The 72089-nt window shown below is 43.1% G+C and overlaps 2 protein-coding genes across 7 annotated transcripts; one reads left to right on the top strand and one right to left on the bottom strand.

The window, feature by feature from the left end:
* Positions 1 to 12912: 12912 nt before the first annotated feature.
* Positions 12913 to 41364, top strand: LOC131237352 (uncharacterized). Of its 6 annotated transcripts, none has more exons than XM_058235063.1 (6): positions 12925 to 13390; positions 21134 to 21333; positions 31874 to 32014; positions 32105 to 32185; positions 40808 to 40932; positions 41023 to 41364. In XM_058235063.1, exons 1-6 carry the CDS (start codon positions 13159 to 13161, stop codon positions 41069 to 41071), a joined length of 828 nt encoding a protein of 275 aa, XP_058091046.1. In that variant the 5' UTR covers positions 12925 to 13158; the 3' UTR covers positions 41072 to 41364. The 6 variants fall into 6 exon arrangements, with proteins under 6 accessions (XP_058091051.1, XP_058091049.1, XP_058091046.1 ...); XM_058235064.1 differs by having other exon boundaries at positions 13150 to 13443; positions 21117 to 21333; XM_058235069.1 differs by having other exon boundaries at positions 13183 to 13390; positions 21117 to 21333.
* Positions 41365 to 61198: 19834 nt separating this feature from the next.
* On the bottom strand, positions 61199 to 62449 carry LOC131226754 (uncharacterized). Its single transcript, XM_058222462.1, has one exon. The coding sequence runs from the start codon at positions 62447 to 62449 to the stop codon at positions 61199 to 61201; it is 1251 nt and encodes a 416-aa protein (XP_058078445.1).
* Positions 62450 to 72089: the final 9640 nt, after the last annotated feature.

Raw genomic sequence — 72089 nt, 5'->3', positions numbered from 1 at the left:
TCTCCTAGAAACCTTTTAGTACGATCCTATCGCTGACTTTAGCATTAGAGGGTCCCCAGTTCTATCCAGGGTCTCCTTTGTTTCCTTCCTGTGCAGGTGATAGGACGTTGGAGGAGGTACCAGTTTTTTGCATCAACAGATTGGCGCAGTCTGTGAGAATCGATACAAAAAGTCATTTTTCAGGCTCTATCGAAAAAACTTCAAACGGGTTTGATGGCGAGAACCAGAAGAACTACTCAAAACGAGCCTAATGAGGTCTCTGTCACTGAACCACCGGCTACCTAAGGCCCGCCGGGTATGAACAGAGCCCAGAATCGACCCAATAACCAACAAGGTTCTGTGGCCCGTCCGGCAACCTCTGTTTCGACTAGGCATACTCAGCAGAACCAAGAGAATGGGCAATTAGATATGGAGGTCCAGGAACTCAGAACCAATATGAACTTCATGAAACAGATGCTAGAACAGATTCATCGTCAACAAGTTCAACTGCCTCAGCGTGACGATGATCAGGCAACGAACGCCCCACAACAATTTGCTGACCCTCAGCCTGTCGCTCCGCGATCTGTCCCTCAGCAGAGTCAGCATCAAGGTCAGGCCGAGCCTGCGCCCGCTCATTCTGTGACCGCCTCGCTACCTACCACCGACCTTCGACACGAAATAGATTGAAGAAGGTGCAGCCAGCCTCCGGTTGAGGGGACGGAAGATAGTGATGAACCCTAGAAAGTCGACCTCTAGGACTTCAGAAGGAAAGTGCGAGAAGAGATCGCGGACATGAAGCAACGCTGTGATGTACATCAGACAAGGCCCGAGGTAAAAACATCCCCGTTTATTGAAGAGATAATGTAAGCTCAGCTATTGGAACGATTCCATCTTTCTTAGATTACACCCTTTACCGGTAAAACTGATCCAACCGAGTACATCAAATCCTTTCGGAGATATATGGAACTGCACGATGCCTCAGATGCTGTGATATGGCGAGCTTTCTCCCTTACTTTAGCCGACGTAGCTCGACTTTGGTTCAAACAGTTAAAACCAAAGTCCATTAGCTTGTTCACAGAGCTCAGCAATGCCTTCCTCACCAATTTCATTAGTGGGAAGAAAAAGTTGAAGCTTCCTGCGCACCTGAACAAGATAATTCAAAAGGAGGGAGAGCTACTAAAATATTATATCAAACGCTTCAATTTTGAGTCACTCCAAGTCCGGAAACATTCAGACGAAACAACACTCAACTCGATCATGCAAGGCGTCAGAGATAAACCGTTTCTCGGATCCTTGGACAAGAACCCGCCTACTACTTTGGCTGAATTCATGGCCCGGTCAGATAAGTATGCGGATGTCGAAGAAACCTAGATCATACGTGAAGCCGCCCAAAATGTAAAAGTCCTAGTCAAAGAGTCAACAAAAAAAGAAGTTGACTCAATCAGTGGAAAGGATCGTAAAGACGATCGGGCACGTGATGAGCACAGGTCGGGTAAACGACCTAACCTCAAATTTTTTACGTATAACCCGCTCAATAAACCACAAGAGAAGGTTTTGATGGAAATTAAGGGTGAAGGGTTTGTCAACTGGCCAGATAGACTCCGGAGCAAACTGAATCGACAGAGCAAGAATAAGTACTGCCATTACCATCGCGATCATGGGCATAATACGAGTGATTGCTATCACTTGAAAGAAGAAATCGAGAGACTCATCCGAGAAAGCCAACTCAGAGAGCATGTTGAAAGAACTGGGACAACGGAAGAACGTTTGGGTGACAACCGACCCACGGATTCTCAAGCATTCGACAAACGAACCATCGGCGTTACGGCCAGTTCACACCTCATTGATCGGATTCTCTGGTGGACGAACACTCCCCAAAGGAGTCATCTCATTGCCACTCACTGCTGGTAACTCTCCACACCAGGCGACAGTAAAAGTCGACTTTCTGATAGTCGACCAACCATCAGTCTACAACGTTATACTTGGTCGACCCTCTTTATGCCTTCTTCAAGTGTGGTATCGATGTACCATCTCTCCATGAAATTTCCGACCGAGTTGGGAGTAAGAATTGTCAAAGGTGACTAACAGGACTCAAGGCGCTACTATGCTATGGCTGTAAAAGCTCCAGCCGAGGTAATCATGATTGAATCATTGAACCCTCAGGCCGAGACCTACGAGCGAGGACAACCAGTAGAAGACATTATCTCAGTACCTCTGGTCGATACAGACGAGTCTAAGACAGTTCGAATTAGCTCGTCCCTACGGTCGCCCCTGAAAGATAAGCTGATATCTCTACTTCGACGATACGCTGATATATTTGCATGGAGCCATGAAGACATGCATGGGATCGATCCCTCGGTGATGACTCATCGCCTTAACATCAATCCGACCTACCGACCGATCCGACAGAAGCGATGATCGCTCGACCCTGAAAGATACGCCATCATTGAAGAAGAGGTTAGCAAGCTCCTCAAGGCTAAATTCATCGAGGAGATATACTATCCGGAATGGGTAGCTAATGTCGTACTCGTTAAGAAAGCTAACGGAAAGTGGCGAGTGTGTATTGACTATACCGACTTAAACAAAGCCTGCCCAAAGGATAACTTCTAGAGGTGGGCATTTTGGATCCGATCCAGTGGATCCGACCCGACTTGGTACTGTTCCGAACAGAACCGATGGCTAAGATCGACCTGATCGAGTCTATCAACCCAGATCCGATCATATTTCGGGTCGGGTCTGGATAGAGGTCGATCCAAACCGATCCGACCTGGATACCCGAACCGAAAGGATCTGGCCCGAACCGACCAGACCTGACCCGAAGCCTGAGGAGGATTTTAATAGAGGATATCCAATCATTATTGTTTTCCTGTGGTGTGGTCCACCTGAGATTTTTATCCCTCTAATATTTTGTATCAAGCCTTAAAATGATCCGTAAAAACGGATGAACGGCATCGATAAAATACATACATCATAGTGGGGCCCACAGATCACCGAACAAGGAGTAGCTAATCCATTTCCGTCAGCTCATGCGTCACTGATAAGACATGCCAGCTACTGCACTAGCCTCAAGCTAGCTGGCTAGTTCCGTGCGAGGGGACGGATTGGCTGCTCCCCTGGTCGGTGCTCTGTGGGCCCCACCATGATGTATGTATTTCATCCATTTCGTTCATACATTTTTACAGATCATTTTATGGATTCATTAAAAAAAATGATAGGTATGTAAATCTTAGGTGGAGCACACCACAGGAAAACAATAATAATTGGATATCCACCATTAAAATCCTCCTAAGGTCCACTGTACTGTTTATTTGACATCCAATCTGTTGATTAGGTCATAAAGACCCAGATGAAGGGCCAAATAAATATCACCTAGATCTAAAACTTTTATGGCACCCAAAACGTTTTTAATGGTCAACGTTTATTCAACATTGTTTCCTGTAATGTGATCCACTTGAGATTGAGATATATCTCATTTTTTTTTCATATCATAAAATGATCTATAAAAATAGATGGAAGGCATGGATGAAACACATACATCATGGTGGGCCCCACAATGCACCGACTAACAACCAATGGCTGGTGGCACCGTGGCAGGGGGAGTAGCCAATTCGTTTCCGTGCGAGGACGAGACTGACGCTCCTCGAGCTCCGAGTTGTATGAACGGTTCAAAGGAGATTAAAGTTATATGGGCCCCACAGTGATGTATTTATTATATCTACACCGTTCATATATTTTTAGAGATCATTGTAGAGTATTATCTAAAAAATGAATAATATCCAAAGATCATTTGGACCACACCACAAGTAGTAGCAGCGAATGACTTTCACCATTAAATATTTTGTGTGGTCCACTTGATAGTTAGATCTGTCTTATTTTTCATCTCAAGCCTTATGACGAGCTCACCAAATGGATGGACGGTTTAGATATAACACATACCCCATGATGAGACCCACATAACTTGCTAAGGTCGTTATAGCAAGTCCCCACTCACTGTATAAAAAAAAAGTCACCACTCACTATGCTTTTGTGCAGTGCACGTTAATATATATGTTCGGTAAAAACATAAATACGGTAACGGATAGTTTTTTCAGAGCCATGTGGGGCCCACCTTAATGTATATGTTTTATCTAAGTCGTTCATCCATTTTGAAATATCATTTTAGGCCTTGAGCATAAAAATGAGATATATTAAAGGCTGAAGTGGACCACACTACATGAAACAGTTGAATTAAATTCCTATGATCCGAATCCTACCGAACTCGATCTCCCCTGACTGAGTCGGACTCGGTTCGGGTCAGGCTAACCATGTATCAGATCGGCCCGAGTCAAATAACCCGGACTCGGTTTCGGATCGGATCGAGTTTGGGTCAGGCCATTCAGTTTTCGGATCTGGTCGAGTTGGATCCAATCCGGGCCGATCCGGACCGATGCCCAGCTCTAACAGCTTCCCTCTTCCGAGGATCGATCAGTTGGTAGATAGCACGGCCGAACATGAACTTCTTAGTTTTATGGATGCTTATTCTGGATACAATCAAATTGTAATGCATTAATCAGATAAATTTAAGACTACCTTTGTCACTGACAAAGGACTTTATTATTACCGTGTGGTGCTATTTGGCATAAAGAATGCAAGAGCGACCTACCAACGACTAGTAAACAAAATGTTCACTCAACAAATCGGCCGAACCATGAAAGTATACATTGATGACATGCTCGTCAAAAGTATACACACGGCTGATTATATTGCCGACTTAGAAGAGATGTTTTTCATCCTTCACAAATACCAAATGAAGTTAAACCCGAGTAAGTGCGCCTTTGGGGTAAGCTTGGGTAAGTTTCTCGGATTTTTTGTCAGCCAACGAGGGATTGAAGTGAATCTGGAAAAAATCAAAGTATTGCTCGACATGAAATCCCCAAAAACAATCAAAGATATACAAAGACTGACTGGACGAGTATTCGCACTCAACCACTTCCTCTCCCGAGCTACCGATAAGTGCCTCCCGTTCTTCAAACAACTGAAGGGATGACAAACGGTAGATTAGATGGAAGAGTGTGAAGCAGCGTTCCAGCAGTTAAAGTCGTATCTCGGATCTCCACCTCTCTTATCAAAACCCAAGCCTGGGGAAGCTTTGTTGTTGTACCTGGCTGTCTCTGACGCAGCCGTAAGCTCGGCTTTGATATGCAAGCACAAAGGAAAGCAATTGCCAATATATTACGATAGAAAGCACTATTATCAACAGAAATCAGATATCCACCCTTGGAGAAGGTGGCCGTAGTTTTAGTTATCTCCTCCCGACGACTTCAACTATACTTTCAAGTTCAGACTATCATCGTTATGACCGATCTCCCACTGCATCAGATCCTTCAGAAACCGAAAGCATCTGGCCAACTAATGAAATGGGCGATTTAGCTCAGTGAATTCGACATTCAATACAAGCCGAGGGTAGCAATTAAAGGCCAGGCTGTGGCCGACTTCATAGCTGAAGTTACACCACAAGCCAATTCAATACAGTCGACAACTGCTTCTCCCGAGTCATCGCCCGACCTAATCCCCTGGAAGCTTTATGTCGATGGCTCCTCCAACTCTAAGGCAAGTGGGGCAGGAGTCATCCTGAAAACTCCCGATCAGACCTACATGCAATATGCTTTAAGACTTGGATTTCAAGCCTCAACCAATACAGTAGAATACGAAGCCTTGTTGATCGGCCTCCGACTAGCAGCTAGTCTGGGTGTTACTCATCTCAATGTATTCAACGACTCGCAGTTGGTAGTCAATCAGGTTACTAGCATGTATCAAACACATAAAGAGCAACTAAACGTATACATGAAGAAAACTAAAGAATTGATCAATGGTTTTCAACTATGTATTGTCACTCGGATCCCTGAAACAGAAAACGCTAAGGTTGACCTTTTGGCGAACCTTGCCTCTGCCGATGAAGATGATATACTAAGGTCTATTCCGATCGAGTATGTCACTAAGCCAAGTGTTGACGCCCCGCTTAGCTCGACCGTACATTTAATCGATTCGGAACCTACTTCGCTCAACCCGATCGTCCAATATTTCGACAGTGGAAAGTTACACGAGGATCGTACCGAGGCCTGACGATTGAAGATTCGAGCCTCTTGTTACACCATGCTTAATGGGGTGTTGTATAAGAAAAGATTTGTCACTCCTTTGCTATACTACCTAAATCGCGCTGAAGCTGATTATGTATTGCGGGAGATCCACGAAGGGATTTGCGAAAATCACTCGGGAGGTTGATCACTAGCACACAAGGTCAACAAGGGTATTATTGGCCGACTGTTCAGCATGACGTGCACAAGCTCGTCTAAAGTTGTGATAAATGTCAACAATTCACGGTCGTTCCGAGACAACCCCCGAGGAGTTGACCCCCATGGTCGGTCCTTGGCCCTTTGTGCAGTAGGGAATCGATATCATCGGACCGCTCCCTTTAGGGAAAGGCCAGACCAAGTTTACCGTTATTGCGGTGGATTACTTCACAAAGTGGGTCGAAGCCGAGCCATTAGCTAGGATAATTGAACAAAAGATTACGGACTTTGTTTAAAAAAATATCATTTGTCAATTCGGGATACCTCACATAATTTGTTACCGATAATGGGAAACAGTTTGACAACAGGCAGTATCAGGAGATGTGCAATAATCTCGAAATCAGAAATGTGTACTCATCCTTTCATCATCCTTAGACGAACAGACAGGTTGGGGTAGTCAACAAGGCATCAAACAACACCTTCGAACCAAACTCGACTGATCTAAAGGGGCATGGGCTGAAGAACTTTCCAAAATACTATGGGCATACCGAACCACCGCTCAGACCGCCACGGGAGAAACTCTCTTCTCTCTTGCATACGGGTCGGAGGCCGCCACCCCCGTCGAGATCGGACTGCTTTCAGGACGGGTTAGCTCGTTTAATGAGCGAGACAATGAAGATCTCCTAGCTCTCGGACTTGACTGCTTGGAAGAACAAAGGGAAAGAGCTCAGCTGCGGATGATGGCTCAGCAACGACAGATAGCTCGGTTCTACAATGCCCGAGTCAAGGTTAGACATTTTCGAGTAGGAGACATGGTCTTCTGAAAAACGTTCATAAACACCAATGAAGTTGGTGCGGGCACATTGGGACCCAATTGGGAAAGACCCTATGTAGTCTTGAGCACCATCCGACCCGGAACGTATCGGTTGGAGGATCTAGCCGAGCAGTTACTTCCCCATCTTTGGAATGCCGAGCATCTAAAAATTTATTATCCCTCAGTCGGCCGATTGAGCAATTGGAAAAATTCAATCAAGCAAATAATAAGGAACATGTAAGCTGAGTCAAATGAATAAGAAAACCGAGTATATTCATTCATCAGTATGAGTTTTACATAACATTAGTTTCTACTTTGGAATTACATTGATAGAATAACAAAGGTAAATGCAAAAAGAGTCGGCCCGACGTGTAATGTCCCTTCTCGGTTGCAGATGCTCTCGAGCCCGCCTTGAAGCTTGGTGTGCTTGAAGTGCCAAAAGCTTGATGTGCTTGAAGTACTTGAGACGCTTTGCAATCTAAAACGAAGCTCTAAGGTCCATCAGGAGCTAACACAAGAGGTGGCTCGGACTTAGCTGCTGCCGCCACGTGGAGCAACCCCTGACGCTACCTTAGGGGCAGTCTCAGAAGCGACCTCAGGATCAGCTGCAGCATCAGCAGACCCCGCTACCTCGGTATCCGAACCTTCAAACCCAGAGGCATTTTCATCAAATTTCGAGAGATCAAGGTCGGGGAAAGATTGCTTCATCAGTTCGATACATTTGATGTAACCGTTCTGATATAAGCGCTCTTTTAAATACTCACGGGACTCAAGAAAGGCCTTTATGGCCTAGACTTTGGCTTGTTCAATGACAGCCTTAGTCTCAGTCCTTAGCCGAGACAACTTCTCTTCCGAAGAAGATAGAGCGTGGCGAGTCAGCCGACTCTCCTCCCGGGCCTCTTGTAATTGCGAAGCCAAATGAGCACCCTCGGCCCTAGCGTCATCAACGGCCTTCCTGGCAAGCCCTAAGTCGCCAGTCATTATATTGATCCGGGTCACGGCAGCAGCAAGTTGTGCTTCCACCTCCGCTGCCCATTTCTGAGCATCGGCCAGATCCGAGCTAGCCCTAAGCACATAAGGAGCGAATTGCAAAAGGAAAACGTAAGGTTAGATTAGGCTCGAGGAAATTGACAGGACAAACGCGGAATTCAAGTGTTACCTCGAGAAGTATCTTCGTCATATGAGAGAGAGTCCGCGTTTGGGGAGCTTCGAAGAGGGCAGCGAACTCTTTTTCACTCCCATGAGAAATTCCCAGGGGACCATGTCCGACACGGCCCGTTGGAAGATCGACATCTCTTGTTGAGTTGTCTCCCCTCCTGAGGGCTCCCCTCTCCTCTACTCCCTCGTCTGCTCCGGAACTTACTCGGCAACAGGTCCTGGCTTAGGAGCCGCCTGAGGCTCGAGAGTAACCACGTCTGCCACTTCCGCCCATTCTTCCGAGTCGGGGATTATCATGGTCAGGATAGCCGGGACGGCTTGCCCCTTAGCCTTCAAGACCATCTTCGGTTTCTTCGGAGGCCGAGGCTCTGACCTCGGAGGGACCTTCATATTGGAAGGCGGACGAAGGAAGGGCCTTGCCTTGACCATCTCTGCATAAAAAACAAGACGGGTTAAACAAAATTCAAAGGGAATACAACGCGACAACTAGAAAGTACCTGTTAAGGCCGAGTCCAAACCCGAGTCAAATGGACGCTCCGGCTGGAGAAGTCTCTTCTAAGACCGTTGCTTCGGACTCAGCGCCTTAAGATCCTTAATCCGAGCTAAAGCGCCTACTCCGAGCTTCGGCCTTCGCTCGGGGATATCTGTGAAATGCATTCAGTCAGACTCAAAGACACAACGGTACGAGAAGATAGAGGAAAAAGATATACCAAGTCACCTGCTTGGGAGAACATCTGAGGAACACAAGATTCGATGGGTCCTGGTTCGGCAGTCTCCCAACGACCACACGCCCAGAACCATCTATCTCTCTAATGCTTGTTAGGGGTAGGTGGGTCGGTTATCAAAGGTCCGCCCTTGTTTCGCCAAGCACACAAAAAGTACCAACCGGGCTGCTGAGTGTTCGACCATACTTGAAACAGATGGAGAAACTCATCGATAGTCAGTGGGGGCTGCTCTGTCTCAGCCCAAAATACCGAGCATCCGAACAAATTCCTTCATCCGTTTGGAACTATCTGCCCAGGCTCAATCCGAAGTAGGGAAAGTAGATCCCGAGCAGTGAGTAAAAGGATCCTTCTCAGCAGGGGGGTAGATACTTATCTCGGATTGCGGGAAACAAATCCTGACCGAGATTATCCCAGCAGGGGGCAGTCGGGTAACTCACTCGGAAAAGGGAGGCGAATGGTGATCGAGTCTAGGACATGGTACCCGGCCCTGATCTTATCTAGATCTGCTTAGGTTAGAACCGAGGGAACGGGACCCTTCTGCTCATCTCCAGCCTCCCCTCCCTCGGCCGCTGACTCAATAGCCTTCGCCGATCTTTGGGTAGAGACCGACTCATTGGCTCCCTCGGCCTCTTCCCCCTCTTCCTCCGTCTCCTCTCCAAGAGGATTAGGTCTACCAGGGGCAGTCGCCAATGATATTCCTCCGCGGAAGGGACCTATAAAAACAGGACGCTCCCCCGAGAATCCAGCCATCTGCATTGGTGCCTACAGCTATCTCCGCCAGTAACAAAGGCGATTCCAAAACATCCTAGAGACGCTTTGCTTCGCCTTCGTCACCGGAACTCCTAGGGGCTCAAAGAACCTTGCATTGTTACTAAAACTGAAAATAAAAGGGTGGGAGAGAGTTAAAAACTCACCGGAGACAGCGAGAATGACCAGGAAAGATGCAAATGAGGAAGTGAAAATCAGAAACGAAAGGCGAAAATTGCAGAAAACTTGAAAACTGTGAAGAGGGAAATCGGGGAAGAAGAAAACCGCGCGCGAAAATGGGAGAGGAGCGTCTCGCTGCTCCTTTTATAGCCCTGCCATGTGGCAAGGGCATTTATGGAGGAGTCGAATCGATGGCCGCTTCGACTCCCCTGCCCAACATGTGGCACATTTCAAACGACGCAAGCGTCGCCCTCGCCACATGTCTAACGCCTATAAGCGGGAAAGAGCGCTCTGACGGCTGCCCCCTCGTGCGGCCTCGATCGACGAACTGTTGCGTGCTCTGGACGACGTAAGACTCTTGCGAGCATTAAATGATCCATCATAAAGTCGGTCCCAGCTCAAGCCGACTCAACGACTCTCTACTTCATAGCGTCAACAACGTTGATGCAAGGAGTGGGGGGCTTATTGTTGGGGATAAAATAGAATAAGTCCAGAGACTCGGCTATGGAATGGACCGACTCTACATATCGCCCGAGAATCCGAGGCAACAAGCTGGACTGAGGCAAGTAAACTAAACGCTTAAAGGAGAGACTTATCTCGGATTGCGGGAAACAAATCCTGACCGAGACTTACAAAGTCATGAGCCATAAGGCGGATGCATAAAAGTTGACCTGGTAAATGAGGCAGCAACATCCAAAGAGGCCAATTAGAGCCCGAAGCTTAAAAGCCACCCGACCAACCATAAAATTGACCCATATTTGGGTTGGTTACAGAGTCGGCTATCGGATCAAGAGAGAATACAGATTACGGATCGGTTGCATTTCATCTGACAGAAGGTGAACAGTTGTATCCTTGTAGCTAGTCGAGACTCATTTATCTCTAGAGTCGGTTAAGACCGAGCCAAGCAAGGAAAAGACGGTGTAAATAAAAACACTGTCCCAAAAATCTAGTAAAAGGATCCTCGATCCCGAAGTTCTCGGGATCGGGTGGAGTCCAAAAACGGATTAATATCAAATCTCCAAGATATCAGGAGAAGAATCCATGCATGATGTGACTCTCCCATTCTTATAAATACAGGAGACCTCCAAGGTGAAAGATACGTAGAAAACTCTCCTAGAAACCTTCTAGTATGATTCTATCACTGACTTTAGTATTGGAGGGTCCCCAATTCGGGTCTCCTTTGTTTCCTTCCTTTGCACGTGATAGGACGTTGGAAGAGGCACCAATTTTTTGTATCATAGGGCATCATTGTACCCATTACTTTTTATGGTATACTCTACATTAGCTTTGGATTTAATTTAATTTTTGGCTTGTAATCTAAAATTATTTGAAAAAAATAGATAAACGGGGTGGATATGCATATACATCACGGTGTGGGCCACGGAACTTTACCATCTCCATACGGACTTGGCGGTTGTATTCTACTGCACCACGCAATCTGAGTCCCGGCGTATCGCGGGGAGATGTACGATCGGACGAGGATGGAAGCTTACGGGTAGCTTCGGGAATTTCGATACATTGGAAAACCGATGGGCGTCGGTCAAGGTGGGTCGGTCAGTGACCTCTCTTACACGCTCTTACACGTGCACCATTGCTCGTGCAACGCGGACGCGGATTTGCTGGAAAAGGCTTTGGCAGGAAGAACGCTGGTTGGGACTACCGATATGTTTGTGAGAAATCCACTCCATCCATCCGTTTCCGTTTTGTGAACTCATTTAATAACGTGGGACAAAAAATCAGGAGGATTAAAAACTCAAGTGGGTCGTACGAGAGGAAATAGTGGGTTTTCAGCTAGAACCGTTAAAACATTCTACTAGCCATAAAAGTTTTGTATCAGCCTAAATTTGAAATTTGTTATGTTTTCACTTCATCCAAGCATGAGGTTTGAATGACATATAAACTTCAAGGTGGAGCCGGAGAGGTTTCAATGGTTGGAATTTCTTTTCTTAAATTCCCATTTCGTGCGACCCACTTGAGTTTTGAATCCTAATGATTTTTTGAAACTTATCATGAAATGAGCTAACAAAAAGGATGGACGGAGTGGATTTCTAAAAAACATAGCGGTTGGTCCCACCTAGGCATACTTGCGCAGGAACTTTTGCCGGAAAATCGTGTACGTGCAACGCAAAACAGAAGCGGAGATAGGTGGGGCCTATTGTGATGTTTGTGAGAAATCTACCCTGTACATCCGTTCATCCAGATCATGTCGCCCGAAAATCAGCCAGATCCAAAACTCAAATGAGCCGCAAGACAGGAAGTGGATAGGAAAATTCTGGGCATTGAAATCTCCCTGGGTCCACAATGTTATCTATATGCCATCCATACCGCTCATCAGATCATTCCTACCGGGATGGACTGAAAACACAAACAAACAATTAGCACTGTAGACACTTAGCTTTTAAGGCTTTTTTTTTTTTCCGACCGTCACAAAGTTTGAACACCGAAGTAAAATTTTAAATTACGGACGGATGAAAATACTCCTCCTATTAAAGTACGGACGGTGAAAAAGTTAAGAGTTATTTTCGTCCGAAATAGTTATTCCTACGGTGGAAGTCTATTTTCGTTATGAAAATTTAGGGTTGGCCGATGAAGGTGAGGTGGATAAAAGGTGGTATCTATGGTAAAAAATTTACCTAAACACAAATATTAGCTTGGTCCAAAACTTCCCTAGTCGATGATTTTTTCAACCGTGGACGTACAATTCTTACTAATTTCTGTCGTGTGGGTCATTTGAATTTTGGATCTGGCTCATTTTTTAGCCCGTGCCGTAGCATCTAACATGATCTGAAAATAGTGGATGGAGTGGTTTTCTTAAAAAATATCACGGTGGGCCCCACCTAGCTTTCCATCGCAATCCGTGTCAAATGCAAACGAGGTGCGCAGGATCATTTTTTCCCGGTGTGAAATGTGGCGACAGGAGCAGCTGATTTCTGCTCCACCAAGTGCGGCCCACGCACCCCGGCGTATCAAATCGGGACACGGCAGATTTCACCGACTGCTTGATATAACCTTGCGCGCTCCCGACTAACGTGTGCCGCCGGAATAAATAAATAAAAGTGCTCCACGCACCTATTCTACATCTTTATTTTATTTTATTTTATACCGCTGCAACGTCCATCTGCCTCCTCTTATCGGCCTCGCTTTTCCCGTCTTAACCTACGCACCGGGATTCTCATCCTTCACCACCCTCAGTTCCGCTTGTTTTTTGTTCTCCTTCTTAAAGTACGCACCCCAGCTTTTATCCTTCACGACCACCACGAACGGAAGATCCGATAGAGAGAAGAAGATGAGGGGATTATCAAATAAGAGGTCTTTAACGAGCGCGGTGGTGGGATGGGTGCGGAGGCAGCCTCCGAAGGTGAAAGCGTTCTTGGCAGTGGTGTCGGGCATGTCCGCTCTCGTCCTCCTCCGCTTCGTAGTCCATGATCACGACAATCTCTTCGTCGCTGCCGAGACATGCCACGCCATCGGAATCTGCGTCCTCATCTACAAGCTCACCAAGGAGAGGACCTGTGCCGGTACCATCATCATCACCACGATCATCATCATCATCATCAATGCTGCGAGGCGGGTAGGTTTTGTGTCTGTCGCTGCTGCAGGATCCATTGCATAGGTGGCTACTGCATTGCCATTCCATGGTTAGGTCATCCTGACCATCCATTGTATGGACCGACCTTTCGATATGAGAAACGGTGCCTAACCCAGCTGCCTGTTTTATCTTTCTGTTTGATGCAGTGCATTGTTGATTTTTTTTTTTCTTCTTCTAATTGTCTGTTTGAAAGGAATTAAAATTGGTTTGACAGTGCAGATTGGCCAGGCAGTGGATTCTGCAGCATGACAGATTAGCCTCGCCAGCTTTTTCTCTTTTTAATATTTCTTTCCTGCTTTTGTTCTGAAACTGAAGTGATGATAAATTGAGTGTTGGTTTTGATTTAGCATCATGAAGGGGAATTCAATATGAAAAAAGAAAAGAAAAGAGTATTTTTACGTTTTGAACCAATTTTAAATGCACATATATCTAAATTAGTTATTTAGAACTATTAAATTTGGCACCTCCGTTTGATGGGGAGGATAAGAATTTCAAAAAAAAAAAAGGTTTCCTAAGGGATATTTACTAAAATATGGCCCCACCTACTGTTGTATGAAATATCCGGGCTATAGCCATTGATCCAAACCATTTCTATGCTGGGTACTCTTACTGTGGATTGGGGGTACATTTAAAAAGAAAAAGAAAAGAATAGAACAAATAATTACTCCTTTGATCATTTACCTCTTTTTAACATGGGACGTCATCTAATTGTTATGTTGTGATCCACTCATCGAAAGTTTAGGATCTTCCAATCTTGAAGAAGATCGGAATATTCCAAACCCTTTATCATTTAACTCTTTTCAATATGGATTTTCTTCTTTGTTATTTTGTGGGCCATTTTTTGATATAGGATCTTCTGAGCTTTAATGTTTTCAAGGAAAACATCATCAAGGAGAGGGCAGTGATATCCAAGCTTGACAGATTTTTGGTCTTGTCGTCTTGGGTGGATAAATTCCTTATGGCCTTGCAAAAAGGCCTGCTGTGGCTGGTTTCCGATCATTGCCGGGTGCTTCTATAGGTGGTAGGGGATAATTGGGGGCCTCGCCCATTTCGCTTTGAGTTCCTTTGGTTGAAAGTGTAGGGGTTTCGAGGGCTAGTTAGGGAGTGGTGGAAATCCTCCGAGGTGGAAGGTTTTGCCACTTTCAACCTCTTTCATAAGCTAAGATTGCTCAAAGGGAAGGTTTTGCCACTTTCAACCTCTTTCATAAGCTAAGATTGCTCAAAGGGAAGATAAATGAATGGCAACCCTTGGTGCTAAGGAAGAGAGAGGCAGATTTGGATTCCATCTTGCTGGGTATCTAAACTCTTGACATCAAGGATGTGGATGGGGAGTTGTTTGAAGAAGATAAGGTGGCTAGGGAGGCTCTTTTGTTGGAGTAAAAGAATAGATTGAAGGAAGAAGAGGTAAAGTGGAGGCAAAGTCGAGAGCAGCCTAGTTTAAAGATGGAGATAAGAATGCTAAAATTTTCTATGCCATTGCAAGTACACTAGTCAGATTTAATAGAATTCAAAGCATAACAGTGGACAAGAACATATGAAAGATAAAGAGATGGCTTGTAAGGCTGTGGTTGATTTCTACAAGGAGCTGTTGTCAGGGGAGGGATGGGACGACCATGCCTCGACAATTTGGAGTTCATATGCCTATCTGAAGCAGATGTAAGCTCATTAGAAAAGCTGGCCATGGAGGACTAAGTTAAAGCAGCAGCAGATGCGCTAGGAAAGAATAAAGCCCCGGGCTTAGATGGTTTCCTCTTGCTTTTTATATGGAGTTTTCTTGGGAGTTCAAAGGCAATGTGGTCAACCTCATTGTCAAGTTCTTTAAAAGTTGCTAGCTAGTATCAGAATTAGGGAGCTCCATCTTCATTATTTTGAAGAAAGAATGGTCCAATTGTTTGAAGGATTTCAGGCTGATAAGTCTTATCGGGAGGCTGTACAAGATTCTAGCAAAGATTTTAGCAACCAGGTTTCGCACGGTCCTTTCATGTGTAATCTCTAACACTCACAGCGTCTTTGTATCGAGAGGTCAAATGTTGGATAGTGTGCTCACTGCTCATGAGTGCATCGATTCACGCCACAAGTTTGGGGAGAAGAAAGTTAACATCCAAAAGAGTGAAATGTTGGGGATTCGTATGTGAAGGGAAAAGGTAAAGAGGTTAGCAGGTGTGTTTGGTTGCAGCTTTGGGTTGTTTCCATCTACCTATCTCGTGTTGTCGCTATGTGTGGGCAAACTGGCAAAACATTTATGGTACCGGGTTATAGAGAAAGTGGAGAAGGAATTGTCTAAATGAAAGAGTAGGCACTTATAGTTGGAGCTACCATGTCAAACATGACCCTATACTTGATATCGTTTTTAAGATATCCAAATTCTATGTTGGCCTATTAAGCGTGACTTCTTTTGGCAGGGAGATGTGGATACTCATAAATTTCAGTTGTTGAAAGAGCAGGCACTTATCGTTGGGTGCTAGGGTCATGCTTATCAAAGCTATCATGTTAAACATTCCCCTATACTTGATGTCATTATTAAGATGTTCGAAGTTGGTGCTAGCTTGTTTGGAAAAGCTGAGGTGTGATTTCTTGTGGTAGGGATTTTTGGACATTCAAAAGTTTCACCTGTTGAAGTGGGAGGAAGGGAGAGCCGTCTTAGAAGCTTGGGCCTTTGAAGTGGTTTTTGGCTTGAAAGTTGAAAGTTAACATTTAGAAGAGTGAAATGTTAAGGATGCGCATGCTAAGGGAAGAGGTGGGGAGGTTAGCAGGTGTGTTCGGTTGCAACGTCAGGTCGTTTCTGTCTACTTATCTCAGGTTGCCTTTATGTGTGGGCAAATTGACGAAACACTTATGGGTCAGGCTTATAGAGGAAGTGGAGAAGAAACTGTCCAAATGGAAGAGCAGGCACTTACCGTTGGGTGATAGGATCACACTTATCAAAGCTACCATGTCAAACATGTCCCTACACTTCATGTTGTTATTCAGATATCAAAAGTCGATGCTGGCTCGTTTGGAAAAGTTGAGGCTTGATTTGTTGTGGTCGGGAGCTGCAGATACTAAGAAATTTTACCTGTTGAAGTGGGAGGAAGTTTTTGGCCTTATGGAGAAGGGGGAGCTGGTATTAAAAGCTCGAGCTCGATGAATCTAGCTTTATTAGGGAAGTGGTTTTGGAGGTTTGGGATGGAGGAAGTTAGTCTGTGGTAGTTCGTGTACGCTAGCAACTTTGGATTAAGAAGGGGGGATGGTGTTCATGGAGTCATCTTGTTACAAAGCCTCGCCTTTGGAAGGTGATGGAAAGCGTTGCCCACAAGTTCAATGAGTGGCTGTCATTCTCCGTAGGGGATGAAGAAAGAATCCACTCCTGAGAGGATGTGTGGTTAGGAGAGGAACCACTTCAAGCTGAATTACTGAGATGGGCAAGGATAGCTTCGAAGGCAAACCTTAGAGGAGCTGGACAAGTTCATTTGGATTCTTCAAAATCTTCATGGATTTTACCTCGTGATTGAGGGGAAGGATGCCTTGCTTTGGAGAAAAGATAAGTCGGGGGGCCGCTTTACCTTTTGATCCTTTTACGTATTGCTTGCTCAAGTTTCGCTAGATGCGTGGTCGAGCTGTATAACTCATGTTTGGCAGTATGGAGTTCCATAGAAATTTGTGCACTCGCCTGGTTGTGGGAAGGACCAGAGTCCTTACTATTGACAATCTCTAGACGTGGTTGTTGATCATCTTTATTTCGTGCCCTATGTGCATGTGTGATGTGGAATCTGTAAATCACTTGTTTATCCATTGCGCATTCACGAGATCAGTTTGGGAGAGGTTCTTTGACCTTTTTCACATTCATTTGGTGTTGCTAGGGTCCATTGATGGCTTGTTTTTGGCTTGGCATGGGGGTGGTGATGTAGGACGGTCTAAACTAGAATGCATGTGTGAGCACAGAAATTATCTAGCGAAATAAACTAAGCAAATCAATTGAAATATTCAACATTCCACATCATAGTAAATATGATAACAAAGGAAACATGCAATGATTGCAGACCATCATCACAATTCCGCGGTACCGTATTCAAATCATGCGTGGATTAGATCCAGCGAGGGATGGGACCTCCCGATCTTGCATGGTTTCAATCCAACAATCGATGTAGCTTCTCTGGTCCAGGAAATCAAATGATTTCTGGAATAGGGACGACTGGAAAATCAGAGAGAGGGTTGAGATCAATTCTCATATTTTCAGGGTTAATAACAATCAAAGAATACTAGACATAAAAAGAGAAGAAGAAGGTTGGAGGGCTAGAAATAAAATTTAGAAGAAGAGGAGATTAGGGGAAAATAAGAAATTACTACAGAGAGAAAGGGGAAGGAGGTACCAAGCTTTCATTAAAAAACATCATTGGGTTTAGGGTAGAAAACATCCTATTTATAAAATTCGAATCTAAAAGAAAATGACTAAACTACCCCTATAACAAAAGAAAAAAAGTGCAAAACAAAACTTTTTTTTAAAAAAAATCCTGCGTAACAGATCGGTCTTCTAACTCATCCTGCACATGTGACCTCCTAATGTAGGGCCTTCAATTAATCCAGGGACACGTGTAAGGTCTTTAAAATCCTAAGTTGTGCCACGAACCATCATCGAGCCATAAAGATGTATTTGTCGGCTGCCTTCATCTTTGATAAACTTTGAAGGGTCTGATGTCCTCATCAACTCTCCTCGGGTGAGAAGAACTCGGCTCCAAAGAGTTAAAACTTTTGTCCGTCTCGAGAAGGTTTGGATCAATCCGATGTAGTTCCACTTCTGTAAGCCATGTGAAATCGGATGATGGCTTATTCTTCCATTTGACAAGGTACCTTTGGAAGCCCCCATCTCGTGTGGAAACAATCTCCTTATCCGTTATCCCTTCAATCTCTTCTTTGTGATCAATTGATGATGGAGTGGGTTGAGAAGTAAACTCGGAAAGTGGCCAAGGGTGGGAAGAAGAAACAATGGAAGGCTTAGGATAGAGGACTAGATCATCCACATTGATCGTCGGATTTTTTCCCATTTCAGGTGGAAGGTCTACTCTGTACGCATTAGACCTAATTTTACGCAATACTTTGAATGGTCCAGTACTGCAAGCTTGTAATTTCTTTGCGGAACCCGGAAGAAATTGCTTTGCTCTAATTCTAACCATTGCATAATCCCTTTCATTATATTCTGTCCACCTACGATGTTGGTCAGCTGAACATTTATAATTATCATTACTTGCATTTATTCACTGTCTAACATGTGCATGCAAGTCATGAATGTGTCATGCAAATGCATCGGCTGACTCAGAAGATCTTTGGGTAACTGACGTGGGTAACAAGTCTATGGGCATCCGAGGTTTGTACTCACTAACAATTTCAAATGGACTTAACCCTGTAGATTTATTGACTGAACTGTTTTAGGTGAACTCGGCCATAGGTAGAATCAAATCCCAAGTTTTCACATGTTCACCCACTAAACATCATAAGAGGTTTCCAAGGCTGTGATTAACCAACTTAGTTTGGGGGTGGTATGCAGTACAAAACTGCAAACGTGGTCCCATCATGTGCTAGTGTCTTCCAAAAATAGCCGGTAAATCTGATATCACGGTCAGACACTATGGTCTTAGGTAAACCATTGAGACGGACCACACCATAAAAAAAGACCTTAGCAAGATTAGACACATTCGAAGTTTTAGAACATGGGATGAAATGCGCCATCTTAGAGAAGTGGTTTACAACATCAAAAATGGAATCATGCTTTTTAATCGTCTTGGGAAGCCCAAGCACGAAATCCATGCTAATGTCTTGCCAATGAGCATGTGGCACAAGTAATGGCGTATATAATCTAGAATTTTTCTTTTACTGCTTTGCCATTTGACACGTTCTACATTGCCCTAAAATTTTGGCGACATCTCGCTTGAGACCTGGCCAGTAGAAACGATCCTATACAAGGGCAATAGTCTTATCGCAACCAAAGTGGCCGGCTATCTCTCCCGAATGAAGCTCTCAGATGAAGAATTCGTGGAGGGACATACGGGGAATACATAAATGATTTCCTTTAAAAAGGAATTCATCTCTCAACACGAAATCTCCCACACTTTGCTGATCACTCGAGAGTGACATATAGGTACCCCCAAAATCTGGACATGTGGGGTACTCGTCTCTCAGTTGCTCATACCTGACAACTCCTACACTCAAATAATTGAGCAACGCCACTTTACGGCTAAGGGTATTAGTTGGTTTATTCTCTACTTCGACATTGTGTTTTAAGAAAAACGAATACTCTTGAAGGAACGCAACCCACTTAGCATGCCTTGGGTTAAGTTTCTTATGGGAGTGAAGATAATGTAAGGCCTCATGATTAGAGAATAAGACAAATTCCTGCGGTAGGAAGTAGTGGCGCCAATGTCTCAAAGATTGCACTATCGCATATAATTCCTTATCATAGGTAGAGTATTTTTGTTTTGCCTCATTTAGTTTTTCACTGAAATAGGCAACATGATAGCCCTCTTGACTTAGGACTCCACCCATACCAACACCAGATGCATCACACGCAACTTCAAAGACTTTAGAAAAGTCAGGAAGACGCATTACGGGAGCTTCGACCATCTTGCCCTTAATTTCTTTGAAAGCTTACCTGTGGCTTTCGACCACACGAATTCTCCCTTCTTCATATACTCTGTGATGGGAGCCATAATTGTGCTAAAACTCCTAATGAACCGACGATAGAATGTGGCTAAGCCTTGGAAGCTTCGCACTTCATGGATGTTCCTCGGTTCAGGCCAATCAACTATGGCCTTGACTTTCTCTGGGTCTGCACGTATCCCTTCTGCTGACACTATAAACCCTAACAATATAACTTGAGTGGACATGACCGAACACTTTTTAAGGTTAGCGTATAATTTCTCCGCCCTAAGGACACTACAGACCAACTTCAAATGTTCAAGGTGTGATTCTCTAGTGGTGCTATAGATCAGAATATCGTCGAAGTACACCACTAAGAATTTCTCCATGAATGCTCTCAAGACCTGGGTCATCACCCATATAAAAGTGCTGGGTGCGTTAGTCAAGCCAAAAGGCATGACCAGCCACTCATATAGCCCATTCTTCATCTTGAAGGCTGTCTTCCATTCATTACCGGGGCGTGTACGGATTTGGTGATACCTACTCTTGAGATCTATTTTGGAGAAAATGGTGGATTTAGCCATCATGTCTAACATTTCATCAAGCTTAGGTATGGAAAGTTCCCATGAGGTCGACCTCATAGTACCATTTCCCTATGTGTGTGTGTGTGTGTGTGTGTGTGTGTGTAGATTGTACTTATTTTAAAGGGATGTTGTCAATATCTCGTGATATTTTCTACCTTGAGATATAAAAAATGTTGTGAGATATTACTTATTAGCAATGTTATCAATCATATTGGTGATATATATATAATATGTGTGTGTGCGCGCGCGCGCGCGCGCATTAGGCATGGCTCTAGAGGGTACATTCTGTCAGCCTAGATTTTTGGTTCTCTCAAGAACTTCAAAATGCTGTAGGAATAATTGTCTTTTCTTTCTTGTAGTACATGGTTTCTGTTTCTTTCATCACCATTTTGGTGGCTATTATTGCTTTATCATGCATCCAATTGTCTCCTTGATTTTCATGTCTCATTTCTTCATCTGCAGCTTTGAACTCTTTGCAGGACTATCGCTCAAATCTCAGGAATTAACAGCTATGTTTTTAGCTGTTAGACTGTACTGCAGTTTTGTTATGGAATTTGATATACACACACTGCTCGACTCGGCTGCTTTAATGACAACCTTGTGGGTTATATATATGATCCGCTTTAAACTGAAGTCTAGTTACATGGAGGATAAGGATAACTTTGCAATATATTTTGTGGTCAGTCTTCTGTCATCTCCTTCATCCTTTATTTTATGCGTGTGTATGGTGTGCATGTGTGTGTGTGTGTATGTGTATATAGGGAAATGATAACATCCCCACCTTCATGGGCACACTAGCAAAGCGTTAAATTGATGTGTGGGACAATCGATCATCGATATACCATTATGGGCTGGCCATGATGGAAAATCACAATCAGATGATCCTAAGTTCCCAACTCTTTGAATGTTTTCCATTCTGTGTTTTACAAGCCATAGATCATGCTTAGCATCATCTAACCATCACCAAAGCGTTTCTTCAGAATCACAGCCAAGCTAGTGTGGGGTCTATCAAATATATGCTTCAAGATTATGATTGGACATTCCTTTCAAAAAAAAAAAAAACAGAAGATTATGATTAGACCTATTTTGTTTTTCCATTCGATCTCGACTATCCACTTCTCATTCTATTGATTGAATTGTTGGATCATCCGATTGATGCGGCTTTGGCATCATGCCCTACCAATGGTGGTATTGAATGAATGGACAGTCCTGATCCATGTTTGGCTGTTCCACATGTCATTCAAGAGCTTTGAGGATATTGCCAACATCCCCCTGAAGGCTGGGACATTAGCATTCCCCCATATATGTTTAAATATATTCTATTGGTGATATTTACTAAAGAAAAGAATCTTGGATTTGGAAATAGGAGCCTCTCTTTTTGCTTTTAATCACTAGTGTTACAATTGGTTCATTGAAGTGAATAGGAAAACACATGAGATATGATGATGCAGGACATGAAAATTAAACTATGATATGCAAGATCTCAGGCTTTAGATCAAACTAATTCAGAAACATCCACATAGAATTTCCACATCCCACACAAAAGTTTAAACATTCAAGCAAGGGGAATCTGTGCGGGTCCAGGCTTACACATGTTAGGGCTGGATCAATAAAAATTATGAGCCAAACGATACTCAAAGGGAAGTAAAACTCATCCACACATGCACAACAATCAGTCCCTAATCCAAGGGATTCACCAGTTTCAGTTCAGAGAGCCCTAGGATTAGAAAAGGGGCAAATAAATTGAAAGTAATGCAATCTAGGGTTAAAGTTAGGGAGGAGGTATGAGAGGAGTAAAATGACGGAAATTTGAACCCGGAAATAGTTCTTGCGCGCAGACAGCAGGACAGGCCTGTCGCATGTGCGAGGGGGTGTCGAACGCGGAAAGCACCTCCTTGGCCTTGGTCGGCCAGGGGAGGGCTTCGAAAACCCCAAAGTTTCATGTCGATCGAATGCGCGGTTTGTGCGTAGTGCTCCGCCGAAGTTTCAGCCCTCCTATATGGCCATATTATGAAAATTGGCTGTCGGGAGAAGAACTATTGCAGAAGCTGACAGATTCAAAGTGAGGATGGTTGTAGAATGTAAGAAGAATGGGTGATAGAAGATGGGCGGATCGGGATAGATGTGGCTTCGCATCGCGGTAGTTAGCCCTTCGATGAAGGGAGGGCTTCGCACTCAATTGGATTTCCATAAATCAAGAACTCAGAGGAATAGAAAAACGCAGGAATTTTTTATTAATCTTCAATGAATAAAAAAGCTACAAGGGGTGCCCATTTATAAGAAAAAACCTATACCCCAAACTCGCACCATATGCGCAACCTATTACTTGGTGATGAAGTAAACCAAAATAAAAACTAATTAAAGAAATCTAATTCGTTCATGATATTTTAAATAACATTATTAAGCAAAACCTAAAATATGAGATTAATCAGACTAGTGGGCCACGATCATGAGATCCCATGATGGGCTTTAATTGACTGTCGGGCTCAATCCAACGAACTAAAACTCCGTCTTCTGACTAGGAGGCTCTCCTTGGACGCCGTCATCAATCCAAATCGACGGTGGGGCCCTCCTCCTGGTATACGTGTGTAGGGGGGGCGGCGCGCGCGCGTGTGCACGTGATGTCCCCATCAACTCTCCCCGGCTGGGAAAATTTCGCCACTGACAAATTAAAACTCGTGAACCGCTTCAGGATGTAAGGATCAAGTCTCTGAAGTTTCTCATCAGCGAGCCACACACTGTTTAAAGCTGGATGTGACTTCCACTTGACCATGAACTTTTGAAACCCACCGTCCGACGTGGATATTATCTGATGGTTCAGAATGTCCTTTATTTCCTCTTTAGGTGTGAGAAGAGTAGGTATGAGAGGTAGAAACTGAGAAAATGGGTCGGGAAGGGTAGGTATGAGATGTAGTAGCTGGGAAGATGGGTCAGGATGGGTAGGTAGAGGCTGGGAAAATGGGTCAGGAGGGGTAAGTATGGGACGTGATAGCTGGGAAGATGGGTCAGGACGGGTAGGTATGAGAGGTAGAGGCTGGGAAAATGGGTCGGGACGGGTAGGTATTGGAGGTAGAGGCTGGAAAAATGGGTCGAGAGGGGTTGGTATGAGATGTAGAGACTGGGGAGATGGGTCGGGAGGGGTAGGTATGGGAGGTAGTAGTTGGAAAGATGGGTCAGGACGGGTAGGTATAGGAGGTAAGGGCCCGGAAAATGGGTCGGGACGGGTAGGTATGGGTGGTAGAGGCTGAGAATATGTATCCGTGGTTCCCTAAAATGCAACTAGATCTTCCACAGTGAATGTGAAACTAATTTCAATGGAAGGTGGAAGATCTAACACATACGCATTGAGACCGTTTCGTTTTATAATTTTGAATGGTTCAGCGCTACGCGCGTGTAATTTACGAACGGCTCCCTGAGGGTACCGCTCTGGCCTGATGCCGACCATCGCAGTCCCTTACATTGAATTCATTGAAACGTTTATGTTGGCCTACAGAAAGTGTGTAATGTTCATTACTAGTCATGATCTTCTGCCTGATTTCTTGATGCCATGAATGAATGTGATGCGTAAAAGACTCTGCAGACTCTGACGACCTATGGGACAGCGACATAGGGACAAGATCCATAGGTTTCTTAGGTTTATAACTAGTAACGACTTCACAAGGACTTAGACCTGTGGACCAATCGACGGAACTATTAAATGCAAACTCGACTATAGGTAGTATGGTGTCCCGTATTCTGGCGTGCCCTATATCCTTCATAGGGGGAAACTTATCCGGTAGATCATCAGGAAAGACGTCACTAAACTCATCCACTACCGGAATGGCCTTAGTGGGTAACTTTACACTAGCCTCTGGTGCACTCTCTAGCTACAAGGCCGTACATGTTATACCACTCAAAATAGTGGTCTTGATGTCCCTCATGGGGTGGGTGCATGCCCATGACTGATTCCTTGGCCACCTTCACTCATTGGTCTATCCTCCTGGCCACCTGCCTGAGATTGAACATCTTCCCCAATGGTGGGGTTTGTTCCGGCGGAGACCTCTAGTTGGGTAATGCACACATCAAATTGTTCAAAGCATTGGTCTATATGTTGTTCCCAGCGGTTACTCAAAGACTCAAACTGCTGGGTCAGCTTGTTTAATGACTATTGCAATTGCACCATGTTTAGTGTAGGGTACAAACCAAAACCATGATCCGTACGCGTGGGCATGCAACTACTAACTCAACTTAAGGACCTACTACTACGACTATATGCAACTAGACGGGACTAAATGATCCTATGAGACTATATGAGAAAAACTACACAGTGCTACTAAAATCCAGCAATATAGTTGTTAAAATAAGGGAATAATAGAAAGTTACGGCAATGAGAATAGCTAGCTTCCTGATAATAGAAATTTCGGCAACTAATATCAGGATTTATGGCTCTCTAAACAGCTATATGTGATGAGACTTGATGTATGATGGACATAAACAAACTAAACCCTAAACATGTGATGCATTCCCTATAAGAACCCTAGGCTCTGATACCGACATGAAAATTAAACTATGATATGCAAGATCTCAGGCTTTAGATCAAACTAATTCAGAAACATCCACATAGAATTTCCACATCCCACACAAAAGTTCAAACATTCAAGCAAGGGGAATCTGTGCGGGTCCAGGCCTACACATGTTAGGGCTGGATCAATAAAAATTATGAGCCAAATGATACTCAAAGGGAAGTAAAACTCATCCACACATGCACAACAATCAGTCCCTAATCCAAGGGATTCACTAGTTTCAGTTCAGAGAGCCCTGGGATTAGAAAATGGGCAAATAAATTGAAAGTAATGCAATCTAGGGTTAGGGTTAGAGAGAAGAGGTATGGAGGAGTAAAATAGGCGGAAATCTGAACCTGGAGACAGTTCCTGGCGTGGACAGCGGGCCAGGCTTGTTGCACTTGCGCAGGAGCCTGGCCGCACGTGCGAGGGGGCGTCGAACGCGGAAAGCGCCTCCTTGGCCCTAGTCGGCCAGGGGAGGGCTTCAAAACCCCCAAGTTTCGTTTTGATCGGATGTGTGGTTTGTGTGTGGTGGTCCGCCGAAGTTTCAGCCCTCCTGCAGGGCCAGATTCCGAAAATCGGCTGTAAGGAGAAGAACTGCTGCAAAAGCTGATGGATTCGAAGCGAGGATGGTTGTAGAAGGTGAGAAGAATGGGTGATAGAAGATAGGGGCAGATCGAGATAGATGTGGCTTCGCACCTCGGTAGTCAGCCTTTTGATGAAGGGAGGGCTTCACACGCAATTGGATTTCCACAACTCAAGAACTCAGAGGAGTAGGAAAACGTAAGGATTTTTTATTAATCTTCAATGAATAAAAAGGCTACAAGAGGTGCCTATTTATAAGAAAAAACCTATACCCCAAACTCGCACCATGTGCGCAACCTATTATTTGGCGATGAAGTAAACCAAAATAAAAACTAATTAAAGAAATCTAATCCGTCCATGATATTCTAAATAACATTATTAAGCAAAACTTAAAATACGAGATCAATCAGACTAGTGGGCCAAGATCATGAGATCCCATGATGTGCTTTACTTGACTGTCGGGCTCACTCCAACGAACTAAAATTCTGTCTTCTAACTAGGAGGCCCTCCCTGGACGTCGTTATCGATCCAGATCAATGGTGGGGCCCTCCTCCTGGCATACGTGCGTAGGGGGGGCGGCGTGCGTGTATATAAAACCCAGTAACTTGACTCGAAACTCGATCCGGTCAGACTCGATTCGATCCGAAACCCGACTCGACTTGGATTCGGGTGTGTGTGTGTGTGTGTGTGTGTGTGTGTGTGTATTTATTTATATATACCCGTCGCACCTGACGTTGATTCGATACCAAACTCTCCCTCCTTCCCTCATCCTCCTCTCCCTCCCTCCCTCCCTCCCTCATCCTTCTCCTCTTCCAAGTCCGACAGCCACCCACCACCATCACCACCCTCCTCTCTCTCTCTCTCTCTCTCTCTCTCTCTCTCTCATCCCCCCTCTCCACTCCCTCCCTCATCTCTCGATCCGACAAGATGCCAACTCTACACGACTCAGTACTTTTGAGCGGTTCAGACTTGGTTCGGATCAGTCCAAGGCATATCGGACTCAGATCAGGTTAGGCATGCCTGACTCGATATCGAGTCGGGTCGATCGAGTTCGGGTCGGGCATATTTCAAAACCGGATTGAGTCGGGTCGGCCCTAACTCCATCCGACTTAACTCGATGCCCAGCTCTATGTCTACATATTCAAACTAATACAATGGTGCCTGTCTCACTTTGCCTCATAAAAACAAAGTGGTTGGCTTGGCTATGCTTCATCCCAAATTCGAATACCACTTTATTGAACTTGTCGAACCAAGCTCTTAGAGACTGTTTAAACCCATAAATTGATTTCTAGAGATGACATACCTTTATCTGACACCCCTCGAGCAACAAACCTGCGTAGTTGCTCTAAGTAAACTTCTTCAACCAGATCTCCATGAAGAAAATCATTCTTCATATTAAGTTGATACAATGGCCAATCCAAATTTGCAGTAATGGAATAATTACATGTACTGGGTAAAGCTTTGCTTCAAGTGAGAAGGTCTTTAAATAATTGATTCTAACAGTCTGACAGTACACTTTGGTAACTAACCGGGCTTTTAAAGGATCCATTGAGCCATTGGGATTGTATTTTACTGTATACACCCAACTACACCCAATTGCCTGCTTTTCATCAGGTAATTCAACTAATGTCCGAGTTCAATTATAATAAAGTGCACTCATCTCTTCTTACATAGCTCGTTTTCACCCATCTCAACTCAGAACCTCATGGAAAGAATGGGGAATAGACATAGACAATAAAGACAAATTAAATTGTCGAATTGAATGAAATAAGCCACTGAACAAAACAAAGTTGGAAATAGGATGTTGAGTGCATGAACAGATACCCTTACAAAGAATAATAGGTACATTACCTTTGTCTCATGGTGTAGGCAAGGTCTTACAAGAATGATGATCTTCTGACGAATCTTGGTCAAAGTCACACTCACATGCACTCCATCTCCATGTTTAGAATGTTTGGAGTAAACTTGTAAATGCCAATCTGCACATTGCACAAACATCTCCCTAACTCTAATAGTAGTATCAGGTACCATTGGAAGAGTAGTTATGGAGCTCCCTTCAAATTGTAAAGACTTTCCTTCCTAAGAGAAATATGGAGTTTGTTGAAAGAATGTGACATTATCTGAGACAAAACGAATCCGGGACACATGATAATAACATTTGTATCCCTGTTAGGTACGGAAATATCCAAGAATACACTTTATAGACCTTGGTTCAAACTTGTCATGAACACGATCAAGCTGATGCACGAAACGCACAGCTGAACCTTTGGAGGAATAGAGTAGGAAGGAATTTGAGGATACAATATATAGAGAGATGTGACTTTCCATCTAGGACCAATGAAGGCATCCGATTTATTAGGTAGCATGCAATTAAAATTGCATTACACTAAAATATTTTCGGAATCCTCGTATTCAACAAAAAATGCTTTGCTACCTCAAGTAAATGACGGCTCTTACGTTCAGTTACCACATTTTGTTGCGAGGTGTGTGCATGTGAAGTTTGATGAATGATGCCATGAAATGAAAGATATGAGGCCTTTTTTCTTAAAAAAGGAGATAAGATGAAAAAATGTGAGTTAAAAGTCATGAGATAAATATTCTTTAGCATTATTTGAATGATAGAACACAAGCCTTAAAACTGAATTGGGTTTGTGCTTCCATATGAAAAAATTTAAGACAAGAAAACATTTTGGACCGATCTGTCATCAAATATGGCTATGTTATACGAGAATAATCATTACAAATAGCTAAGTAATTCAAAGCAGATAAACCAATAAGATGATCTGAACCCCAATTATCAGATTGTTAAATAATTTTTTTTATCACTTCTCTTGTCCACACTAGGTAGAAACAACACTTTATGGTGCTTACCAAACTCACAAGCCTCACACTCTAATATGGACACATGCGATAATGATGGAACTAGACTCTTTAAACTACTTAAAGAGGGATTAGCAAGCATGGAATGCCAATGATGTGGAGATATATTTGTCCATAATGCAGCTCCAGTTATTCCACTATCGAGGTAATATAGTCAACTTGCTTCATGCCCTTCGCTAATCATCTTCCCCATCTTTAGATTTGGCCTATGAGTATGTAAGTGGGTTTTCAGGCCTTGTGGTTAGAAAGGAATGTTCGTTGTTTCAGGAATAAAAAAGGAAAATGCATCGAAGTGTTTAGAAGGGCTAAATTCTATGTAATGGAATGGGCGATAGCTCTGAAATCATGTTTCATTTCCCAGATAGTTGGCGGGAGTTGTAAAATTTTGAGTTGTATATTTGTATTTTTTGGCTTCAACCTTTTTAATAATATTGTTAATGTTCAAAAAAAAATAATAATAATAATAATAATCCTCCCCATCATTAGATCCTTGAATTCACATTTATAAGGATAAAATGTGATAGAACAAATTTGAGATTTGCTTAGCTTACTTGCAGACAATAAACTCAAAGAAAATTTAGGTATGTAAAGTACCGATGACAATGAAGTGATGGGGTTGGATAAGCAATACTCAACCTAGACACATGGGTTAAAATACGAACTCCTAATATAACTAAAGGACGATGATTGTACTAATTGAGACCATACAATATGCATGCCAGTTGTATGGTTGGAAGCTCTTGAATCAATCACCTAGGGAACACTATCAAACAATGTAAGACAAATGATACCTAATTGTGGGAGGGTACCTATGGATGATGATGCGTGAGTGGAACGATTCTTCAAAAGTCTAGCATATTTTTCCTTGGACAGTGTAATTGTATCGACTGTAGCACTGAGATTAGAAATGAAGGAGATAGGTTTGGAGACAACCCTTAGTGCTAGCATTGGAAGAACGAACTGATTCACCCAAGTAGGGTTACCAATAAGGTCCCAACACGTATCAACTGTGCGGTTTCTAAGACTACGATGAGTGCATTGTTAACTACCACGATCACGACCGCGGCTACCAATGAAATTTGTACCATGGTCTCCCCAATTATTTTTATCTCTAAAGTGACCTCCCCTTGAAACATGCTTAAAAAAAATCATTCCTAATGAATTTTTTAGATTTTTTTTTGGATGAATAGTACTGGGTGTACTATCATCTCCAAATTCATCTGAAGTGGGCCAAAATGAGGATTGATTGCTTTGATGCATGGATATATGTTAAACAAACTGAAGAAATTTATATCAGCAAGGAAGTTTTAAGAAAAAATACAAAAATGTGGAGGAATAGTGTTAGGGTTACGACTCATCTCCAAATCCATCCAAAAATGGGCCAAAATAGGTAAAAATGTGGGATTGATCTGTTTGATGCATGTTCTATATTGAACATACTTAAAAATCTCATATCCCCAAAGAAATCTTAACAAAAGGGAAAAAAATGGATGAATAGTATCCGGGTTACTATTCATGTAAAAAATGTCTTGAATTGCATGCACTTTCTAAAAAATGGAATAATTATACTTTCTCTTATTGATTGCACCTAGTGCCCATATTCTTGTAAAATTTTATGTTTCCTCTTTGGCACAATTTCTTAAATAGTTTGTTCAGTATAATCATGTACACATGGAGTGAAGTGGGATGATAGCTTTTGCATTTTGGGGTTGCCTCTTGCTGGTGTATTCTTTCACTTTCAGGTGCTCTTAATAAATTCGTCTTAGTAATTAAAATGGCCTGAATGCTGAAAATCAACCAAATAGGTCGTAATCGAACATGAATCAATTATGATTTGGTAGATTAGGGCCCACTACACAGAAATACAACAAAAACAATTAAAAAAAATGAAATAAAGTGACAGGTTACCTCTTTCTCCAATTTCCCTCAAAATGGCCAAATTAGTTTGATTCACGGAATCCTGCTCAAGTCATGTGTTTTGATCTCATATTTTGGGCTATATCTAATTGAAAATTGGTTTTTTGAAGGTCCCTATAATGTTCAAATGAAGGGGATTAATGAGTGAAATGGCCTGTATTGCCAGATATGGGCTGATATGAGACAGGCCAACAACACCTCCCCACAAAAGAAGAAAAAAAAAAAAAACGAATGAGCAAACGCTCCCCACCCACCCACCATTCCAGAAACTTGTATTGGGGGTGGCTATTTGTCTTGGCTGATATTTTGGAAGCATGCCTGGTATACATGCTAACATTTTATTTCTGTGGATATTAGTTTCTCTGAAAATGCTCCATCTTATTCTTCATAAGGTGTGTGTCTTTCTTGTCTTTCTTTGATTTGGGTATGCTTCTGCTCCTGATAGTTTGTCTTCCTATTTTCTAGTATACTATTTCTTTACGTTGACAAATTAAAATTCATATGACGTATTTGATGAAAGGTCAGGGCAAGAACACCAACTACAAATGTTGTTGTTCCTGTATCTTGAGAATTTAGGATTGAGATCCCCCTGTACCCAATCCTTGTTGTACTCATTGTGTTTTTCTCATACCCTACTTGGGTAACAGTCCGTCCCAAGTCGTTATGATCACTTGGCAAACCCAAGCTACTCATAGTTTGCCTTTACTGCTTCCATTGCAACTGCTGCTATAACATTGCTAATGGTCATTAGACATATTTGGTTGATGTCTCAGCAAGCTCTCAGGCAAAATTTAATATTATTAACAAGGAGATTTATTACCAAAAAAAACAATAGTTAAAGCATTCACCATTACTTCCACTACAAATTCTCTTATTGCGAAAGAAACAGAAAAGAACACCTTGGAAGGTTCTGTTGCAGTGCTCTTACCAAATTCTTCATAAGGTTGCTTCAGGCAATATATGCTCTCTATCAATTATAGAACCTATTTTGCATTCTATTTCTTCTTTCTATTGCTGCTATTTGAATCTCAGTAACTAGCAGATTGATCTATCTGCAGAATAGTGTGTGTGTGTGTGTATATATATATATATATATATATATATATTTATTTATTTATTTATTTTATTACAATCAATGCAAGTTATTAATATGCTTGTCTTCTAAATCTAGTGGTGATCGTCTTAGTATTTGAATTTAACCTATTATAATTTTCTTTTGTTTAAATCGTAGTGTAAGCTTCTTGTTTCATTGATTAATTGTTGGTATTGTTAATTAATTTTGGAATTTGGATGCAGGCTGCCCCATGTGCTATATTAGCTCTTGTTGTTCACCCATCAACTTCACATAATATTTTGAACAGGATCCTTTGGGCCTTTTGTGTTTATTTGGAAGCTGTTTCTGTATTACCCCAGTTACGTGTGATGCAAAACACAAAGGTGCGAGCTGAAGACATGCATATATGTTTTCATTTGTTTGATTGATTGGGGCCGTGTTGTTTCTCTAACAATCATTTCTGATATTTACAGATTGTTGAACCATTTACAGCTCATTATGTATTTGCATTGGGAGTTGCAAGGTTTTTGAGTTGTGCACATTGGGTCCTCCAGGTTTGGCACGACCAAATTCTTTCATGTTGCATGGATCTTGATAATGATGACTTTTCTTGCATTCTGGTCAGCTAAATTTCTGAATTAAGTTTTTGGCACATGCATGAAGTGTATATCTTATCTATGTGTCTGTATGTGCAATTTGATTGGTTGCGAAGGATGTTCAAAATCAAAGACGGAAGACGTTATTGGAGTGGTGAGAATTTGAGAAAGAAATTGGGTGATCCTTGGAAAATGGTGATGACCTTTTTGGGAGGAGCCAAATCGACGTATTCAATAACAGGGCCACCGTTGTTATTGTTACTATACGGGCCATAAAGGCCTTTTCTTTTGAAAAAAAAAATAAAATTATTGCATCAGCCTTGTAAGGGATCAGTACCTTTTTTTTTTCCCCATTTTTTCCGTAATGGCTGTTATGGGCCCATAATGTGTAACAGTGGCCACTGTTACCATTACGTAACTGTTTTTGGATACCTCATGGAGACAACAGTAAAAGAAGGTATGGCCTTCTAGAGCGGGGGTGATTTCTGATGTTGGAGTCTATTGGAGAAGGATTAGAGGTGTGAATTGCAATTTTGCTCAACAAACAGGGTTATTCATGGAGGGTCTTCTTTACTGGGTCAACTTAGCGACACTGCCCTTTTGGGAGGACATTTGGCTTAGAGAGGAACTCTAATGTAGAATGTCATGTGTTCCATCAGATCTCAATGATAGGAGATCGAATGCTTTGAAGAGCTTATTGGCATTTTGAAAGATGTTTAGATCGATATGAGTGCCAAGGATCAGAAGATTTGAAATGGCACCTCAAATGGTGGGACTCTTCAAAGGTGTTCTTTCATTCTATCACTTAAAGCACACTGCAATTGTCCCTGTATGCAAAAGTGTGGGGAAGTTGCATTCCCCCAGTGGGTGCTTTTGCTTTGGAAGATCTCATAAAATGGCACCATCCAAAGATTAGCGAGATTATGGGCCGGTTGATCAATGGTGGGCTATTTACATGGACAGCGTGCAATGCATGCACAAGCTGCGTGTAGAGCCAATCAGCAGCAGTAGTTATGGAGAAGGAGAGAGGAATAACTTGGAGAATATGGAGAGGGTTTGGTCGAATATACACCAAACCCCAGCTTCTTATTTTATAGGTGGAATGCTTTGTTCAAAATATGTTGGGCCTTAGGCACCAATATGTGTTGGGTCCAACTCCAATTATTCAACTTCTTCTTTAGCTATTCAACTCACGCTTTCAACAGTGCGCCCCCCCCCCAAAAGGTGGAACCTATCTTGCAAACCCCCCCACCCAAAAAAAAAAAGAACAAAAAAAAAGAAAAAGAAGAAGAAACGGAACTCAATATGCTATGAAAAAAGGAACTTGAGTTTGAAAAGGGCATACATATTGAGAATAAAAACTTACATAATGATGAAGGCTGAGTAGCGAAGGGTAGTGAGCGGAATGGCGAATAAGTAGATGAGGAGCATAATTGACGAGACAGTGAACGGTGATGAAACGACAAGTAACCTCAGGAGAGCAGGTACTTTTGACAACTTATGGGATGTGAACCACTGGACCAACTGTCTGCCATAAATGAGTATGGACCAATTGCTCAGCTTAAACAAAAGTCTGGACTAATTATCTGGCACAAACTTCTTTGGACCAACTGCCTGGCACATAAATGACTAAATGAGTCACATATAGTCAAAAGGCCTGATATGGAGCATTCGCTTTGTCGAATGTATACGGAGGCAGCAAAAAGTCAGCAGCTTCATCAAGGGTGGGCCATTGTGTGAGGAACAATGCCAATCACACAATCCCATCCGTCCAATTAGAGAACTGTACAGGCCCACAAAGGGATGGTTATGTAGACTTGCTGGCCCAAGTGTTCGAAACCCACCATCTATGGAATATCACGAACAAATACTAGCACAAATCTGATGATGGATGCTGGTAGAGCAAGGCAGCGATGATGAACCAGACTATGGGCCTCCAACCAAACCAAACCCAGTTGGGCCCTTCAAACCAAACTATGACGCAACTGATGATCACGTGATGTAACACAGCAAGATGTTTGATTACGTCCATAGAATGGTGACCACAGCAGCAATCAGTAAGTGCAAATGGGCCACAGACAAGACCTTTGGTGATCCAATGGCTCGCAATCCACAATGACCACCACAGAGAAGATAGCATTCAGCTGTAGTCCACAATAAGGCCCGATTCAATGTCCCATAGTGATGTCAGGCCTGTAGCGACTCACTTGATTAGTCAACAGGGAAGGACCAGCAAAGTATCCAGGCCCACAATGTTCCAGCAATGAACTGTTTTAGAGGATATTAGATTAGATTATGGTATCTATTTTGATTAATGACTTATTTGTCATTCTCATAGAGATCAAGAGATTCCAGTTTTCCACAATGTAGTCTCCTGTGGTTTAACAAATTTCATATCTTTAAAAAAAAAAAAAAATCTTTTTGAACTTGGGGTAAAATGGTTATCTTAATGAAATGGATAGCCATCTGTATAGGTGTATTTGCAGTGGCCCCAAAGCATTTGCGTGCTTGCCTTATTATTTGTCACTACCTTGATTTCCGCCCCAAATCAACTGTTCACTTCAGAGTATCAATGTCATTACATGTATTGATGACTTACGACACGAAAACATGTATCAATAAGTAAGATATACTTGTCTAAAGGAACATTGGTAAAAAAGTGGATTTTTTTAGTGGAACTTCAAGAGATGTTAAAAGACACATGTAATGGATAGCCATCTTATAGGTGTATTTGGAGTGGCCCCAAAGCATTTGCGTGCTTGCCTCATTATTTGTCACTACCTTGATTTCTGCCCCAAATCAACTGTTCACTTCACAGTATCAATGTCATTACATGTATTGATGACTTAAGACACGAAAACATCTATCAAAAAGTAAGATAACGTTGTCAAAAGGAACATTGGTAAAGGTGGAATTTTTTAGTGGAACTTCAAGAGACGTTAAAAGACACATGTAATGGATAGCCATCTGTATAGGTGTATTTGGAGTGGCCCCAAAGCATTTGCATGCTTGCCTCGTTATTTGTCACTATAGAGAATGCTAGTGTATAGTGTAGTGGCCCTTTTTGGTGTAAGTGCATTTGCACACTTTGCTCCTCCTGCGGTGTACTATATGCTCTATTATAATAAAATAGTGTATTAGGGCAAGATAGCCTAACACAACATCTTTCCCAAACTCTCCTCCTCCTCCTCCTCCTTCTCTTTCAATTTCTCCTCTCTTCTTCACATTATAATCATCAAACCATTCTCTACTATCACTACCTTGATTTCTACCCCAAATCAACTGTTCACTTCACAGTATCAATCTACATGAATTGATGACTTAAGACACGAAAACATGTATCAATAAGTAAGATATCATTGTCTAAAGGAACATTGGTAAAAGGGTGGAATTTTTTAGTGGAACTTCAAGAGACGTTAAAAGACACACTTAGGACTCGGAAAGTTAAAAAGTAATAATAAAAACTATACATAATAGGTTTCCATTGTATAAGGGTCCAAATAATGCATTGGCGGAGAAAAATATTATTTTTGCACTAATTTTATTAAATAATGTAATAATTCAACACATAATGCACTAATTTAAAACATCCCAAGGAAAGATTTGAAAAAAAAATTGAAAAATTAGTTTTTTTTCTTTTTGGAATTTCAGAGTTATTAACATTGGTATTGTTGATAACATGGATAATGTCACATGACATCGACAATACAATGTTTTCTTTTAAAGGGAATTTACCAATATCTTGCAATATCGTCGATATATGCGATAATATCTGTCATATTATACATATATACATACACACACACACACACACACACACACACATATATATATATATATATATATATATTATTCAACGATATCTTGCGAATTTTATTTTCCCTCCAATGTCTGTATTGTTATCTCAGCAATATCATTAATATCACTGATACCAATAACACCATCCAAATCAATAACGAGATGGGCCCTCTACTCATTCTTATATCAATTCACTAACGGAAAATCAACTGCTCATAGAAGGACGGGTATACACCAAACGTACCCTTAAAAAAGAAAGAAAATAGAAATAAAGAAATGATTAATAACAAATCTTTGGACTTGTAGCAAACAACTTGAAGGACCCAAAATAGTCAAAGACAGAAAGTTGAAAGTAGTTCATATGGTACTTCTGAAAGGCCGCCATAACCTTAAAAAAAGATTGAAGAAAACGAAAAGATCACCAAAATTCCATGCTAGCTACTCAATAAATGATTTCTCTACAACTTGCTGCTTCTGGGACCAATGTTCTCTTATCAGTGTGATGCAATGCTGGTGTTATCAGTATGACTAGTGACAGACCTCTCTTTGGCCTTTTGTTTCAACATCCCTTGTCCTCTCATTTTTTTTTTTAAATTTTTAAAATTTTTTTATTAAAAAAAAAAACCGTGAATTCCAACTTTAACATGGGTGGATGAAAGAATGGAGAAGATGGATGCAAGAACGCGTTCGCTTGGTAAAGTTCTCCGTGATGTTTAATGGATCCCCTAGTGGGTTCTTTCAGGCGTCAAGAGGTCTTAGGTAGGGTAATCCACTTTCTCCCTTCCTCTTTGTGGTTGTCATGGAAGCTTTAAGCAAGATGTTGGATAAAGGACATGATGCCCTCCTCTTTTGTGATGCAAATGTGGTCAAGGTTGATGATCGTCGGAAGATTGTGTTGTTTTGAGGCGGTCTTTGGTTTGAAGGTGAATATAAACAAGAGTGAGATGCTAGGTGTTTGCACTACTAAGGAAGAGGTGGAGAGTTTGGTGGGATTGTTTGGTTGTTGGGTGGAGTCTTTTCCATCGATGTACCTTGGGTTTCCATTGTGAATTGGCAAGCCTACTAAACAATTGTGGGATAGGATTATTGAAATGGTGAAGAGGAAGTTGTCCAAGTGGAAGAGTCGCCATCTTGTTAAGGAGTAGGATCATATTCATCAAGGTGGCCTTGTCCAATCTTCCAATCTATTACATGTCTTTCTTCAGGTATCCGTTGGCTGTAGTGGTAAGGATAGACAAATTACGGTGGGACTTTTTGTAGCAAGGTGCAGATGAGAACGGAAATTTCATCTCTTAAAATGGGATGGAATGTGTAAGCCGACTAGGGAAGGGGTTCTAGGATTAGGAGATCGGAGCAAATGAATGTTGCTTTGCTTGGCAAATGGTTATAGAGGTTTGGGAGAGAAGAAGGGAAGTTGTGGAGGGAGATGGTGGATTGTAAATACTGTACTTGGGAAGGAAGATGGTCAGTCAAAGACTTGTTCATGTCTAGAGCCTCGGGAGTGTGGAAGGCAAGGTGTCCCGTATCGGTATTGGTTGGTGTAACGGTGCCCTCCGAAACCGATACGGATACGGGGGCGTAACGGTGATACGGGGGCGTAACGGCGCAAATTTTATTTATTTTTTCAAAAAAATATGAAAAAATATGGATTAAATCCAGAATATTCTAAGCATTCCAAATATGCATTCATTTATAAATTGGAACATGTTTCTGGTGGTGTAACGGTCCACTCTTTGGTGAGAAGTTGTATCAGACTGTCTGATGAATTTATGAATCAGATAACCTGAATTTGACTACAAAATTCATATATTTAATTTTCTAACTATCTACTATCAATGATAGATATATTAGAATGAATGTAATATGAAAATATCTTACATTTAGGTGTTTGCAATTATTTTTGAGGGCCAAAATTCATGTGTAAATAGAAAAAAATATAAAAATAAATAAATAAAATGGCACCCCAAATATGTAAAATGCACATTAATATGTTCTACTATGATTAACACATCATATGGCATTATTAAAACAACAAAAGAATCATTAAAAAATGATTTTTCAAATTTTCAAAAAAAGGGCTGAAATAAATCCGTAAATAGAAAAAAATAAAAAAAAAATATAAAATGGCACCCCAAATATGTAAAATGCACATTAACATGTTCTACTATGATTAACACATCATATGACATCATTAAAACAGCAAAAGAATCATTAAAAAATGATTTTTCGAATTTTCAAAAAAAGGGCCGAAATAAATGCGTAAATAGAAAAAAATATAAAATGACACCCCAAATCTGTAAAATGCACATTAGCATGTTCTACTATGATTAACACATCATATGGCATCATTAAAACAACAAAAGAATCATTAAAAAATGATTTTTCGAATTTTCAAAAAAAGTGCCAAAATAAATGCGTAAATAGAAAAAAATATAAAAAAAAATATAAAATGGAACCCCAAATCTGTAAAATGCACATTAACATGTTCTACTATGATTAACACATCAAATGGCATGATTAAAACAGCAAAACAACCATTAAAAATTGATTTTTCGAATTTTAAAAAAAGGGGCCAAAATTCATGCGTAAATAGAAAAAAAATATAAAAAAATTATTAAGTGGCACCCCAAATCTGTAAAATGCACATTAACATGTTCTACTATGATTAACACATTATATGACATGATTAAAACAGCAAAACATATTAAAAAAAGTATAAATACCTATTTTTGACAAATTTCTGAAAAATGGCCCACCGAGCTTTGATTCAAGAAAATCTGTAATATAATGTGTTTTTATTTCAAATACCTAGCCAAGGTTGGTCGAAATTAGTAGTAGAAGGAGTCAGAAACAGTTTGGAAGCAATAGGTTTCAAAAAAACAACAAAAACAGAGCTTAAAATGAAAAAAAAAAGTTTACCGTTATTCGGCCGATACGGGCCCGTAACGGCCCGTAACGGGCCTGTATCGGCCGATACGGGTACAAAATCGGGTAACAGCCGATACGACCCTGAAACGTGTAACGGTTCCCACCGTTACCGTTACATATCGGCCGTTACGGCCGATACATAACCGTTTTGGCACACCATGGTGGAAGGTGGTGTGTGGAGTTGGGCATTTGTTCAAGGAGGTGATTTGGTTCTCCTTCAGTAGTATCTAGTATTAGCTAGCCTTAACCCAGATTTTTTGGTAACGGTTGTCAGTTGCTATTTGGCAAATGGAAATGAAGTTATTTGGTCTCCTCCTTGTAGAAGGAACCTTTTGGACGAGGAAGTGGAGGAGCTAGTTTGGCTCTTGGCGAGCCTTCAAGGTGTCAAGCTGTCATTTGGATTGAGAGGTTCGATGCTTTGGTCCATGTTTAAATCAGGGAGATTCATAGTTCAATCCTCCTATAGGATGTTGACCACGTGCTTGTCCAGTGGGACGTGGTTATACTTACGTTTGGCATTATGGGGCTCCTCCCAAGATTGCAACATTTGCTTGGCTTTTGGGAAGGAACAGGTCCCTACCATTCATGATTTACAAAAAAGAGCAATGCTGATCCCCAGTTGTTGTGTGATGTGCATGTGGGATGCAAAATCGGTGAACCACTTGTTCATTCATTGCATGTGAAGTGTGGGGATGATATATTGCTCTTTTCAACCATACAGAGTTTCGGTATGGTTGAATTTATTGCATATTACATGATTCCTGAATTTTTACAGGATCCACCATTGCAACTTCAGAACATTGAGATACTTGTTCATTTCCCATTTGAGGAGATTATCATGTACGCAAAGGTCGAAGTTCAGTTTCCGGCCATTTGGGCAGAGCTATAAAAGCTCTTGGGGGTTGTATAGTTTTTTTTTTTTTTTTTTGTTTTGTTTTGTTTTTGTTTTTGTTTTGTTTTTTTTTTTTGTTTTGTTTTGTTTTGTTTTGTTTTTTTTGTTTTGTTTTGTTTTGTTTTGTTTTTTTTTTTTCTGGCTTTGGCCTCTTCTTTTAATAAAATTTGTTTTCATCGCTCAAAAATAAAATAAAATAAAATAAAAAATCACTGATAGTTCATTTCAATATTTAATTGAGGGACCAGAAACTGGCCCGCTGGAGTGTGTCAGGAGTATAATACCAAAAATCGCTGAGGACTTGAAACTCAGCCAAGTCCAGTTGACTCAGCGAGATTTCGGGCTTAATAGCTGGGAAACTTGGTAATGGGCTGACTCAACCTGGACATGAGTGACTTGTTGAGTTTAGTCGATGGCTTGGTCAGCTCGACACAGCTCGGTTTGACTTGAACCAAGTCACTCGCCTCATGAGTGGAATTTTATTAAAAATAAACAAAGTGGAAGTGGATTTGAACCCCCAAAATCAACCAAGGGTAGCAACGCCCTTAACCAGTGAGCCATCGAGTCAAGTTGATGGTTAGGTTGGCTTGACATGGCTCAGTTTGACTCAAACCAAGTCACTCACCTCCTCAGGTAGGATTTTATTAAAACAAACAAAGTCGGAGTGGGATTCAAACCGCCAACGTCAACCAAGGGTAGCAATCCTCTTTAACTAGTGAGGTATTCATGTTGCTGTTTGTTTGACTTACATTCTATATCACTTATACCAAATTTAAGTATTTTAAATATCTATTTATATTCCTAATATTTTCAGTTTACAATAATTAAATATGAAACCGGGTTGGGTCAATTCTCTGAGTCAACCCAACCCAGCTGAACATTGAGTTGAGTCAAGTTTTCAGGTTTTTGAACTATTAGGAGTCTTGAGAGCAAGCAACATGATTCTTTTGCTTTCATAACAGGTCTTGGATACCCGTGGACAATTATTAACAGCTTTGGGCTATGGGTTGTGGCCTTCAATGGTTCTTCTTTCCGAAATTGTTCAGACTTTTATCCTTGCAGATTTCTGTTACTATTACATCAAGAGGTGAGCTTACGTGTGCCATGTGTACGATCCTAAATTTCTTTTCAGAAATGAGCCTTGACCCCCATATTCTACTTTCGCTTTTCATGGCAGTGTTGTTGGAGGCCAGCTTGTGTTGCGCATTCCATCTGGAGTGGTATGAAAATGAAGATTTGATGTGGTGTTGCATCACACATGACTTGCTAGGGAATGTGGTATATGCTCCTCTGTGGCTGCTTTCTTTCTTTCTTTCTTCTTCTTCTTCTTCTTCTTTTTTTTTCCTTCTTCAGAGCACCATGCATGTACTCTTTAGAGTTGCGAAATAGTTAGTCACATGAAAGGGTGTTCCTACTGGCATTGATTTGCTTTTATGGAATCACGAATTCAGAAGGTTTTGGGTAAAGTATTATATAATCTAATTCATACTTTAATCAACGGCAAGTTGCTGTTGTGGAATTTTATGGTGGTAGCATTCATCTCCATTGAATCCGTGTTTTGCCTCAAAAGGTTGAGGCGAATGCTCCGGATTCCATCTTAACAGTGCGCGCAATCTGCCCAGTGTTGTTAATTTTAATCTCTGGAAGCTCTGATTTTAGTGCCGAATGGTTTTGCGTAATGAGGACTGACCACCTACAACTGGTCGGTGGTTAACCTAGAACCTATTTGTACTAGCATTTTGCCCTTGACAATTTATGATATTTTTTAGGGCGAAAGTGGAAAAACAAACATTCTGTAGGGGATAGAGAAAGGGTTGGAGCATACAACCAATTGTATGCTAGTTCTCTTACATGGTGGAGAGTATTGAGGTTTTATGAGAAATTATTTGATCCTCACCCAAGTTTATGGCCTTGCATCTTGCATTGTTAGGATATAGGGCCTGTTTGGTAGACACCTGAAAATGAGTCATCTCATTTTAGTTAACAGTAATTGTGTGTGTGTGTGTGTGTGTATGTGTAGGGAAATGGTAGTATAAGGTCGACCTCATGGGAACTTCCCATGAGGTCAAGCTGTGTGGGCCCCGCTGTGATGTATGTCGAACATCGACCTCATCAGCCAGATGCACCATTCTATGGTGGGCCACGGGCCTAAAAATCAAGTCAATCCATGACCTGGGTGGGCCACGCCACATACAACACGTGACAGGAGTTACCCTCCCATTAAAACATTTATAATCATTTATTGGGCCCACTGATATGTGGTTCACAAATCCAGCCCATCCATTGTGTGTTCCATTTGGATGAGAGGTCAGACCAAGTTTCACCTGCATCCAACGCTCAGGTGCGCCTTACCAAGTGCTTTTATATGTTTTTAAGTATGTCTTCACATGGTTTTAGATGGCATGGCCCACCTGCGTTCCATATACTGCTGATTTTTGGGATATCCCATAACCTAAAGGGGATCCATCAAATACATGGTGTTGATGTTCGACATATATCACAGTGGCTCCCACACAGCTTGACCTCATGGAAACTTCCCATGAGGTCGACCTCATAATACCATTTCCCATATACATGTGTGTGTGTGTTTTTGTGTGTGGGAAATGGGAAATGGTACTATGAGGTCGAGTTGTCTGGCCCCGCCATGATGTGTGTTGAACATCTATCCCATCAACCGATGCACCATTCCATGGTGGGCCATGGGCTTAATTATAAACTCAATCCATGACTTGGGTGGGCCATACTTTATACAATAGTTGAGAGGGGTTACCCTCCCATTAAAACATTCATAATCATTTATTGGGCCCACTGAGATGTGGTTCACAAATCCAGCCCATTCATTGTGTGTGTCCCACTTGGATGACGCATCCAAAACTTAGGTCGGCCTCACCAAGTACTTTTATATGTTTTAAGAATGTCTTCACATGGTATGGCTCCCCTAAATCCCATATACGGCTGATTTTTGAGATATGGGGACCCATCAAATGCACGGTGTTGATGTTTGACACATCATGGTGGGGCCCACAGCTCGACCTCATGGGAAGTTTCCATGAGGTTGACCTTATAGTACCTTCTTACTACACCTTCTTATGTCTGCTACCTGCACCTTTGCACACGTTAGGCACAAAATTTGAATGGTCAACGTGATGTGGCACCTTGAACCTCACAAGCCAAAGCCCAACTTTCAGCCTGATACAAAACTTTGGCAAAACATTTTCATTCCTTGATTTGCATCTATTTGCTATGGCCCAGTAGTGTTTTGTATGAAGCTGAAAGTTGGGCCTATGGTTCAGATTTTTTGCCCATGACATGTGTGCAAAGGTGTGCATGGATGCTCACATAAGAAGGTGCACGTGTGAGCAATCCACACACACACACACACACACACACACACACATATATGGGAAAAGGTACTATGCGCTCAACCTCACGATAAGCTCCCGTGAGGTGGAGTTGTGTGGGCCCCACCGTGATGCGTGTCGACCATCAACACCGTGCATTTGATGGGTCCCCTTTAAATTATGGGATATCCCAAAAATCAACCGTATACGGAACTCAGGTGGGCCATACCATCTAAAATCACGTGAAGACACTGTTAAAACATATAAAAGCACTTGGTGGGGCCCACCTGAGTTGTGAATGCTGCTGAAACTTGGTTTGAACCCTCATCCAAGTGGGACACACATAATGGATGGGCTGGATTTGCAAACCACATCTCGGTGGGCCCAAAAAATGATTATGAATGTTTTAATGGTGCACGGCCCCTCCCCACTTCTGTATGTGGTGTGGCCCACACAAGTCACGAATTGACTTGATTTTTGAGACCTAGGCCCACGATGGAATGGTGCATCTGACTGATGGGGTAGATGTTCGAAACGCATCATGGTGGGGCCCACACAGCTCAACCTCATGGGATGGAGTCGTGAGGTTGAGCGCATAGTACCTTTTCCCTATATATATATATATATATATATATATATATATATGGAAAAGGTTCCATGCGGTCGAGCTCATGGGAACTTCCCATGAGGTCAGGCTGTCCGGGCTCCACAGTGAGGCATGTCAAAATCAACACCATGCATTTATGGAACTTAGCGTACCATATAAAATCATGTGAAGACATGCCTAAAACATATAGTGGGGCCCACTTGAAATTTGGATGTGTCTGAAACTTGGTCTGACCCCTCATCCAAGTGCGACACATAATGAATGGTTTGCATTTGTGAACCATATCTCGGTGGGTCCAACAAATAATTATGAATGTTTTAATGGAAGGTAACCCCTCTCAAATTTTGTATGTGGTGTGGCCCACACAAGTCACGGATTGACTTGATTTTTAAGCCCTAGACCCACCATGGAATGGTGCATCTAACTGACGGTGTTGATGTTCAACACTCATCACGGTGGTGCCCACACAGCTTGACCTCATGGGAAGTTCCCATGAGCTCGGCCACATAGAACCTTTTCATATATATATATATAAGGTCGAGTGTGTGGGCCCCACCATGATGTGTGTCAAAACATCTACCCCATCAATCAGATGCACCATTCCATGGTGGGCCTCAGTCTTAAAAATCTAGTCAATCCATGACTCGTGTTGGCCACACCACATACAAAAAGTGAGAGGGGTTACCCTCCCACTAAAACATTCATAATCATTTTTTGGGCCCACCGAGATGTAATTCACAAATCCATACCATCCATTATGTGTCCCACTTTGGTGAGGGGTCATAACAAGTTTCAGAGGCCTCCAAATTTCAGGTGAGCTCCAAGTGATTTTATATGTTTTAGGCATGTCTTCACACGGTTTTAGATGCTATGGCCCACCTGAGTTCCTTATAAGACTGATTTTTGGGATATCCTGTAATTTAAAGGGAACCTATCAAATGTGCCGTGTTGATGTTCAACACACATCGGGAAGTTTCCATATATATATATATATATGGGAAATGGTTCTACGAGGTTGAGCTTATGGGAACTTCCCATTGGGTCAAGTTGTTTGGGCCCCACCATGATGCGTACCAAACATTTACCCCATCAGTCAGATACAACATTCCATGATGGGCCTCGTGCTTAAAAATAAAGTCAATCCCTGACTTGTGTGGGCCACACAATAACCACACAACATACAAAAGTTGAGAGGGGTTATCCTCACATTAAAACATTCATAATCATTTTTTGGCCCATCGAGGTGTGATTCACAAATCCAGTCCATCCATTATGTGTGTCCCACTTGTACAAGGGGTCAGACCAAGTTTTAGACGCATCCAAATTTTAGGTGCGCCCCACCAAGTGCTTTTATATGCTTTAGGCATGTCTTCACATTATTTTAGATGGTATGGCCCACCTGAGTTTCTTATATGGTTGATTTTTGGGATATCCCATCATTTAAAGGGGACCCATCAAATGCACAGTTTTGATGTTTGACACGCATCACGGTGGGGCCCACACAGCTCTACCTCGTTGGAAGTTCCCATGAGCTTGACCACATAGAACCATTTCCATATATACGGGAAAATGGTACTATGAGGACGACCTCATGGTTCCCATGTGGTCGAGCTGGGTGGGCCCCACCGTGATGTGTTAAACATCAACACCTTGCATTTGATGGTTCCCCTTCAGGTCATGAGATATTCCAAAAATCAGCAGTATACGCAGTGGGCCATACTATGTAAAACCATGTGACGACATGCCTAAAACATATAAAAGCACTTGGTGAGGCCCACTTGAGTTTTGGATGCAACTGAAACTTGGTCTAACCCCTTATCGAATTGGCGCACACACAATGGATGGGCTAGATTTGTGAACCACATCTCAGTAGGTCTAATAAATGATTATGATTGTTTTAATGGAAGGCTAACACCTCTCAACTGTTGTATGTGGTGTGGGATACCCAAGTCATAAATTGACTTGATTTTTACGCCTGTGGCCCACCATGGAATGGTGCATCTTGCTGATTGGGTAGATGTTTAACACATCACGGGTGGGGCGCACACAGCTCGACCTCATGGGAAGTTCCCATGAGGTTGACCGCATAGTACCATTTCCCTGTGTGTGTACATACACACAGAGGGAAATGGTAACTTCCCATGAGCTCGAGCTGTGTGGGCCCCACCATGATGTGCGTCAACCATCAACACCAGTCATATGTGCCTTTTTGTGGTATGCTAAAGGCTTAAAAATCAGGTCAATCCATGACTTAGGTGGGCCCCTCCACATACAACAGTTGAGAGGGCTTACCTATCCATTAAAACTTCCATGATTGTTTATTGGACCCATCGAAATGTGGTTTATAAATCCAACCCATCCATTGTGTGTGCCCAACTTGGATGAGGGGTTAGACAATGTTTCACCTAGTGATTTGATATGATTTAGGCATGTCTGCACACGGTTTTAGATGGTATGGCCCACCTGACTTCCATGTATGGCTGATTTTTGGGGTATCCCATGACCTAAATGGGACCCATTAAATGCACGGTGTTGATGACCAACACACATCACGGTGGGGCTTTCCATATATATATATATGAGAAATGCTAACACACAACTAGTTGGACCGTTCAAATTGGTCTAACTAGCGGTGCATTAAATTTAAAAATTCTCTTTTCAACCCCATGTAATGCACCACATGTAGGTATATGTAACATTGAGTCTTAAATAAGTATAATGGGAATTATGTGTCATAGATCTAACCTGTTCATTAAATAGGACCTACTAATGAAATTTTATATGCTAAAAATTAGTAAATGGTTATCGCCACTAGAGCCATACATGTAAGTTAAATCTAGATTGTGGGAATAGATTTCTAACAGATCGCTTTTCTTCTAGAAAATATCATACTATTGATCACCAAAAAAATAAAAATAAAATTGTCCTTTACATTCTTATAAGAGACCCTATTTAATTAACATACCAGATTTTTAAGATATGTGGCGTATCATTCGAACATATCACATGTGTGCAGCTTCTTTAGTCATCCCATTTTCTTCGTAAACATTACTCCTCCTTTCTATCTCTCTTCATTTAATGCTCTTTTTCCTTGTTTAATGCTTTCTCTCCTGGTACATTTGGAAACTATTCAAGTCCATCTTGGCCTAGAGAGGGCTATGTGGGGCCCACCATGATCCGTAGATTTTTGACCATCCATTTTTTAATATTATTTTAGGGCATGAACCCAAATGAGGCAAATCTAAGGCACAAGTGGATCATCATGATGTAGGGGCCTTATCCTCTTTTTGTTTATCCTATGAAATCAAGCCAATGTTTGTATTTCCTTTCATCCAGGTTTGTGAGTCCTAATCAGCAGGTTGGATGGAAAATAAGCATTGTAGTGGGCCTTGTAAAGTTCTCAATGGTGAGCATTCAATCAATGCTATTTCTTATGGTGTGGTCCACTTGTAGTTTGGATCTGCTTCATTTTTACGATCATATCCCATCATGATATGGAAAAATGGATGGACGGTGTTGACAAAACACATGCATTATGATGGCCCACAGAGCACCTTTAGTGCCGACTTTGGTATTAAAGGGCACTGTCGAATCTGAGTCTCTGCAGGACATTTTTTTTTTTTTAAAAAAAGTTTCAAGTCCAACGGTTTGGAATATATATCAAGGTCCAACCACTAGTAACGTTCAATCTTTAATGTTTATACGACATCTAAACCCTCTAATAGGTTTAACATCATAAGAATCACCTTTTTTTCATAACTCTTTAATATCCAATTGTATGGTCATCATTTACTAGCGTGTACTTTTTTTTTATATGGTGCAGACCACTTGATAAGTAAATACTAATAATCATTGTAATTGTTGATGCAGTTTTCCAGCTGACCCTCCACACTAGACCTCCCTGAACTTGCAGAGATGAAAAAGAGACATAGAGGGGGCCCTGGCTAGTGCAGGGGACTTTCCGATGCCTAAGTCAGGATCAGGGTATTTAGTTGTAGGGTAAGGTCTCTAGAAAAGAGACACCAGTTGGGTATTAGGATGTCGGCAAACGTACCTTCAATGGTTGGAAATACCTATATCGAATGTACCTTCAATGGTTAGAAATACCTATATATATATATATATATATATATATATATATATATATATATATATATATATATATATATATATATAGGTATTTCCAAGGATTCTTTCCTGATATCTTGGAGATCCGTTGTGATCTGGGATCTTTACAAGATTACTGGCTTCCGAGATTATCGGGATCGGATCTTATCTTCTGAAGATCTTGGGAGAAATCTTCGGGATGTTGGGAGATTCTCCAAATCTGTGGCTCAATTTTAGGTCGACTCCCACAGACGGGTGATGAGTTGGGAATAGGCGATACTGACCTATTCAACAGATTAACATTCACCATCTTCGACTGTTGGTTGGGTTGGAGGATCTGCGTCCTCTTCAGCTGGGCGCCAATGGTTCTTGATCCAGTCAGAGGCGTCGTTGACCTATGATTTGTAGTATGGCCTTGCCATGATTGTCCAGTACCCGATCTATGGTTGATCTATGATCGATCTACAGTTAGTCTCCGATCGAGCTATGGCCGGGCTATGGTCGATCTAGGATCGATCCATAACCGACCTGGGGCTGATTTATAATTGATCGGTAACCGACCCACGGTCGACCTATGATTTAGGTCGGTATTCAGCCATTCGAGTAGGCTTGTAGGTATGCACATTGAGTGCCATTACAGTTTCATCGGCCTCCTTGAAGGTTGATCTGTTTTCGGACGTAGATGCCTTATCAAGCTCGAGTTATTGGGTTCGTGCTGGTTCGGTAGAGTTGATCCATTTCATAAGCCGATTTATGGACTTGTAGATTTTTTCTCCAATAGTGAGCCCCCCTTGCCTTTTAAACTGACCCGCAAAGGTTCGGAAAGCAGGCTGGTTATGGCTAGGTCGGGTTATGTGGACTAGGTCAAATTGTACTGTTATAAATGCCAAGTATGATGGCTAACACGGTAGTCGAAATGCGTCAGTCCGAAATCATGACGTGTCGTTTCGTGGCTCGAGGTCATGTGGGGCGCCAAGCTGTCTTTTCGATGATAGACCAACGAGGTCATGACGTGTGGTATCGTACTCGATATTGGGGTCGAGCAGCGCATGAGGTCACGTAAAGTGTCGAGTTAGGGTAGTCGAAGGGGCATCGTATGGAGCAGCATTGATGAGAGTCTTTAATGATGGCCACGTGACACTGCTATATAAGGAAAGCCCTAACCCTTAGGGTCTTTCTTATTTGCATTTATGCTTTTCTTCTTCTTTCGTCTTCTCCCATTTCCGTTGGGCGATTTTCAGCGTCCACCGTTTGCAACCAGGCCAGAGCTCTGTCCAATCTCGCCGGTGAGCCCCATTTCCCCCCCTCCTTTTATCTTTCCGCATTGCTTCGACATGTCAGGCTCTTTGAGCTTACGGGAGGGGGCCTCCGGCGGCGACAGTATGGCGAGTAGTCGCCTCAGGGTAATGTTGAACCCACCGTCGCCGCTGGTGATGATGGTGGACGCGAACTTTCGGTCATCGTTGTTGAGGGCGCTGGTGAGGTCCCGTCACAGAGGCCGATGCCGATGGCTAGAGAACTTTCGGTCATCGTTGTCGAGGGCGCTGGTGAGGTCCCCGTCACAGAGGCCGATGCCGGTGGCTAGAGCATTAAGGCTGTCTCCTACGTAGAGGCCGGTGCCTATGCCTAGTGCACCTACTGTGTCTTTGGCAAAGGAGCAGGTGGCTGCTGGGCGCGACCCTTCCGATGAAGTAGACCTGGAAGAGTTGGATGATGAAGAGGGTCCGAGGGGTCTCATACCCTCGACCCTGACTGAGGAGGACTTGGCTCGGATCAGGCTTAGGTATCATGTTCCTGAGTTTGTGATTCTTCGAATCTCTTTGACGGACGAGCTTCCTGACCAACCTCCTGAGGGGGTTGTCATGATCTTCTAGGTCACCCTTCAATACGGCCTTCGACTCTCTCTTCAAGGCGTATTTCGACGTTTTTTAGCCTATCTGGGTTTGGCTCCGGGGCAGATTAATCCGAACGGATGGAGGGCCTTGCTCAGCTGTGCAGTCTTGTGGGCTGAGCTAGATCAGCTCGAGTTCTCCGTGGACAAGTTCTTTCATCTACACTAGATAAAGTTGAACAGGCTACAGCCCGGCTGGTATTATCTTTCCACCTGGCGAAGCACTGGCGGGGCCTTTATAACCAACCGTCCGTCCTCCAATAAAAATTGGAGGGATAAGTGGTTCTGGGCCTCAGGGTGCTGTGAGACGGCCGAGCTACATTCTCGGGCCCTGGTTCCCCGAGCTTTCGCCAACCCAAGTCAGTATTTTGTTGTATCAGCTATTTGTTTTTAGTTGATCGGTTTTCACTGGCATCTAACTATGTACACATGTTTTTCCCGTTGTAGTTCTTCCCAAGCATCCTCCTTTGCTCGGCAGCGGAACGCTAGCTCGGATCTGGGACTTGTAGGCCCTTGACGAAAAGAAGAGGTCTTGGAGGATACTTCTTCAGCCTGAGCTACTCCTCAAGTTGGGCTTGGACTTAGCGCTCACAGGTATGACCTTGGGTAAGATCTTTTGCTGAGTTTTAGAACTTAGATTTTTTTTTGGGGAATTCTTTTGACATACTGTTTGCTTGTGTTAACGCAGATATGCCTGAAGCTCGAACCCTTATCCGTCCTCCTTCTAAGGTTCGTGCGCCTCTTCTAGACGAGTCGGCGACGTCGAAGAAGAAGAAGCAGAAGACCTCCTCGAGGGCTAAGGGGAAGGTCGGCCCCTCCTGCCCAATCGTCCATGAAGTCGAGGGAGAAGGCATGGAGGTCGAGCCCTCCTCTGGGGCGGTGGGAACAGTCATTCCAGAAAATGTTGCCCCTGCTGAGATCCGAGGGGCTTCTGAGCTTCCTGCTGAGGTCCAATCTTCAAGGAGGGAGGAGGATGAAGAGAGGCGAGGGAGTAGCCTTCGTTGGTCTATGGAGGATATCCTCCGTTGGGCAGATCGTCATACGTCTGAGGTGGAGTTTGTCACCTTGTTTGACTCTCCCACAAAGACCCTTGCTCATGTGACAAACAACCTTCTTGGGGTAAGTTCTTCGTCCAAAGCTTGCTTTGACTCTGATTCTTAGTAGCTCGTCTTTACCCTTCTTTCTTTTCTCTATAGTTTGCCCCATGCGTGTTGAAGGTGCGTGCCGAGTTTGCTCGGATGCGTGATTGGGCGGAAGAGGCCGAGCATGCGGCGGCTCAATTAAAGGCTCAGGTTTCGACTGTTGAAGCCGAGCTAGGAGCTGCGAAGATGGCTCTTGAAGTGTCTTTCGTTGAGAAGGCCGAGGTAGTTACGCGGCTGGTGGAGATGAAGGGTTGGCGCGATGAGTGCCATGCTCGGTGCAATGAGACCGACGCAAGGCTGCAGAAGCTCAAGAAGGAGACCAAGGCCGTAATTGTTTTGGCTCAGAAGGAGGCTGTCCAGGACTATAGGTCATCTCAGGGGTTCCTGGACGAGAGGGATAGTCTCTATCGCCAAGGTTACGCTGAGTGTGCTAAGGCGATGAAGGTGACCTTCCCAGAGCTTGATCTCTTTACATTCGATGAGGTGGAGTCGAGCTCTGATGGGTCGGGCAATGAAGCGGCTCCCGAGGCAGTTCCTGAGGAGCCTCTCGAGTAACCTTCTGAGGCTTGAGGCTCGGCTTCTTTTGTAGAGCAATATTTTTTTCTTCTTGATCTACCTTTCCCTTTTTCAGCTTTAAGCACTTCAAGTGCTGCTTGCTTATCCCCTTTTCAGCTCAAATTATTTGTAGATCGATATGTGTAATTTTTGGAATGTGAACCGATGTAATCATGCTTATTAGACATTAATGAAAATATCCCTTTTTGAACTCTGTGTGTTTGAGTCGAGTGATTGGAACACTTTCCTTAGTCTTTGCACGAGTAGTTGGACTGAGCCCGGGCCGTGGCGCGAGCATTAATTCTATCACTGATTAGGATTTTATCAAATCTGCCTTAGCCGGATAGATCGGACGTTGATGGGATAATGGTCAGATCTTGGTCAGATCCTGGTCGGATCTTGGACGAGTATTGGTCAGATCGTAGTCGAATCTTGGTCAGATCTTAGTTGGAAAGTGTACTAGAGCTTTATTAATCTAACCTTGAATTTGAATGATACAAAACGAGCGTCGTACTGACTAATCTAGGGGTAATAGATCTTTAAATGCTCTGCATTCCACGGGTGTGGAAGTAGTTTGCCGGTGAGATCCTCTAGTCGATACGAACCAGGTCGGCTTATGCTTGATACCATGTAGGGTGCTTCGTAGTTCGGACCCAAGGTTCCTGATCCTATCTCCTTAGTATTCTGGAATGCCTTTTGAAGGACTAAATCTCTGACTCAAAACCTTTTGACCTTGACTTAAGCATTATAGAAACGCGATACTTGTTGCTAACGAACAACAATTCAAATTCGAGCTCGTTCCCTCTGTTCCTTGAGGAGGTCGAGACTGAGGGCCATGAGCTCGGTGTTTGCTAATTTGTCGAACAAGATCATTCGGACTGCAGGTAGTTCGATCTTTATGGGGGTGACTGCCTTTGCTCCATAGGCCAGAGAGAAAGGGGTCTCCCCTGTATCTGTTCTGACAATAGTCCGGTATGCCCAGTGGACTTTAGGGAGTTGTTCAGCCCACGCTCCTTTAACATTCTCGAGCTTAGTCCGAAGATGGTGTTTGATGATCTTATTGACTGCCTCGACCTGCCCATTCGCTTGTGGATGTCGTGGCGACAAGTATACGTTGCGAATTCTAAGGTTTTTGCATATCTCTTGATATTTTTTGTTGTCGAATTGCTTCTCATTATCGGAGACGATAGTCCGAGGGATCCCAAACCTGCAAATGATATTCTTCCAAACAAAGTTCGTGATCCATTGCTCGATTATCTTTGCTAATGGTTTCACTTCTGTCCACTTAGTGAAATAGTCGATGGCTACTACGGAAAACTTGGTTTGACCTTTCCCCATGGGGAGTAGGCCGATAAGGGTGATCCCCCACTGAGCGAACGACCATGGCCCGACCATCGGGGTGAGCTCTTCTATCAGCTACCGAGGGATATTTGTGAATTTTTGACATTTGTCACACCTTTGGACAAGCTTTCGTGCATCATGTTGGATGGTCGGCCAGTAATAACCTTGTCGAATGACCTTGTGCGCTAACGATCGTCCTCCAGAATGATTTCTACAGATTCCTTCGTGGATTTTTCTCAAGACGTATTCTGCTTCTTCTGGTCGGATGCACCTTAGGTAAGGCAGATAGAATCCTTTTTTGTAGAGTATGCTGTTGAGTATAGTATACTGGGCGGCTTTGATTTTCATTCATCGCGCTTCCGTCTGATCCTTAGGTAGCTCACCATTTTCGAGGTATTGGATGATCGGGTCCATCCAGGTTGGTTCCGAGCTGACTAGAAGAACGGTCATGAGTTCAGTTTTAATGATGCTCGGCTTGGCCAGGAATTTGATCGGGATGGATCTTGGGATTTCATCCTCGTATGCTGTAGCGAGCTTTGCCAACATATCGGCTTTGGAATTCTCAGCCTGTGGAATCAAGGCGACGCTGCATTTCTGGAAGCTCTCAATCAATTCTTTGGCTTTTCGGAGGTAGGCTTTCAGACGCTCTTTATTGGCTTGGTGGATGTCAGCTATTTGATTGACGACCAATTGTGAGTCACTGAAGACCTCGAGATGTCGAGCCCCCACATTTGCTGCCAGTTTAAGTTCGATGAGTAAAGCCTCGTATTCCGCCGTATTGTTGGAGGCTTGAAATCCAAATCTCTAGGCATATTGCATGCATGTATGGTTAGGAGTCTCTAGGATTACCCCGACCTCGCTTGCCTTAGAATTGGATGAGCCGTCAACGTAGAGCGTCCACTTGGGTGGGTAGGGAAAAACCTGGGAGTCGGACGATTCAATGATTTGTTGGTCTGCCGACCTCTCTGGAGCGACCTCTAACCTAGGTAGGTCGGTCGTGGGTCGAACATTGGTTGACTCTTGCTTTAGGCTAGGTAGGTCAGCGCTCTGTCAGACGTTGGTTGGCTCTTGCTCCGGTGACTGTGTGAGCCTGACAATGAAGTCGGCCACCGCTTGACCTTTGGTTGCAGCTCGTGGCTGGTATTTAATGTCAAATTCGCTTAACTTGATCGCCCACTTAGTTAGTCGACCTGAGGCTTCATGCTTTTGCAGGACTTAATGTCACGCCCCAAACTCAGAAATCGGGCTCACAAAATTCTCGATCGCCGAATCGGGTGCTGACAGCCTCCGTAGTACCCCATTCTCGGCTCCCAACATTCATACGCCAGATTTCGATCTTGGGATCCTACAAGGAGGATTTTTCAATGTACATTTAACTCGTATTAAGCATAACCACAAGTTTGCCCAAATCACAAAAGCAACATCATCATCACATATCCACTAATATAAACATTTGAATACAACACTGAAAGGGAAATACATATGACAAAATCAAAGCTCCAGAAGACCGTTGCACGCTCCATGCTCAACTCTGCTGCAACCTAATACCACCTGCACGTATCTATCTAGCATAAGTTTATAGAAAGCTTAGAAGATGGTGTGTGTGCACAAGGTAAGTGCCAAGCATATAGATATCAGAGTAAGCGAAAATACAGGCAATCCATAAATCGTACAATATCAGAGTAATGCGAAAATATGCTGGCAAGTTTATAAATACCATCAGCCTTATCCAGGCTATACGATGAAAAAAACATAATAGGCCAATATCATATACTGAGGAAGCAATGTAGATCAGCTATGCAATGCAGAGACATAGTAAGCCAATTACATACATTGAGTCCACGAATACCGTCAACCTTAAGCAGGTGATGTAATTGAGAAGCACAGTGAACCAAATGCTATGTGCTGAGGATGCAATGCAATATGCAATGCGAATGAAATGACCAAGCTAGAGTGAAGTTGGGGTGATAGTATGTAGTATCACAGGCTATGGGGTCCACCACACGGGACTTCTATCTAAACCAGTCCCATATCTAAATTTAGATAGTCAGACTCAATATGGTAAACTCCTGATCTCAGGTTAGTCATGCGCCCCAACCGAAATCCTGATCATTGCGAAGGTACACATAACAAATAGTTGCGCACCACCGACCCGAGTGGATAGTGAGTGAATGAATGAATGAGTATGCAACTCTTGCTTAATAAGTCCACATATTAGTACTGTACATTTCTGGGATCATCACCGGGGTCTAGTATACTCTACATGCAATCGCCGCCCATTGACGTGCGACCATGCAAGTGGAAGAGACCTCACCATCCGCCTGGCCATTAGTCAGCCAATATCTACCCAACACGTCGATGGCGGACCCAATCATGAGCTGGTTAAGCTCAGCCTAGCTATGCCCCCTACCCGCGGGCGGGTAAGGCCACACCCCCTCCTAATCGACCACGACATAGTGAGAGACGCGACCTCCTAGTATTCGGCACTCGGGCGCTCATGTATCTAATTGGTCTCGACGTTGGGGCGTCTCCTGGCCACGGAGGTTTAGGGACTTTCACCCATGGACATCCAAAGTACCCAGATGCTCGAACCAAACATTTTCGGTGTCCCATCTATCCATCCACGACATGCCTATGGAGGCTATGGCCCTGATGTCGTTAGGGCGTACAATAATCACAACACATAATGCAAGATGCATGAGTCATACAATCCAGTCATGCATCAATCTTGCGCATACCGTGTGCTCATGTAGGATAACTCCACCTATCAGGGAGTCCCATAACAACCTGCCCAATGTCATATGCGATGGTCAACCACATCTCATAATAAACATGCAGATGATGTGTATAGTCATGTATCATGATGCTATGCTGTCACATACTCATAATCGGTATCAATAACCAACATCAACAATCGGCCTTGACAATGTGGACATTTAACCAACATTGTCCCCAAGGAATGGCTCACATAGAGCCTAACATATAGTGGACCCATGGCCTCGCACAAGGGCCTATTATACAACACCATGGGCCTTACTCAAGAGCTTAATACACATCATGATGAGTCTCTCACATAGGCCTAATATACATCACAATGGGCTCCATCGTCTGGCCCTCAAATGCACCATAATGGGCCTCATCACACAGGCCTCATATATACCACATTAAGCCTTAAACACGAGCTGAATACACATCACAATGGGCCTCAAATATGTACCGCTTATACATCACATTAGGCCTCGACAATCGGAATCGACCTCGATAATCGGCCTATACAATCGACCTTAACAACTGAAATCGACCTCGACAATCGGAATCGGCCTCGATAATCAGAATCGGCCTCGACAATCGGAATCGGCCTCGACAATTAGAATCGGCCTCGACAATTAGAATTGGCCTCGACAATCAGAATCGGCCTCAACAATCGGCCTCGACAATTAGAATCGACCTTGATAATTAAAATTGGCCTCAACAATCGACCTTGACAATCGAAATCGACCTTGATAATTAGAATCAACCTCAACAATCAGAATCGGCCTCGACAATCGGAATCGGCCTTGATAATCAGAATCGGCCTCGATAATTAGAATCGACCTCGACAATCAGAATCGGCTTCGATAATCAGAATCAGCCTCGACAATCAGAATCGACCTCGATAATCTGACTCGGCCTCGACAATCGACCTTAATAATCTGACTCGACAATCGGACTCGGCCTCGACAATTGGCCTCGACAATCGGATTCGGCCTCGATAATTGGAATCGGCCTTGACGATTGGCCTTGACAATCGGCCTAGACAATCTGACTCAGCCTCGACAATCGAAATCGGCCTCGACAATCTGACTCGACCTCGACAATCGGCCTTAACAACCAGAATCGGCCTCAACGATCGGAATCGACCTCGACAATCTGCATATAAACAAGGCGGGGTCCATAGATGAACAAACGATCAACCATAATATAAAGATCGGCTCTTGGTCGTGGTTATATCAAATCCGTATCATGAAACCATTTGTTTATGGCGAATGAGGCTCACTTATTTGGGTTAACCCACTAAGAGAATGATGAGAATGGGTTTAACGAGGCCTAAGGAAAGGTCACAATGTGGACATTCAACCATCATTGCCCATTAATGTGGACATTTAACCAACATCGCACCCAAGGAGTGGTCCATATAGAGCCGTACGTATAGTGGGCCCATGACCCCTCACAAGGGCCTAACATACATCACCATGGGCCTCACTCATGGGCCACATATGCATCACATTGGGCCATGCCCATGGGCCTCGAATACATCACAATGGGCCTCGCCCATGGGCCTTGAATACATCATATGGGCCTCATACATATCAAGTGTGCCATATCACATGGGCCGCACCAGTGGGCCTCATATACATCAAGTGGACCGTGTCCACGGGCCGCACCAATGGGCCTCATATACATCAAGTGGACCGCGTCCATAGGCTGAGCCTTATATACATCAAGTCGGGCCCACCCTTATGTATTTTTGAGATCCGACCTATTCATAAGTTAACATAGGGATAAATGAAGTGAAAACCAAATATCACCTTGATTGGAAACTACTGTGGCTCCTAAGGAGTTTGAACGGTGGATGCCACTGTCCCATTTATTTTCGATGGTGGGGTCCGCTTGAACTTTAGATCTGACCCATTCTTTCTCCCACGCCATAAAATGATATCTCAAAATGGTTTGACAGTATGGATACAACACATGCATCATGGTGGGTCCCATCGTCCAAGGGCTGGACGGTGTGGATATAAGACTCATACATCATGATTCAGACCCACAGACTTACTGCGTCATTACAGCAGCTATATATAGCTGGCGTACGACACCCAGCCAAACCACTTTCCCACTGCTGGTGGGTCCCACTGTCCCAACCTGATGGACGGTGGATACAATACAGGCATCAGTGTGGCCCATCCAAATGATGGACGACGTGGATGGGTCCCACAGACCCTGCTGACGTCAATACGATAGCTATATAGCTGCCTGCTTCAACAGAGTAGGTGGGTCCCACCACCATATATATGAATACAATATATATATAAAATATTAAATTAATATAATATTAACGTCCAGGCCCTGGACGGCCTGGACAGGTGCATACATCAAGAAGTGGCCCCACATGTGGGGTGGGTCCCACCGTCCAAGGATGGTGAGGATGGTATAACATCAAGGTGCATCCACGTAGGGTCACCCTTATATATAATAGTATGTTATATTAATATAATATTAATATTATAATTAGCTGGTTAATACACTCCACCGTCAATTCACACTACACTGTTAACCACACCCCACTGTCAGTTCACTTGGCTACGTCCAGCGTCCAAGGACGCTGGACGAACGGTGTGGATATATATGCATCAAGGTGGGGCCCACCATCCTGCTGTGTGGACGGTGAGGATGTACCACATCATCACTGTGGGTCCCCACCCATTTTGGGATCAAGCTCATATTTATGTTTTCCCCATCATCCATCAAGGTAGAGCCCACATGGCACCGTCCAAATGGACGAATCTCTCGAAATGGTTGGACAGTGTAGATCCAACACGTCCATCAAGTGGGTCCCACGAAGGTGGATGATATGGATAAGTTACATACATCATGAGGCCATCAACAAGGGAGAGAGAGAGAGAGAGAGAGAGAGAGAGAGAGAGAGAGAGAGAGGCGAGTGACGGAGGGACCCCGACACTATGGGCCCTCCCTTCCATGATTTACAATATACATCAAGTGGGTCCCACTACATGTGGGCCCACTGATCAAAATCAATGGTGGAGATCCTTTCTCCACCAAAATCAAGGTCTAGATGACCTTTATTCATACAAGGAATATAAACATCCTGATGGGGCTATGGAGAATGACCCCATCATGGAATGATCACGAGAATCATGGTGGGCCATCGGCCACACCTAGGGTCCAAAGTGGGATCCATACCATCAATCGGTAGGCCCCACTTGGCCCCTCATCAAAGCATGAAATCTAGGCCTATAAAACACCCACCGTTCGATCTTCTTGGTCCAATGGAATGCCGAACTCCTTATGTCTCACTTTGATGGAAAATGATGAGAATTGAAGGGCTAGGATGATGGATCTTGGGATAAGAAGTGGGCCATACAAAGCTCTCTCATGGAGCTCTCATGGACGTTGGGTTACTTGCTTGAAAATGGAGAAAATGAGAGAGAGAGGATGGGATGTAAAGAGAGAGAGGGATGGGTGATGGAGTGAGTGATGTGTATTTGACATGTAAGGGTGTGTAAGAGAAAGAGTTGACTTTGGGGATGGTGTTGTACTTGACATGATGGGGTGATTGATGAGATTAATGGAATTGATTTGATTAGAGATTCTCTTGAGTTTGCAATGCACGGTATTTTTCTCAAACTGAATGAGGGCCCACATCTCCTGGCTCGGGTATCACCTTAGTGCGTAATACGCGCCGTCGGAACCGTGACGACGGCGCGGTCGTAAAGGTATAAGTCTTGAGTCGAGCCGACTCTGATATAAGGGACACGACTTAGGATCACACGTAAATGCTGATAACAGATCGCGGGTCACCGAAATTCGATCAGGAGGATTGTGGAAGCTTATGGAACAATACGAGCTAGGATACGGGTCTCACACTTAACGTAGTGGTTGATCAGTTAGAACAGTGATTGAGTGGGCTTAGAAATATGGCCGCAGGCGTCGGGAAGAGTTGAGCAAAGCCAGGGCCAACTTTTTCAAGGTTGGATATCTTGTCTCTGCAGGGACTGGAGCTTTGCTAATGTAATAGACTGGGAATTGCTTTCCCTCATGCTCTCTAATCAACGTCGAGCTGACTGCTGCGTCAGATACTGCCAGGTATAGCAACAGAGATTCTCCCAGCTCAGGTTTGGAGAGTAAGGGCGGCAATTCCAGGTATTGCTTGAGTTGTTGAAAAGTTGCCTCCCACTCTTCAGTCCAGTCTCCTATCTGTCTCCTCTTCAACTATTTGAAGAAAGGGAGACACTTGTCCGTAGCTCAGAACACGAAGCGGTTGAGAGTGGCTATTCTTCAAGTTAGCCTCTGTATGTCTTTGATCGTCTTTGGAGACTGCATGTCGAGGAGGGCCTTAATTTTCTTGGGATTTCCTTCAATCCCTCATTGGTCATCTAGAAAATCGAGGAACTTAACCGAATTAACGCCAAAAGCGCATTTGCTCAGATTTAGTTTCATTCGGTATTTGCAAAGGATGAAGAACATCTCCTCTAGGTTAGCTACATGGTTTGTAGCTCTGATGCTCTTAACAAGCATATCGTCGATGTAGACCTCCATGGTTCGCCCTATTTAGCGGGCGAACATCTTATTGGCCAACTGTTGGTAGGTCGCTCCTGCATTTTTTAAATCGAAGGGCATCACACGGTAACAATAAAGACCTTTGTCGGTGACAAAGGTAGTTTTAGATTTATCAGTTGGGTGCATTACAATTTGATAGAATCCTAAGTATGCATTTATGAAGCTAAGTAGTTCATGTCTCGCTGTACTGTCGACCAACTGATCGATCCTGAGAAGAGAGAAGTTATCCTTAGGGCAGGCTTTGTTCATTTCTGTGTTGTCCATTTAGACTCACCACTTCCCATTAGCTTTCTTGACTAGCACGATGTTGGCCACCTAGTCCGGGTAGTAGACTTCTTCGATGAACTCGGCTTTGAGGAGCTTGCCGACCTCTTCTTCAATCACAGCATATCTTTCTAGGTTAAGCGCGCGTCGCTTCTATCGAACTGGCTTATAGGACGGGTTGATGTTCAGTTGGTGCATAATGATGGCGAGATCGATGCCCGGCATGTCCTCGTAGGACCAAGGTCGGCATAGTGTTGGAGGAGGGATACCAACCTGTCTCGCAATGGCGATGTTAAGGACGACCTAATCTGGATAGTTCTAGATGGGTCGGACTCATCCAATGGGATTAAAATGAGGTCTTCCATGGATCGGTCCCTTTCCTGAGATTCCTTGCGCGGATCCAAGGATTCGATCGTCATTGTTTCGTACGGAATTCTTAGTGCCATCGTGTAACATTGCTAAGAGTCGTGTTGGTCGCCCTTGACGATTCCCACACCTTGCTCGGTTGGGAATTTCACAGCTAGGTGGTAGGCTGATACTGTTGCTCGTAGGAGGTACAGAGATGGTCGTCCGAGAATGGTGTTGTAGACAGACGATTGGTTGACCACAAGGAAGTCGACTATTACAGTGGTTTGATTTTGCCCATCCCCGACTAAGAGAGGGAGCTGGATAACTTCTTCGGATGTGACCTGTCCGCCTGAAAAGTCGATCAGTGGAGTTTTTATGGGTCGGAGCAGGGACTGACCAACTCCCATCTTGTCAAAAGCTTAGGTGAAGAGCACATCTACCAACGATCCTGTGTCGGCAAGGATCCAGAATACCCTTTGATTGGCTATGGTTAAAGTGACTACCAAAACGTCATTGTGAGGGTGATGAATCCCTTGGGCGTTTTCCACGGTGAAGGTCAGGCTATATTTTTCCATCTTCTTTTCTTTCGAAGGTCTTCCCAGGAGCAAAATATCTTCCTCAGGATGACTAATGCTCTCGACATGTACCTTCCGAGCATTATTCGAGTCACCCCCACCTTTATGACCACCGAAGATGGTACGAATCTTTCCAGTTGGATGATTATCGATCGGTTGCTTCTCTCTTGCAATGATCTGGTTCTCCTCAAGGCTCACGTATTCTTCGAGATGGCCATCTCGAATGAGTTTCTCGATTTCTTGCTTGAGATCGAAGCAATCACTTGTGTTATGGCCGTGATCTCGGTGGAAGCAGCAGTATTTGCTCTTGCTCCTCCTATCGGTATTACCCCTTTGTTTGTTCGGCCAATGAAGGAGACGTTTATCCTTTATTTCTATTAGAACTTGCTCTAGAGTTTTGTTGAGAGGGGTGTAAGTTTTGAACTTACGGTCGAGCCGTTTGTTCGACCTACAATCGTCCTTTCTTTTCTTATTGGTTGAACTGGGCTCGGCCTTTGACTGCTCCTTAGCTAGTGAATTTTTGCTTTGAGCGGCATCCCGTAAGATTCGGGATTCCTCGATGTTAGCATATTTTTGCGATAGGTTCAGGAACTCGGCCATCGTGGCTGGGGGGTTCTTGTCAAGAGAGAAGAGGAATGGTTTGTCCCTTAGCTCGCTCATGATAACATTGAGGGCGACTTCGTCTGAGTGCTTTTGGACTTTTAAGGCTTCCAGATTGAAGCGCTTAATATAGTCCTTCAGAAGCTCGCCTTCTTTTTGGATTACGTGAAGAAGATGGGCAGGTGCCTTGAGTGTCTTCTTCCCTCTAATGAAGTTCGTGACGAAGGCCTGACTGAGCTTAGAGAACGTACTAATGGACCTCGACTTCAATTGTTTAAACCATAGCCGAGCGGTGTCGGCCAAAGTTAAGGAGAAGGCTCGGCACATGGTCGCATCCGATGCATCGTGGAGCTCCATGTAGATCCATAACAACTCCATGTGCTCTGTCGGGTCGGTGTTCCTTGTGAAGGGCGTGATCTGAGGCAGTCGAAACCTATTTGGGAACCGTGCTCGCATTATGTCAGCAGTAAACGGGGACTCGGATTCCTCTACCATGTTTACATTGGCTTGGTAGGTCTGCTTCATATCCTCAATCTATTTTTGCAGACTCTACAGCTTGGCTTTCCATGGTTCTTCACTATCAGCAGTAGCTTCGACCGGGGCTCGGCTGCGCCTTCTCTGATCTATTTCATGATGTAGGTTAAAAGGAGGTAGTGGAACGGTTCCAGAAACATAAGATGGGACAGGCCCTGTAGGGTTACGTTGATGGCTCAGTTGAGGGGTGGCCTGCACGTTAGAGGGCCGAGGAGGGTTGGTATATGGTCGGACATAACTCGATTAACCTTCCCTTTGATTAGACCCTTGAACACATTGATGGATCGGTTGAGGGGTGGCATGCATCTATTCTAGCATATGTTTCAAGTAGCTTAGGTCAGCCCTCATATCTCCAACCTCCCTTTCGAGGGCGTTACGTCGGCCATTCTTCCCATGAGTTTGCTGACCGTGCCTGCTTGAACCAGAAGTGGCCTGGTGCCGTAGGGAGCCCTGGTGGCTCTCCTGTTGTTTATGTCGTTCCACGGATTGTGGGGCACGTTCGGGCGTAGGCAGAGTCGTGATCGGAATTGCCACCGAAGGGGATTGAGCTTTCTTCTTTCCCTTGGCCATTACAGAATAGAGGTGTTCGCTGATAGAGTTGGGATGACTTTAAGACGTCGTTCCCACAGAAGGCACCAAACCGTTGATACAGTTTTCTGGTTGACCCTCCGCAGTAGACCTCCCTGAACCTGTAGAGATGAAAAAGAGACACAGAGGGGGCCCTGGCTAGGGTATGGGACTCTCCATTGCCTAAGTTAGGATCAGGGTCTTTAGTTGTAGGGTAGGGTCTCTTGAAAAGAGACACTAGTCGGGTATTAGGATATTGGTGAACGTACCTTCAATGGCTGGAAATACCTCTCTCTCTCTCTCTCTCTATATATATATATATATATATATATATATATATATATATATATATATATATATATATATATATATATATATATATATATATATATAGGGGAATGAGTGTGATCGTACAAGGATTCTTTCTTGATATCTTGGAGATCCGTCGTGATTCGGGATCTTTACGAGATTACCGGCTTCTGAGATTATCGGGATCCGATCTTATCTTCCGAAGATCTTAAGAGAGATATTCGGGATGTTAGGAGATTCTCCAAATCTGTGGCTCGGTTTTAGGTTGGCTCCCACAGATGGGTGATGAGTCGGGAATGGGCATACCGATCTATTCAACAGATCACCATTCACCATCTTCGACTGTCGGTCAGGTCGGAGGATCTGCGTCCTCTTCAGCTAGGTGCCAATGGTTCTTGATCCTGTCAGAGGCATCACTGACTTATGATTTGTAGTACGGCCTTGCCATGATTGTCCAGTACCCAATCTATGGTCGATCTATGATCAATCTATAGTCGGTCTCTGACCGAGCTATGGTCGAGCTATGGCTGGGCTATGGTTGATCTATGATCGATCCATAACTAACCTGGGGCGGATTTATAGTCAATTCATAACAAACCCATGGTCGACCTATGATTTAGGTCGGTATTCAACCATTCGAGTGGACTTGTAGGTATGCTCTTTGAGTGTCCTTACAGTTTCATTGGCCTCCTTGAAGGTCGATCTGTTTCCGGACGTAGAAGCCTTATCAGGCTCGGGTTCTATTAGGAACGTGTTGGTTCAGTAGAGTTAGTCCATTCCATAAGCCGATTTATGGACTTGTAGTTTTTTTCCCCAACAGTAATGAATGATCCTATGTTGGTGCTAAACTGTTGGAAGGGTTGGATTTTATAAGCACTTAATGCTTTAAAAGTTATCATACGGTAAACAGTAGCTTATAGCCCAACTGATTAAACCAAACGACTATTTCTCTTGGAACCGTATCACTTTTACAAGAACTTAGGGATGAACTTACGGATGCCGGATGTACACTTACCCTATATTTTTTTATTGGATATATATTGATATGTATGTGTGATCCACTTCGATCATTACATGTATAATCCCGTGATGGTCCAAGAGCTAAAAAGTCAAGCTGATTGTTCATAACCCCAAGTGTAGTGTCATGATTGAGTAATAATCTTGGTGAGACGAATCCATAGGGACTAATCTTGTGAATATTCTGAAAGCAACTAGAAGTAGAACTAGAATAAGATGTAAATGTAAATATGGAATTAAAAGGAGTAATTGTGAAAGTTTTAATTAGAAACTTAAGAATTCAAAAGTGGGAACTAGGGTTTCAGAGGATCCACTTATAGCAATCAGGAAGATCTATTACTTGATTCAAGGACACAACTGGAATCGGAGTCCCATCCTATCCAGTTGGAAGATATCTCAATAAAACCAAATATGAATTTCCTTTGACCTAATTCTCAACGGATGAGTGTTGTGAGAACCAGAAGTGATTTCATCACCTAGCCATGTCCAGGAGACAATGACAAACAATAGGATATATCAATTCCACAATCAAACATAGGAGAATTATGAGGGATAGAAGGGATTCCATCACCCAACCATGCCCAAGGGACGATGGTGAACAACAGGATTTACTAACTTCACAATCTCAATATATGAAAAGAAGATACTCAAAGCTATTGCAGTTCTATTATAATTTGAATCACAACAAACCATTAAGAACTGAAAGTATTCCTTAAATATTAAACTAGAATCAAAGAGAATTCAACATAAACATGAATCAAAACAATAAAAACATCCCATCATGCTACAAACTTCACCTCTTAGCCCTAGCTAAGAGGTTTAGCCAACTACAGACATGATTGGACTACAATTTCTTAAGAAAAAACATGAAAACAACTAAGGAAGAAGAAGAAAAACTCTTGGCGATGACTTCTTCACCCTTTTGCTCCACTCCTTAAACCTCATAAGATGCCTAAGAACATCTTAGGGAGTCCTATTTATAGTTGTGGAACTCCAACTTTTGCACCTAGTTGAAAAACTCTAGAAACTGCCTCAAATTTACGTAGTTTGTTAAAATAGACTTCACTCTGCGCAGTTTTTCAAAATAGACTTCACTCTGCGCAATTTCACAAAATGACCCAGAGTTTCAGAATATACTTTTTCAGGACGATTTAAGGATTCCTTTTCTTCACTTCAAATCTTTGATTCTCTTCATTCCTCACTTGGTTTGGATCTTTGGCATATGAATTCTTCAATCTTGGTCTCCTAAGATATATCCCTTGCCTTGGTGATTCTTGAGCATTAAATCCATGCTTTTAGCATCCTTTTCAATCTAAGCTCTTACATTCACCTTTTAACACAAACACGAGTAAAATAGAACATTAAGCATTATCATGTTCATAAAACCAAGATATAAATGGGGGATAATATGCAATATTTGACCCTCGATACAGATCCGTGATTCAAGTGAGTTATACTAAGGAAAATAATTTGGAGAGGGACGTCCATGCTTAATTTTTAGAGGGCCTACGCCATGATGATTATGTGAAATTCACTCCAACCATTAGATACCACATTAAACTTTAGTCTTGATGCCCAAAAATTAGGCTCATATGTGATTCAACTAGGCTATACCAAGGGAAACCGTTTGGAGGGTGAGCTTTCATTGTACACTATTTCCAATTGTATGGTACACCTAAACTACGGATGAGGCTTTTTTCCAGTCTCTAGCTCTAATATGGTGTGACTCACCTAATGGTTGGAGTGGATTTCTCATTAATTCTATGGTGGGCTCACCTAGGATGACAACTCTTTTCCTCTTCAAAATAACAATTCCCATGGGCGTTATTTATTAGTTTTAATTAGCACTTAAATCAGCAACTAGTTGGACGGTCCAACTAGTTGTGCGTGAGCATTATTCTCTCTCTCTCTCTCTCTCTCTCTCTCTCTCTCTCTACACACACACACACATCCAAATTCTCAGCCTAGTGCTTGTGAGAACTTTTTGAGAACTCACCATATGTGATATGAGTCTAAAATTTGAACGACATGATACAACACCCTATTAAAACCCTAGGGCCCATTTTTATTTTGTTCCAAAACTTTAGTGGGCTACATCAAAAGAAAATATTTTCCTCCTTGATTTGCATCTTTTTTTGCTATTGCCCAACAAAGTTTTAAGATCAGGGTGAAAATTGGTCCACGAGGTTTCATGGGATGCTGAATCACATAGACCGTTCGGATTAGAGGCCCATGACAGTCTGCAAAGGTGCACAGGTGAGCATCGCTCTCACTATATATAAAACGAATGCTCAATGACAACTCATGAGAACTTTTTCAGAACTCACCACGTGTGATATGGGCCCAAAATCTGAATCGTCCATGTGATGCAGCACCCCATGAAACCCCTGGGGCCCAACTTTTAGCCTTATCCAAAGCTTTGGTGGGCCATGGCAAAAGAAAGACAAATCATGGGAGGAAATCCAAAAGAGTTGATTCTCTACCACTTACCTTAGCTACCATAGAGATAGGATTTTTATGACCAACTGCCCTCGTGAGAGAGAGTTCACTTTGGTGCCAAAGAGCCAAAGCTGCTAAACGAAACAAGACATTCACTTTGACCACAACCACCTGCACTCGCCTACTTGACTAGCCCGGAAAGAAAGAATCTCTTCGACCTTCTCAAGAGTACTTCTCTCTTGGAAGAGATAGATTTGACTAAGTCCTCAGCACCTGATCACAATCTCTTGCTGATCGAAGCGTGATCCGAACTTCCCATCCCTTTTCTGGGCAGTAGTGATGAAGGAATAGATGCATCGAATTGATCATCTCACCCTTCGCAATTGGGAGGAGGAAACAGCTTCATTTTTCTATGGCCTACCGAAGTTTGGATCAGAGTAAAAGTCAGGCCGTTGGGGTTTCATGGGGTGCTGCATCACATGGACGGTTCAGATTTTGAACTCATGTAACGTATGATTAGTTCTGAAAAAGCTCTCTCTCTCTCCACACACACACACACACACTCTACTCTCAAGTCCAGAACGCATTTGATAGGTATTCTACAAAAATCTTGCTATGTTCGAATCCATCTTTGATTTAGCCTTATTTTCCACAGCCATGGTATGGTTACGATTGCCTAATGGAAGTGATTCCTTAGAATAGTAAACAATCCATGATAGGCCCTAACAAGTAAATGTATCAAATTGTTGATTAGACCTTCATAGTAAATTATATCCACCGTCCATATTAAATAACTATTCATCAAATGGTTCATATTTGTCAGATCGGAGTTGATGTTTAAATGATAGCCCAAAAAATTTGTGCTCTGATAGCACTGGAGCATCTCTCTCTCTATCTAACACACACCCACACCACATGGGCACTTGATTCCATGATCTCATTGTTGAAACATTGTTAACTAAAATGAAATGAACTCATTTTTAAGCCTCTATCAAATAGGGTCCTAATTAATGAAGGATAGGTTGTAAGAATGCTACCTCATCTAATTAGTGAATTGGCAAATATCATAATGGGGCATGCTACTATGTCTAAAAATGAACTGTTACAGAGGAAACAGCCATGGGAAAATAATCAACGCATCCCCCTTATAAGTGGATTGGTATCCATAGGCCATTGCCACATTGCATGTACTTGGGACCACACGTCAGTTGAGGAAGATGGATGATCAGCATCTACATATCAGCTTCACCTGGTACAGTGATCACAAATCATGTGGGCCACACTAGTGTGAGGAAGATGGACGGTCAGAAGGGAAATCTCAACGGGCCTATAATCAGCTTACACATGGGACCCACTTGATTAGTTGAGTGGCCTATAATCAGCTTACACACTACACTAATCAAGCGGGGGCCATGGTTCCAATATTCCATGATGCCGACTGTTTATTTGGTGGGCCTCATGGCAAAGGACCATGTGCATGAACTCTCCATCACTGCAACATCCTACTAGTCTTTTGTTTATTTATTTATTAATTATTATTATTATTATTTTTATATACAGGACTACTTTGATGGTTCACCCCGATTTTCTAAGTTCACCATTACTAGGCGGAATTAGTGACAGGTCGTTACCAGTTTTTAAGCTGTGGTGTCTCATCCATCGGACACATGGTATACATTAACATCAATCTAGACCGTTCAAATTGTACCAGTACTGATGAGGATGTGGCATTTATCCTTTAAATCAAGTGGATAGAGATGCTATGGACGGGTAAGATAAAATCTGGCAAAAGTTCCAATTGTTACTAGAAAATTCAGATGGTTGAAGATTTCTCAGGATATGATCCATCTACAGTGGGGTCCACAAATTGTTCTATCCGAATTTCCAGACAGGTACCCCGATTCTATGGGGGGATGGGACACCCAGTAACCTGAAAAACGGTTGGGCGTCTTGGGACACCCACTAAAACTTGAAAAACGGCAGTAAGCTATCCCTAGACTCGACCGTTTTAAAATTAATATTACCGTTGGAACCCAATTCAAATCTTTAAAAACGAAAACAACTTCTCCCCCAAATAACATCTTCTCATGATTTCTTTCCAATTCACGTTCTTTCACTCCAATCTGCCGGTCAAATTCCGACAAGATCTTTTTCCAGTTAGATAATGGCCTGTCTCTCCCTCCCTTGGGCTGCATTTGAGATTCCCCTGTTGATTTTCAGAAGGTGAGAAATAACTGTCTCATACTCTCGTGTCTCTCATTTGTTCATCAAATTTCACTGAGAAATGATGGTTTGCAAATTATGTGGGACCCAACACCCAGGCTTTCATTCTCCCCCAACATTCCATGATCATTGTTGATGCAGTTTTCCGGCGGACCCTTCCTAGCTAACCGGTTCGAACTTGCATAGAAAGGAACAAAAGACAAAGGAGACCCTGGCTTGTATAGGGGACCCTCCGATGCTTAAGTCAGATCTCTGGGGTCTTTAGATGGGTAGGATCTCTTAGGAAAAGAGTCACCAGTCGAGTGTTAGAGTTTAGATGCATACCTTACATTGGATGGGAATATCTCTATTTATAGGAGAGGGAAGACGTACGTCGTAGGGAGTCTTTCCTGATATACCGGAGATGAATCCTGTTTAGAAATCCATTCAAGATCCTTATCAGATTCCGAAGTTTTCGGGATCCGATCCGATCCTCTGAAGATCTTGGGAGAGATCCTTGGGCCATTGGAAGGATCTTCAGATTATTAGTTCGAGGATAAGTCGTTTACCGAGTTCTCTATGGAACCGGTATATGCCTTCTCTTGGAGGTCATCTCGACCTATAACTGAGCTCTGTTTGAGCTATGATCGAACTCTGGTCGAGCTTCAATCAGACTGTGCCAGAAGATGTGATCGGCGTTTATTCCGAAGAAACACCGCGTTGCGGATTTCGAGGAATCTCTACAATTAGTCCCATCAATCAACTATTAAAGCATCCCATACCTTAAGTACAACAACCCATCTCCACCTTTTTCAAAAGTCTACCCTCTTTCCACCTCACCACTCCTCTTTTTCCCATTTTCAACATCAACCATACCCCCTTTTACAATTTTTCAACCCAAACCATCCCCCATCACTCCATCACCCATCTCTCTCTCCCTCTCTCTCCCTCCCTTACAAGTCTCTCTCTCATTCAAACTCTCCCATAGCAAGTCCCATACGTATGAGTCCCCCATGGTGAGAAAATTTCATTTGTGAGGCCCACTTTTCCCACCCCTTCATCTCTCATCTCAACCATCCACTTCTCATCTTCCTCCATCAAAGAGGAGCTCAAGGAACTAAGGAAGCCAAGGGAGCAAGAAGATCAAGCGGTGGGTGTTTTTACACGGTACATTTTGATATTTTTAAGTTGGGCCAAGTGAGGCCAACCGATCAATGGTTTGGATCTCATGGCCCACTTGGATCATCATGATCATTCCATGATGGGGCCATTCTCCATGGACCCCATCATGATGTTTATTTCTTTACATGCTTAGGGTCATCTAGACCATTTAATTTAGTGGAGAAGGGATCTCCATCGTTGGATCCACCGTTGGATTTCGATTTCATGGACCCACTTGATGTATGATTTAGTGCAAGGGAGGGCCCATAGTGCCGGGTCCCTCCATCACGCGGATCTCTCTCTCTCTCTACCCTTTTTATTTTATTTTTATTTTATTTTATTTTGTTGTATGATGATGAGGTTGTGTGGCCCACTTGAATGGACCCCACCTTAGGGTATGTATTCCATCCAAATCACCTACAAGTGGGGCCCACTTTGTGTGTAGTATCCACACCATCCTCCATGAGGTGGCCCACATAAGCAAGGCCCACCTCTAGTGTATTCACAGAGTCCAGCGTCCAGGGACGCTGGACGTTTCATGGGAAATGCAAATATAAGCTTGGTTTGGGGGTGGTCCATTCATGTAGGCCCCACCTTAAGGTATGTGTTAAATCCACACCATCCATCCCTTTTCCCAAGCCTCTTTTAGGCGTTGACCCGAAAGATGGGATCAATCAGACCTTCGGGCGGGCCATACCATAGCAGATGGTGGTTTTCCCCATTGAAACCTTCCCTGATCGTTTACACGCCAAAATATGTCCAATATTGGACTTGTTTTGCTCGTGTTGAGCCGTAGAAGGCCGTTGGACGGAGCGGATTGCCTAGATGTGGAACCCACCGGTGAAAACCATAAGAAAACAAAAAAAAAAATAAATAAATATCAACACAACAGCCGCTGCTGCTGTGTCAGAAGCGCAGCAGCGCTGCCAGCTCCCCAGCGCCCGGGCTGGGCGGACGTACACCTTGATGTTTGTACACCATCTAAACCGTTCATAGGGTGGGCCACCCCCTGACGTGGGCCCACCCCAAAAATCAGCTTGATCCAAGACTCAGGTGGCCCACACCGTATGAAACAGTGGGATTGAACATTTACCTTTGAAACCCTTTTTGGGCCCACAGAAGTCTTGGATCAAGGTGAAAATTTTTATCACCCTTCATCTAGGTCTGCTTGACCTTATTAATGGTTTGGATGGAATATAAACATTATGGTGGGCCCCACATGGAGCCCACACAGATGTATGTGTTTTATCTCCACCGTCCGCCTGGACGGTGGAGCCCACTGTGTGTGTGTGTGCGCGTGTGTGTGTGGGTGCGTGTGTGTGCTGGTGTGTGTATATATATATTTATATATAATATTATATTATATATAATATTATATGTTATATGTATATATATAATATTATATTATATATAATATTATATGTTACATATATATATATATATATGTGTATATATATTATATTATATATAATTTATTGATGGTGGGAGGCCCACCTCAGTACTTGTGACCCATGGTTGAGGCCCACTTTGATGTATATATAAGGCCCATGGGTCGAGGCCCATTTAATGTATTAGGGGCCCATGGGTCGAGGCCCATTAAGATGTAATGGGGCCAATGAGTTGAGGCCCATTTGATGTGCATATGGGGCCCAATTGGCGAGGCCCATTTGATACATATAAGGCCCAGGTGAGTAGGCCCATTTGATGTACATATGGAGCCCAACTGTCGAGGCCCATTTGACACGTGTAAGGCCCATAAGCTTAGGCCTATTTGATACGTTCTAAAGCCCACGGGTTATAGCCCATTGCAATGTACATAAGGCCCATTGGTGCGGCCCGCTTAATGAATATAGGCCCATATGATACGGCCCATTTGATGTATTGAAGGCCCAATGGGATATACCAA

The sequence above is a fragment of the Magnolia sinica genome, chromosome 2 (assembly GCF_029962835.1).
Source record: "Magnolia sinica isolate HGM2019 chromosome 2, MsV1, whole genome shotgun sequence".
NCBI classification, from domain to species: domain Eukaryota; kingdom Viridiplantae; phylum Streptophyta; class Magnoliopsida; order Magnoliales; family Magnoliaceae; genus Magnolia; species Magnolia sinica.
The sequence above is the reverse complement of the archived record's forward strand: the minus strand, read 5'-3'. Positions and strand labels throughout refer to the sequence as shown.

Excerpts from the sequence above, each read along its gene's own strand:
- LOC131226754 (XM_058222462.1), bottom strand. The coding sequence starts at position 62,449 with ATGGTAGAGGAATCCGAGTCCCCGTTTACTGCTGACATAATGCGAGCA.
- LOC131237352 (XM_058235063.1), top strand. The coding sequence starts at position 13,159 with ATGAGGGGATTATCAAATAAGAGGTCTTTAACGAGCGCGGTGGTGGGA. Across the intron at positions 32,015-32,104 it reads GTGTGATGCAAAACACAAAG|ATTGTTGAACCATTTACAGC; the intron begins GTGCGAGCTGAA and ends TGATATTTACAG. Across the intron at positions 40,933-41,022 it reads TGTTACTATTACATCAAGAG|TGTTGTTGGAGGCCAGCTTG; the intron begins GTGAGCTTACGT and ends TTTTCATGGCAG.